At 38.8% G+C, this 72,089-nt stretch overlaps 2 protein-coding genes across 6 annotated transcripts; both read left to right on the top strand.

The window, feature by feature from the left end:
• Nucleotides 1–53,170: 53,170 nt before the first annotated feature.
• On the top strand, nt 53,171–61,241 carry LOC147416044 (uncharacterized). Its single transcript, XM_086461498.1, has 2 exons — nt 53,171–53,262; nt 61,136–61,241. The coding sequence occupies exons 1-2, from the start codon at nt 53,224–53,226 to the stop codon at nt 61,229–61,231; spliced, it is 135 nt and encodes a 44-aa protein (XP_086317624.1). The 5' UTR covers nt 53,171–53,223; the 3' UTR covers nt 61,232–61,241.
• On the top strand, nt 61,241–68,255 carry PTP4A1 (protein tyrosine phosphatase 4A1). 5 transcript variants are annotated; one of them, XM_086461496.1, is made up of 6 exons: nt 61,241–61,687; nt 63,309–63,401; nt 63,758–63,888; nt 65,543–65,617; nt 66,822–66,910; nt 67,402–68,255. In XM_086461496.1, exons 1-6 carry the CDS (start codon nt 61,583–61,585, stop codon nt 67,479–67,481), a joined length of 573 nt encoding a protein of 190 aa, XP_086317622.1. In that variant the 5' UTR covers nt 61,241–61,582; the 3' UTR covers nt 67,482–68,255. The 5 variants fall into 5 exon arrangements, with proteins under 5 accessions (XP_086317622.1, XP_009947549.1, XP_009947551.2 ...); XM_009949247.2 differs by having other exon boundaries at nt 66,822–67,444; XM_086461497.1 differs by having other exon boundaries at nt 61,572–61,687; nt 63,797–63,888; nt 66,822–67,444.
• The last annotated feature ends 3,834 nt before the right edge of the window (nt 68,256–72,089 follow it).

The following is a 72,089-nucleotide window of genomic DNA, read 5'->3' as shown; positions in this document are numbered from 1 at the left end:
GGGCTGGTAGAAGGGTCCCTCAACAGCCACAGACGCAGCAAGAGATGAACCAGGTCCAGGATCCATCCAGGAAGATTGATCAGGAACAAAGCAGACAGGGCTGGAGACAGGCTCAGAAATACATCTGTGGGTTCTGTCCAGGAGACCAGCCACCTACAGCATAGATCTGAGGTCCATCCAGGAGACGGTCACACCTACCCCACAGCTCAGGCTTCAGGACAGAAATGAAGGACAGGGAGACCCGCAGCACGGGGTGGGGGTCCCAGATGAGGATGCTCAAGGCCATTAAGGCCAATTGGTGCTCTCAGGGCCCTGACACACCTCACCATGAAGCATCTGCAATGCATATTACAAGTCCTTCTTGACTGCAGTTTTCCTACAAGTAAAACAATTTCAGTCCAAGGATTGTACCAGTATCAGTGGTATCAAAACCATTTTGTACAAGTCTGACAGCACAAAGTTTTATCTGATGTTACATTTCTTTTATCTTGAAAACTTTCTAAAAGACTACTATATGTCTTAGTACTAGATATATTCCAACACTGGACATAATTTCTTATTTTGCCTTGCATGAAACCATTGTTATTTATCCCTTGTAGGTGTTTCAGTTAAGCTTGATGTTGCCAGTGTTATACAAGTATAAAACAGAAAGCCAGTTTCTACCCCAGCAGAAGTTAGTTTCTGCTCAGAGTAAGCTTAGCTCAAGGCACTGCAAGAAATACAATAAGTAGTAGAAAAAACCTGTGTGTTAACAAAAGGCAGCAAAAGGCATCTGCATCATTTAGGTTTAATTCTTCAGTTGGAAATCACACCTAATTATCAGAAATGCCCTTTAGCTGTTTAACTCTGGTAATATTTCTGGCATACAGTTTCAGCCCAGTGTAAAATTCAACCCACATAATTATTGTTTCATTTCTTTGCCATCAAACATTTTCTAGTAATATGAATTCCTGCCACCAAATTTAAAACAAAAATGTTTTTTTTAAATTGCCCTAGAATCTGATCTAACATTACTCAACATCCCTTCTGCTTACTGGCTAAGGCACTGTCTTGTAATAATGGGAAATGAATACAGATCTGCTATTTCTGAAGAGAAGCAGCCAAGGAATGTGAGATGTACAGCAGATATTCTGCTGTTCTGAGATGAGCTGGGAACGCAGATATCTCTGAGATTCTCTCTCTTAAATTCTACAGCTCTGTGAATTTCGAGGATTAGGTATATGTTAGTCACAAAGCTTTAACGTGTACAGAAATTATTTAATAAAACAAACACTACAATGTGTAGCTTAAGTATCTGGTCACCATGTAACATTCTGTTAGATACTCTGATTTTGTAAATAGCTTATAGAAAGAGGTAGGAATATAAATAATAGAATCACTCCCCCACCCCCAAAGTACACGGTAAAAGGAAGTTTTCTGAAGTCAGCCAAAAGGAATCCCTTATAAAAAAGGGGGAGTGGGTGGGGTGTGTTTCTCTTTTGGCAATTTGGTGCCTTTCTTAAACCTGCAGTTAATTTCACCTATCACAGAGATTGAAAAACTCAGACTTATATGTGGAGGGTTTGTTTTTAAAGCCACATTTTGAAGAATTTGGCAGTGAGGACTGTATTTAAAACACAAATGAAGGCTGAGGACACAGAGCTACCTTTTAAATTTTACGCATGCACATGAGTTTGATGTCACATCTCCTTTAGTGAGGTGGATGTGCAACCTCAGCACTCTCCACTTCTTGAGGAAATTTAAGCCAAAATAACTTTGGATCGTATCTTAAGCACTGGACAAGAGACTAACTGGATAAAAACGGTACTTGCCATCGCTTTTGCTGGAACTGTCATTGTACACAGAAGAACATAAAAGTCATTTTGCCACACAGCTCAAATGCAAGAGCGGACAGGACAAAGTAGGCAAAACCACTGTTTTGGGTGAACAAGAGAGTAAACAGAACTCTAAGTACTGATCCTTATGCAGAGCTGTTTTACATATTTTACCTATGATGCTCTAATATCAATATTCATCACAGAAACATTTCAAAATCCAGGCCACTGTCCTCCCAGTGCACGCCCTAATTACTACTCTACAGGGTCAAGATCTCTCTTGTGCTTTGTCTTCACAGCCCAATGAAATGATCTGCTTCCCTTCTCCAAACACTTTATTTCCACAAACGGCATGAGCAGGTGACTTGTCACTCATACCACTGTCCACATGTGGCTGAAAGCAGGCTGCAGCAGAATAGACAGGAATTATCTTTTTCTGGGATCTTTCATACATAGTCCAAACAGCATCAGCCCTATAACAACTTATAAGATAACATTAATAGTAATAAATGTCCTGAAATCTGAAATAAAGTAATTCTGGCTATTTTTGTTGGGACCTCTTCTTAGTTTATGGTCTTATGTTCCTATATGTGCTGGCCTTATTCTCACATATCATTCACATGCTAGGTGGGACTGATCTATCCATAGCAGCTTTACCTGACTGAAGGGCAGGGAGCTTATTGCACTGCTCCTCACAGCAGGAGGAAAATCCCAGTCAAAGCAAGGCTTTTGGACCCTTAATGCCTTAGGCTCTATTATAGTTACTTTTGCCAGGAGAAGGATCAAGTACAGTTTCAATCTCGGGACTGGACATTGGTTCTACAAATAAATATAAGCAGGTCAAAGAAGTAGGTCTAGAGTCCAGGCCAGCACAATCATGGATGTCAGATGACATTAAGGAAACTATGAATCTTTAAAGTCAGCTTGTGTCCTCTAAAAATATCAGTAACCAGAATGAGGGCAAAAGTGACTCTGTTTTAGATTCAAATGACCGCAGACAGTGAACTGTTGATCTGCTTGGGCATATAAGTGTGTTAGAAAGCATTCCTTTCTATAAATTTGGGAATTCTGTAGGCTTTTCTGAGGGAAGAATATATGTGAATACTTACAGGTCTCCGAAATTGTTCCCTGGTATGAATCAAGCATTTTTTTTTCTGTTTTGTTTCTGAATGCAGTATACATACATATTTTCTGACTCTCCAAAGGCTGGCAGCCTGTGTTAAATGAGAAACAAACAAGGCTCCATGGTGCATGGCTGGGGACTTAAGCCTTTCTTAAATGAACTTACAGTCTTTAATAACTTTTAGTTGTTAGATTCTTTATTTTTTCTTAAGTCTGTATTGCTCTTCACACCTATGCAAAGGACTACCAATTGATAAATCAAAAGTCTGTGAATTTTGAAAGTTTAATAAATTTTAGTGTGACTTCTGATTCAATTAAAGTTTTACTGAAAGCATAAAATTTAGGGCTCCCCTTTCACTATATTCTTCATAAGCAAGTCTATCTTCCAATGAGGAGGCAGCTGAAACAATACCTCATGACTGTGACCTCTACACACTCTCATCTACACTGATATGAAACAGAAGATTCTGTGCACATTGGCCAGGACCGTTTAGTGAATAAGGAATGGGCAGAATCAGGAATTGCCCCAAATGGTGGTTGAATAGCAAACTGGTAGGAAATCCAAATGGTAATTTTCTGGTTGCCAAACACAGTGACTAGAAAAAGTGACCAAAAAACACTGACTGGATGCAGCACCAAAGAAAGCAGCACTTTAGCTTACAAATTGTTTGTTGCCATTATTTGTGAAATATCTGAACATTAAATATGTAAGATAAATTAGGATTACTCTGATAACAGAAACAGACTACATTTGTCAGAAATCTTATTTAACAAGGATGCTACTCTGTCAGCAAGCCCTTATCTCTGGAAAAAGCTAATGAATGTGCCTCATGAATTTTTATTTTATTATTCTAATCTCAAGATTCAGTGTTGACATGACGTCAACAATTCTGCTCTATTCTAATAGAAATTGTAATGAATTTCTATCTTGCATAACAAGATATGGAACAATACATTTATAACAAATATGTCCAAGTTTAGGTGCATAACTGAAGTCCAAGAGGCAGAACACAACCATAATGATGCTCCAGAGACTCAATAGAATTAATGAAGAATAAATACCTAGATTTGTTCATGTTTCTTTTATGTTGGATGGTAGCTTAAGAAGCAGTGCAGCTTTATTACGTATTTCTACTTGGATGTATTTTCTTCTATAAATCATATCAAATTTGAGCTCCTTGAAATCCCAATTTTTTATTTATGTATATTTTAGTAGACTACACTTTTAAGAACATTTCCAGTTACAGATATTTAAAACTGCTTTGTTCTTTTAAGGTGTCATCTCTTATGAAGCAATCTCCAATTCGCATTCTCCACCTAAACCTTCCCTGAGTTTGGTATTTTTCATCCAAGCATAAAAAGTCCTGCTCATAACCAGCTGATATTTGACAGACACCACGTGCAATATTTTGACATCTTTTCCCAGACAAAGAAAATTCAGTCTCCACAATAACTCTAAAGATAGGTCATAGTAAATTTTGCCTATTGCTTAGAGATTAAATTCTGTCTTATTTCCAGTTAAGAATGGCTATCAGACAGTGAAGTTGCAAAGAAAAATACTGAAAGGTTTGTCAAGATTGCATCTGCCTCTTTGATTAAATTTAGGTATTACTTGACTTTTCAAGTTTCACACAGTGAAGCTGAGATACACTTTGGTTCCTATTTCCTGCAGTTAAGACTATATACATTTACATATTGTGACATCTCTGCTTCTCTGTCTTCCCATGATCCCAAATGGACCACTGTTATCAATGTACACCAGTATGTCTAGCCTGTAAGGTAAAGGAGAAAAAAAGAGGCCAAAATTGGGCTACGGGGGAAAAAATGTCTCTATTGGGGAAACACAATACCTTGTGGAGCCAAGTATAAAACAGAGAAACTATAGTCTTGATGTCTAAGAAAATGGGAAGAGATTCATCAAAATCTCATTCAAGCTTAGCTTTCTGTAAGTTTGACGAGCCCTTTTATGGGGTACCTTTCCGTGAAGCTATCCAGTTTTAGGAAACTACTTCTGTTTTCACAATCAAGACATATTAGTGAACATTTGCAATGAAATGCATACTGACTTTTATCTCTAGTCACAGTGATTTCCAAGTCCTCTAAATTGGTAGTTACTGTGAATCTCTAGACACTAGCTACCTGAATCTTGATTTTAAAAAATATAGTTTCTGGCTTTCATCCTCCCATGTCAATCACCAACATGGAGTTTAGAGTATTGCTTAGCCCACTGTCCTACACTGGAACCACAGAAAACATTGCCTGGAGAGACTCCAAAACCAGCTTCCTGCTACTTCCCTGAGCTTTTCTTCATGATAGATTAGACACTGACATGTGTCAAGTCTGGACTTCTCAGCAGCATAAGCATGGCTGAATCCTAACCCCTGATCAAGAACTATAAATTATTTCTATTATCATGAGCAAGTACTTTAAGGAATTCATATTGAAGCTCCTCAATGAATTTAGATTTTCAAGAAGCTTTTGAAAAGATTCTTTGACAAAGGCTCTTTTAAAAGAGTTCCATGTCAAGGGAGGAAGAAGGAAAGTCCTCTCATGGATTAGTAACCGGTCAAAGAATAATCAACACTGATTAGGAATAAACAGTGGATTTTTCACAAAGAAGCAAAGTACTAGCAGAGTCCCTCAGGTATCTCTGTTTAGACATATGATAGTAAACATACTCTTAAATGATCTGGTTAAGAGGTAAATACTGAGGCACAAAATCTCCACATGGTGCAAAATTAATTACATGTGTCAGCACTGGAACTGACAAGGACAAGTTGCAGAATGGTCTTATGATACAGATCTGCATGGTAGAGGGGCAAATAAAATTCATCCTTCATGAATGTAAATTCATACCTATCATCATGAAGGGAAGCAAACCGTAAGTTGACAAATATAAAACTAGATTTCAAACAACGATGAGGAAGATGATCCTGGAAGTAGATCTTACGGAAAGTTCTCTGAAAACATCTTTTCAATGTTCAGAAGTGATCAAAACAGAAAAGAGAATAGCAAGAACTATTATAAAACCACTAAAGAATCAAATAGAAATAAGGTACTATGATTCTACCCCAAAGGAACACAGTAAAATTGGAAAATAAGTGTAATCGGGCATTTGGAATATTTCCACATTGGGAGAGATTAAATAAACTAAGATCCTTCAGTATGGAAAATAAATAAATACGGGGAAATTGGAGAGAAGTATGTAGAAACTGTGAAAGGCAGAGAGAGGGTGAATAGGGAATAACTGTTCATTGTTTCCCATAACACAAAGACAAGGTTGAACAAAATGAAATTACCAGGCAACTGGTTTAGAACAAATAAAAGGAAGTATTTTTCATGTGACACATAATTAAATTGTAACCACTGCCATAGGATGTTGTGGATGCCAAAAGTATAAATGGGCCTAAAAAGCAATTAGACAAAAATAGTGGAAGAATCTATGGAAGACCTACATTCTGAAAGTCCCCAAGTCTCAGATTGTTGAAAGTTATATAGGTATAACCACGGGAAAAATCATTCTGTGTTTGCCCTATTTTATTGTCTTTCCAAAGTATCTACTAGTAGCCATTGTCAGAAACAGATCAGTGAGCTAGACAGATGTTTGTCCTTATCTAACAAGGTTGTTCTTATACTTTGACAGAAGAATTCAAGTGGTTTTTCATTGGAAGTATGAACTTCATTCCTACTCTAAAGTGAGCATATTTTAAAACAAATGCCATGGCTGGACTTTTTATCAGTGGTTAGATAGTGATTGCAAGCTAGTGATAAAATTACTGGTTTGACAGTATCAACTCTGGCAATGAGTAGAAGCTCTTTATGTTTTATAAGATAGAATTGATGGAGTCAGTCTGATTCCCAGAGATGAGATGATTGGATCCTAAAGCCATATTCACAATTAAAACTCCAAATGAAATTACCTTGGTTCAATATACTGCAGCCCTCTTCATAAGCAAGGCACACTGATTGGGCTACAACAAAATGCTTGAACTGACAATCATTCACTGTGTGCAAGGTCTTAGGATGTGCTTCCTGAAACCCTCAGTAATGCAAATGAGAGTAATTTTCTGAAAATCATTGATACTATCCAGGCTTATTCCCTGCAGCTACCAGTTTTCAGGACTGGGATCCTTGTCTAACTTTAAGTAGCCTAGGGAATGAAAATTTCAGACCATTTCTCCTTTCAGAACCCATGGAAGACCTTCAATCTAGAAAACAGTAAGTGACAAGACAGGTATTAGTGCAGGGAGTATCAATGGAGCCCATGTTAGTGGACTTCACTACTTTCAGAGACAAGGCTGAACTGGAGTTTTGCCTATTCATTTAATACATATTTTCCTGATGGATAAGGAAGCATTGTGCTGTTGAATAGCCAAGGGAAGGTGACGGGGTAGACAGGAAACGGAAAAAACAGAAGCAGAGACCCTTGCACATCTTTATTACTAACGTTTTAGTTTATTTGACGCCCCATGAAGATAGTGGAGGATTTAGAAACTGAAAACTAATAATTAGTTCAGAAAAGACAATACTACTGAGGTTTCATGCTAATACCAAACCTTTTTTTTTTTTTAAGCTGTGTGTCTCTCATTTTTCTGCGTGTTTTGCATAGAAGCGTACTTCCTCCTTGACTATTATGAGGAATTTAGATATATTTTGTGCAATATACTTCGTTTTCGTCAGTGCTATTAAATAACGTTGCTTGGAAGCCAGGCAGATTACTGGACATGTGGACTCTGAGGCATACTGTGCTCTGTAGAAACAATAAGTAGTGGCTCAGATATAGCACAGATGATAAACCAGATACAGACAAGCCATGAATTTATATCCCTGCCAAGGAAAGACATAGATCAAATTCAAATTGTTAAAACACTGACAAACCCGTAACTATGAGGTTCCATGAGAACGGAACAAAGAAGCCTGTTTTCTAACAGTTTCACAGGTTTTAGTTGTTAAATACGTACTGGGAACAGACAATCTCTTGATAGCCACAAAATTCTAGATGGTCTGAGATGTGACTACATGCTTTCTGCCAGTTTGCTTTAGTCAGATTACCACACAGTGTCATTGTAATTCAGGCACCAGATAGTTGTACATTTGCCAACAATGTCAAACCTTTACTTACTGCACAAATGAGCCTATGAAATCCGAGGCCCAGATGAATAGGCAGCAGTGGGAGGATGGCAGGAACTTGCTTGCACAGACATGGTATCTGAAAGACATCCGCAAGTGGCTAATTGTCTGCAAATTACTGTATTTACCAGTTCAGCAGGGCAAATTTTAAGCTAACGATATTTAAATTCAATACACCTGCTACACAATCAGACAGACCATAAATTAATTCTTTTTAAATTATAGCTTTCTCACTACAAAAGCAAACAAATAAATGAGAGAAAACAATGTTTTAATTTGCTCTTTCAAAGTGAAGTTCATCATTTGTAGTGTTTACGCATTGATGGATTGCCAAGGTGTAGGTTTACTCAAATGCCACCTAATAATACCACACCCAAACTGAAAAGGATTGATTTAGCTGGAATCTTGTAAGAGGTTTCACTCCAGTTGCCCATTTCTGCCCTCTCATGAGGTAACTGCTAACTTAGCACTAAGTAGCAAAACTAGCATTCCCCTAAACATTTTGATTATATTTGTTTAATTAACTTCTTTTTCTGTTTGTTTGTTTGCTTGTTTTACTTGTGACTTAGAACTGAAGTGCATCTGCACAAAGGATTGATTCCGTTCTGGAAATTTTTGGGGGGATAATACAGCTATGAAATAGGAAATAATTTTATATTCTATTTCTCATTCTCTGTCTAAGGGTATGAACACATCACTTTTTTCATGCTCCTGCCTTGAACCTTCCCCACTGTTCTGAAATAAGCTGGTTTGTCAGCCTAGTATTTCAAACCTGCTGTGTCTTCTATACCTTCAGAGGCACAAAAATAAACCATTTAATCCTTTAAATACCATGAAAGTGTTCTGCTTGTTCTTTTGCTACGCTTTATTGTCTTCCTGTGTGATACTTGCTTACTCAAAGACTTTGCAACAATGCTTCTTTCCCAGCCACTATGCAAAAGGGTAATGCAACCATCTTTCCTCCTGTTTTTTTCCTGCTAGGTTATTAGCACTGACATGTTTGCGATCACAATCTGTTCGCAACACATCTTATTAGACATGAAATACCTCACTGTCACAGCAGGTCTACACTGTACCTTTTGATAAACTGTTAATAAATGTGTTCTGATAAATGTAACCGTATATTCTGAGTAGCTGGTAAATACAGTAAGATATAGCTGCATGTTGATGTCCTTCAGGTGCTGATATCTCATCCAGAACGCCTTCCTTCTTGTTTTAGAAGAGTCTGGGAAGACCCTCCGCCGAGTCGCAAGGTTCAGAACAGACCCCTTGCTTTCTAAACTTCCTCTCAGAGAGGAGTCTAGGTGTGGCTGGATCCAGTCTTAGCCCCTGACTGTAAAGAAGAGTTCAGACCCTCAGTTCTGCCACAGAGTCAGCTTTTTTCAGGTCAAGCTGGGAGCCTCCAAGAGGGACCCTGAAAAAAAATCCCTGGGCAATTATACTCTTACAATCTAAGTCCCCTCATGTGACGGTTCAGTCCAATAGCAGTATTTGGGTCCGGGATGATTTTGGTCTTCACTGGATGTTTTTTTCTGTCTCCAGCTTTTACTTATCTTGAGTATGCAGCTTCTGTTGAGAATATGGACACCTTATTTTTCACAGGATGCAGTTTCTGCTGGGAATGAGGCTACCTTATTTTGCCCAGGATGTAGCTGTCTTGAGGCCTCCCTTCATATAAGTTCAGCATAAGTTCACCACTTGTGGCCTAAGGCTTCAGTAAATCTAGCTACTCATGCTAGGCATGTTATGCTAAGTATTATACCAAATCGCACAAAGCAATTCATTCCATGTAAAGCTTACCTATTCGAGCTAAATGACTAGTGTTCCTTAACACATGATAGACAAAGTCACTCATGATAGTCAAAGCAAATCAAGTTTCAATTCAGCCCAAATTTAAGTGATTACACAACTAATTCTAATATTCTACACATAAACTGTTTTAATCTCCAACACTTCTAAACAAGTTCTTTGCCTAGACACAAATGGATTAGATGAACCACAACAGTCCCCTGATAGGGTCATACACTGAATAGCATAAATTCTGAGATACAGAGCTGGTCCAATGGAATTATATGCTTCCACTGATGCCTTTTATCTGTGTCCTCTGTAAGATATTAAAGCCATATTCAGAATAGCCATCCAATGCTCTCAAGTTTCATGCTCTGAGTGCAGAGGAGGATTAAATGAATGTTTGAAGCTGTTACTAACTTTAGCTCTTTGCCTCACTCCTTCTCTGAAGGACCGCCATAGACACCTCAGGGACCTCAAGAAAAGAAGGGCATTTTAAGGGTTTGCAGGAAATCCTATCAGATATCCCAAATTATGAGAAGATGGCTTCATCCTTCCTGGGGGTGAAGACCTAGTTTCTGGATCTGTTAATGGCTTTTCTGACTAGCACACAAGCACCTCCTAATGTGTAAGGCTATTTGCTACAGTGGAAACCAAGGAAAATTAGCTTTGGTGTCCATAGGAGGCTCTACAGCTAGCTTAGGTGAGCAGTACTCTTGGTCCTCTTCTATGAGTATGTGTGTGTATCTGAATGTATATGCTTTGGCTTCTAACTGTTTTTCATGTTACGGGCACACAACTGGGCTCTGGGTGTTCTGCGAACAGGGACATCTTATGGGTTGGACTTAGACCCATTGGGCTTCTAGAGATAGACTTACGAAGTTATAGCTATGAAGCCCAGCCCAGAATCCTACCCCAGGCTCCATTTCATCTCTGGAGCTGTGGCCTGTCTGTGCAAAGCCCACATATATCCCATATGTCAATGTCCTTGTCACATTACAGCCACTGAATGACATTTTACAGACTGAACACAGTCTTTCCTTCACGTGCAGGCACCAAGCTCTTTACTATAACTCTTCCCTCTCTTCCCCTTGACATATCCTATCACCTCTGGAAGTTTCTCTACCCAAGCAGAATCAGTTAATCTCCAGGGAAGGAACAATAAACCTCTCCTTGCAGGATATCCAGCAGACACAAACATACTGCAAATCATCTCATGGTATGCACATTTTGCAAAATTTGGCTTTTCCAGTGACCCACAGATGATAATACTTCTTGCCTGGGTGCTTGTCTTTCCTTGCAGAACCATATTTTGAAACATTATTGGACATATGCATCCGGTCTTCTCTCAGCTTGAGCAAATAGATGTTTGCACACCCTTGCCTGAAACAGACAATTTCCCCCCTTGCTGTGCTAGTGCTGCCCATGGTCTTTGCTATTCCAAAATATCAAGGAGAAAGAAGAAGACATGCTTGAGCTCACAGCAGAGCATGCAGGAAATTAAACTGATTCTCCAAGACCTAACACAGGCTCAAGTAAAGAATTGCTAACAGCCACTCATTCTTCCTTAGCATGTGATACACGTGAATGTCACTGTCCCCATTTGAAACTTCAGCATCCATTCAGATTCTTTATAACACAAGTATCTGCGAACATTCACTTCTCTCTTTAGAAAATCAGAAATTGCATGGAATGAGCACAGGACCAACAGAGGTGGTGATGAAGTTAGCAGGTCTCAGCCAGCCAGTCAGTCTGGACTGCACAATTTCCGTGCTGTAAGTGTCCCACTGAGCTCAGCAGTGATTCAGTGGCTGGGCACACGTCAGTACTCACATGCTTGAAACAGAAATATCATCACCTGCAAAAGTCCTTCCAGTGCAGTTTTTATGCTCTCACTCCAGCCCAGGTGGGAAGTTAGATAGAAGCAGTGGCTACATCTGGCAGAGTCAGCTTCCAGTGCAGCTGCCTCCTGGGGCAGCAGTGGAGATCTGAAGCAAAAAACAGATAGAAAAGCACTGGATATGGCAGATTTGTGGAAAGTTAAGGGAAGGTTAGACACAAGACAACCCAGAAGATCACATAAAATACACGAGAAAAACTGGCACAAAAGCATAATATTTGATTTTTCCAATGCAGGCAATGACCATTCATGACCTGACCTTGCAAGTACATGTTGAATTGGCCCTAATCTGGTCTAGCAGATAATCTGTCTTTGCACAGATATGGCATAACTGCTTTTATCATTAGACTTCATAACGACGTCTAAAATCAAATAAACAAAATGTTCTCAAAATTTCAAGTTTTATAAATTCATATTAAAATTCCACCAGATATGAAATAAAGATTGTCTTGCTTTAACAGAACATGCTGGATTCATTTTTGTTGAGACTTACACTTATTGAAAAGTATAACATGAGAAAGAGCTTTTGCTTTGATATCTCTTTTTAAACACCAGCTCCAGAGCTTTTTTACTGACTAACAAACTGTGTGTGCATATATATACATATAAACATACACACACTACTATATGTGTGTGTGTGTGTGTATATATATATATATATATATATATATATATGGTAATCTCTTGACTCTATGGGAATTCCATCATCTTATAATTGTGACTTATACATGATACTAACAAAAGAATAGGAAACAGGCCTGGAAAGGATCTCAGAAGGTCATTTACTCTCTCTCTGGTGCAGTGCAGGATCAGCTTTGTCACACCTGACGAAGTTTGTATATTCTGTCCTCAAAAGCTTTCAGTGACGGATATGCCTAGGTCCCCATTTAAAAAAAAAAATTGTTTCAATACTAAGGTTGGAATTAAAACATTAAATTGAAAAATCTCCAAGACAGAGTACAGTCTTGTTTTCCCCCTTCTGTTTATGCTTTGTTTGAACAAAGTTCAGTACATCTTTTTTTGCCTAATTTGAGGATTTCAGACACTGAACAACATTACTTACCAAAACAAATAGCACTGAATAAAAAAGGACTTTGGTAGTACTGATTACAATGACATAGAATTCCACTAGCCTAAATCCCAGTAGAAAGAAAAAGTCAGAAAGACTCTCATTTACCTAATGAGAAGTGCATTTTCTATAATATTCCAGATTTTTCAGATTTCTATTTACTAGATTCTTTCTATTAACTCTAAATGCTATCCCAAAGTCCCTTCCAGCTGAGTGAGCCTAAGCTGTGGTAAGAGACAGGCAAGTTAGTAAGTTCAACGTATTCTGCAATTAAAATTTCTTGGCTTAATTTTCTTTATCTTCATGATTGCTCCAACAGCAGAGAGTTGTAACTAAGAAATACTAAGACTTGTATGGGTTGAATTACATACAGAAAAGTTTGTTTGCAAAAGCACGACAAGAAGGACTTGGGGGTACCAGTCGATAAAAAGCTGGACATGACCCAGCAATGTGCACTCGCAGCCCAGAAAGACAATTGTATCCTGGGCTGCATCAACAGAAGTGTGGCCAGCAGGCTGAGGGAGGTGATTCCACCCCTCTGCTCCACTCTGGTGGGACCCCACTTGGAGTACTGTGTCCAGCTCTGGAGTCCTCAGCACCGGAAAGACACCGACCTGCTCGAGCAGGTCCAGAGGAGGGCCATGAAGGTGATCAGGGGGCTGGAGCACCTCCTCTATGAGGAAAGGCTGAGAGAGTCGGTGTTTTTCAGCCTGGAGAAGAGAAGGCTCCAGGGAGACCTTATAGCAGCCTTGCAGTACTTAAAGGGGGCTTATAAGAAAGATGGGGACAAACTTTTTAGCAGGGCCTGTAGTAACAGGACAAGGTGTAATGGTTTTAAACTAAAAGAGGGCATATTTAGACTAGACATAAGGAAGAAATTTTTTAGATGAGGGTGGTGAAACACTGGAACAGGTTGCCCAGAGAGGTGGTAGATGCCCCATCTCTGGGAACATTCATGGTCAGGTGGGACAGGGCTCTGAGCAAACTGATGCAGCTAAAGATGTCCCTGCTCACGCCAGGGGGGTTGGGCTAGATGACCTTTAAAGGTCCCTTCCAACCCAAACTATTCTATGATTCTATGAGAAACAATAGAGCAAGAGCTCTTCTTTTGAAGGGCCTATGCTGATGGCAAAGGAAAAAACTGACAGCAATCAAACTGGCAAAGGCTGAGGAATGTGGTTTTGTCAAGATCAGAGGGCCCGTGGTCTGACAACAGGAGGATGCCAATAAAGGTACACCATATTCTATGTATCATTCCTGTTTCTCTCATCCTAACAGGAAAGGATATTGTAACCTGAAAGACATCTCAAACGGGAAAACAAATACAAAGGGCAACACATTGTCTAAGATTCATGGAAACTGAAATTAGAAGAATCACCCTAAAATAATGTTTGATTTCTAAATGGTATTGAAGAGCAGTCCAAAAACCCATTTGTTATGACCAGTAAAGAGGAAGCCAAGTGACACAGTGAGGAAACAACAACCAATATCCTTTTTCATCCACATAACACACAGACAATCCTTGCTAGACCACTTGGACATACACATCTCTGTGCTTGTGAGTATGTGGGTACGAGTGAGTGAAAACCTAGAGCTGACTGAAATCAGTTTTGTTTAGAATAATTTTCTGTAAGTTCTCACACTGAGGTTTTTTACATCAATTTCTCACAAAGTTGAGAAAAGGGACGTTCATATTGAAATAGTTGTAAATGGTCCTCAAAGAGACACCAGTTGAAATAAAACGTATAATCACTTGAGTAAAGAACTTCTTTAAGAAATTTGTTCCTTCTGTGAGTGCCTTGACCATGAGGCAATAGAGTCATAGTGCTGATGAAAGTATTTCTTGATAAGAGAATCATCATTATCTCTTCTATTAGCTATGTTTTAGAAAGTAGAGCTAGATCTCTCATTGAATTTGAAGGATCTCAAATCTTTACGGGAAGTTAGGCATATCTGGAGCAAGGTTTTCAGATTGGATCTCTCTGAAATCTTAACAGCTGTTTTGGGTAGTTTTTGGATCCTACTATGACAAAGGTGGAAGCCAAGCACTGAGCTGCTTAAACTGGGCAGTGCAGAAACAAAAACTCTGAGCACCAAGGAAACAGGATGGCTTGCTGAAATGAAGCACTTAAAACTGCAACATGAAGGTTTTTGAGATATGAATGTACTGCGTATGAGATTAAGACATGTAAATTTAAATGATATAGATATCTAAGCTATAGAACTCTCTTATTTGCTAGCAAGGTCACAGCCTTAATGTCTGCTGTAAGGTAAACTGAACTGCTCTTTAGACTTCAACTACGTTGATTAGATTTCCATCTACTATAATGAGGCCGTAGGCATGTCTGTATGCATTTATGTATAAAAATCTAAATTTAAGGGTCTTAATGTCTAGCCAAGTATCACTGTTATGCATATGTCTTGCTCTCGCTGCCATTGATGTTTCTTTGTATATGCCTCTAAATCACATTTCTGTAAGTTTGTTTATGAATGTCCCCCTGTTTTTCATGATTGACAACATTTTTACTGTGACCATTTGTAATTTTCCTCACTTTGTTCAAATAACAGCATTAAATATTATTAATTCATGCTTAAATTATATGTTTCTTGAATTAAATTTTCATTTTGTGTAGTAGAACTGTTTCACACAGTTAGAAACTGTCATATTCGTAACTGCTCTAGTTGCTTGGTGGTATCTATGCTTAGTGTAACAGGGTACCATACCCTGGGTTAATGTTTCCTGAAAGTTTAACAGTGGACAGACTACGTGACATGAAATTTAATATATCTGGAGCAATTATTTACTGTTTAGCTCCCATAAATTTTCCATTATTCACAGATAATATGCCATGGAAAAATGTTCAGATATTTCTATTGTAACAGATCAGATTGCATTTTTCTTTTTATAGTGAGAGTAAACTCTTGTTCTTGGAAGCCCTGAAAACAATGATATCTGAAATCTCTTGTTTAGTCACATAGCAACACTCATATCTAATGATAAAGTAAATTTCCCCCACATTTGGCTGCTGATAGTTTCAGTGCTGAATAAAATACTCCCAGTTTCCAAAGAACGAGATTAAATCTGCCCTTTTTTCATGCTATTCTTGCTTGTAAACTCACTATGACTGTACAATTGTTAAGAGTACAAGTAGAAATAAAGACTTCGGGGTTTCATTAGCAGTTCTTTTTTGAATGTTCAGACCCGGTAGTCCCTTAACTTTAATTTCTGTTTTTTCTTTGTGTATGATGTTCATGGTATAGTCCAGAATCTCACATAATTCAGCATGAAAACAAATTTTCACAAGTATTGTAGATGTCACAATGTTGCTTTTCAAATCTATTTTACTCATCTTAAACATCACTAAGATGTTGATTTTTGAATGAAATCCTGATTATTCTTCCTGCTGTTACACACAAACACCCTTGGAAACTTCGTTTTGATTGTGTTTATATTTGTCCTGATTTGGGTCATTTTACAGAGCTCCAAGAAAAAAACATCTGCTTTGCTCCCTCCCAGTAGTTATGGTGTGAAGCCAAGGAACAAATGCTGCACAGACAGTACAGGAGGAGCAGTCCCATGGGAATACTTCTTCTCGAATAGGCACCCTTTCTCCATCCCCTTCACTGTATTTGGAACCTGTGGAGTTTTACAGAGGACTTAGCATCCTTCCACTCACACACCTTTGACAGAGCTGAACATGGACGGGGCTCTGAGCAACCTGATCTAGTTGAAGATGTCCCTGCTCACTGCAGGGGGGTTGGACTAGATAACCTTTAAAGGTCCCTTCCAACCCAAACCATTCTACAGTTCTATGCCTTCTTTGCTGATTATAGCACTGTATCTTGGATAGTCCTGCATATTTTTAGTAATGTTTTATTTCTTTTGGTTTACATCCTAAAGGCATATGTCTAAGGGCAAGGGAAATGAGCTCTAGCGGTGATATGGATAGCCTTCCACTAGCCCACATATATCCTGGCCGTGGTGTAGTGCACAGGCAAATTTTAAAGTCCCATCATTAATTTTTCATGTCTTTCAGGAGAGGTATGATGTAAAAAACATCTATGGAAAATGTAAGACGAGTGGCAGAACATGAAACTCTTTACTTTCTTGCCTGCAGTAACAAGATTTGGAGATATCCTGTTGCCATTTAATTCTGCCAAAAATTACAAAAGTCACTATGTAAATCATCCTCAGGATAAGTTGTCATTAGCCTAAAGGCTGAAGTGATTCTTTCTCTGTTTTGATACTTCAGTATCTGTTAATGTTTAATATCTGCCTACTGTGATTTTTGCAATATGTGATTTTTAAAAAAACTGTAGATATTACCCTCTGCTTATATAAATCAATTCTAGTGGCTTATTCCGTTTTGCCCAATACTACAGCTGAAAGTCTTACTTTTCAAAGTTGCTACAAAATATAAAATATACTGAAACAGAAATTGAAGCCTGACTCTCCTATATCCCAGTTTAAAACTACTCTGTTATCTTTTCTCTCTGTACCAGTGAATAGCTACATTATAAAAATGAAACTGTTTCAGTGTGGTTTTTGTCACTCCTCTACATTCTGTTGATTAAGGTGTTCTCACCTTAACGGGGAAGACTGCTCTAGATCCTGATATATTAAAATGAAAAATTTTTTTCTCACGTGAGTTTTTGCTTCTCACATGAGTGCCCCAACTATTGCTTTTTTGAAGGGAATATGTATATCCACTACCACATAAACTGTAAAAGTCTTTATTAATTAATCGAAAATGGTACGAAAACATCCTCTAAATTGGTCCCCTAAGATAAGATAGCTGGGAAGATGTCTGGTTTGGCAATCCTGTCAGGAGATAATTTTCAGTGTATGTCTCCAAGCAATGCAGTGACATCCAGTGTAAGGTGGCAAAAGCACCTCTGTGGCAGAAATTCACACAGTACACGAATTGCAGGATTATGTGTCTGCAAAGTTGAGGAAGTTGGTGCTACCTGAGTGAAAGAGTTTTGCACTAAGTATCTTGGTATTAGACGTCTGCCTCAGATAATGAATAAAACTGGTATCTTCCCCACCTTGAAGGGACTGTGAGGAAATAAATGCCTTAAAAATTGCAAGGCTCTGAGACCAACAGATAAAGTCTTTCATGTAGCTTTCAAGGATAACACACTGTGTTCAGGACCTATGAGAAAATGCTTAGTCTAAACAGATGGATAAGGCAAAATATGGGGTGGAAAATTTACAGATGGCATAAATATTCTGAGGAACAAAGCCAACATTTTCAAGTATAAATCCTCAGAAGCCAAGCACACAGTGAAAGAAGCATCTCCTCTGAAATAAGCTGCTCAGAAGCGTTGGCTCCACCAACACAGACTGCCCCTGGTTATCTATTTCAGGTCTAATTCTAGTTAGGACTTAAGTGAGCATTCAAGCTTGAAAATGTTCATCTGTAGCTCACTATAAAGCTCCAACCCAGGAGTAAGGTAAGTCAAGAAAGTCATGCCAAGAAATATTCACACACAGTAGCTGCTCATAGAGCCAGATTCCCAGGTATCACAATCACGTTTCATTATCTAAGGAGGCAACAGAGCATCAAGCACTTGTTACACATGGGCATCAACTGATCACTTCGGACAAAAATTTGTCCCAGCAAAATAGCAATCAGGAGAGACTGTGTGAAAATAATCAAAAGATGTTATAGCTAGATTCTCTTTCTCTTCCTTTTTCCTCTTCTTTCCCTCTAGTTTATCTTTTCCATTTTGCTCATTCAACTTTTTAATCTCATTTAACCTCCTTCACAAATTGTATTCCGAACCAAGCCCCCTATTTCCCTAATCCTCAGTCAGTAACTCCTACAGTGGTGTAAATCAGCCTTTGGAATCAGTGTAATAAAATCCTCCTGTGATTGACAAGTCAATGGATCAAGTATATCAGATTTCTGAAGGTGGTATTTCCTATCTCTGACTGACAGAATGAGTTCAGGATGGATGATTTCAACCTACTCTCTTTTTTTTTTTTTTCTTATAACCCAGCCCAGATCTTTCCTTCTTTTACTGGACACCTTACAAGATTAAAACTTCTCATTTCTCTTCCTTTCCTTTTCCTGTCCTCTTTCCCCAATGATGTCTTCCCAACCTTATCTCTTAGCTCTGTTTTTTTTCTTCTATAAGATGATTAAATTAACTTACAGTGTCTCTTCACTGTTTTTATTTATATTTAAGAAATAAAGCTCTGATAGTACAAGGAAGGACTTTTTTAGTTGAATACAGTCACACATTTTTAGAAATGGACAAGGAATGATACATTATTTCACTATCTTAGTTTATGTAGTTCACAAAACAATGTTATGCATTTCAGAATACGTATCAAAACACGGTTAAATGTATAATATACATACATATACATATACCGAAGGATGGGCAGGTGTATCCATGTGTATGGATATATATTACCATTTCAAAAACAAGACTAGAAATTGAAGCTGGAAATCCCTCACAGAAACAAATAAAGCCTCTAAATGACTAAATATTTATTTTCCAAAAAGCAACTGGTTTATGATTAATTCCTGTACGCACTAAAGTAAAATAGAGTGGTTATCAATTTCTACCCATAAATGAATGCCTTTAAGGCTTTTTCTTCTGTGCAGATCATATATCAGTACATTCTTTCTTTTTGAAAAGAAGATAAAGTTATGAATATCAAGAAGATGTCAATATTTTACTAAATTTGGACCAGTTTTGCAGTTGCTGAGGGTAAATTTAATGTATTTTCAGTAGAAGATTTCCTGGAGAGTTAGGGATTCAGTCCCAGTGTTTCCAGTATCTCACCACGACAGAGTCTATGCCAGTCATAAATAAGGCCATCTAATTAAACCCATGACATTTCTTAAACTATAGCATATTTTAAGGGCACTTAATTTATTATGCAAAATCATCCCCTGTGAACATATGATCCTTGAAATGAATTCCTGAAGTATATTTGGAGACAGGCAATCATATCATTGTGTAGAAATAACTAAATTTTCTATATGTTATATCTTCTATTTTAAAATCCTTGTCAACATGTTTAGAATAACTACATGTCAGAAAGTTATTTAAAGGAGGATGACCAATCAACAATGTGTAATTCAGAAAGGAACCAGAATACCCCTGAGTTTGGAAATCTAGAGAAGAAAGTGCCTCTTCCCACCAAGCTCTGCCTCATTCATGATTGCTACAAAACAGCAGCACTCTTTTTTCTGGGAAGGAAGATAGATTTTTATGGAACAGTTGGTTGAAATGGCATTTTCACCTTTCACTGACTTATGATGATGAAAGCACTGTATATTTAAAGCTACTTATGTAGCATTTTGAAAAAATTACTTCATTGTTTTTCTGAATCCTCTGTGGGCAAGCAAGTTGGAGGATGGCTTTAGAAAATGCCTGTATAGCACAGACAGAATACGTATTCTCTTGATAGAGGAATCCCAGGAGGAACAGCAGAGCTGACATTTGACACATGCTGGTTATTAAACTACATCTCAGGGATTGTACCAGAAATCAATTTGCCAGCCATTCCTCTGTTAATAAAGATCAACTGCAGTAGCTACTGTACTTGGTAACTCTACTGGAACAAAAGTTAGTTATTAAGACTATATGGAAAACAATTCTATTTGCCAACGGCTTTTGAGATTACTTTCATCTTGATGTGGAGTGAAAAGAAAAACAAGTAGATTTTTTTCCCAAATGGAATTCTGTTGAAACAACTCTTTAAATTTCAAGAACTCTCAGAATCCTGCCAGAGATTTATCATAATGTTAAATTCTGCTGAAAATTCATGAAAATGTACACATCCAAGAAATATTCCAGCCATGGCAAACCTCGGTATTTCAATATCTTTCCATTTTAGTGAAAGTAAATCTTGTAATTATGTAGAAAATTAACATGAATGCTACCACTGCAACATGAGTCCTATTTTGCCTGGAAGACTTCTAAAGGAAGTTGGTTAAAATGGATATGAAACAAATGCAATGGAAAACAGAGGGATTTTGTGATCTTCATTCTTCACAGGTTAATTTAGATCTCTTGTATTCAAATGCATATTTACTTTAATGAAGGTTAAGTTTCAAAAGGCACAGTTTCTCATTTTGTGCCCTTAAAACTGCACTGAAGAAGAAACCTTGATATATAAGACTGCCAATAAGATTAAATAACCTAATATTTTAAAAATTATTCAAGTAGAATGTATTTTCGCTATGGCCCACATTGTTGGGATAAACCAGGGAAAGGAAGGGCATGGCCGCTATGGCTGAGCATGACCTGACTGAGAAGTACATAATCTAATGTTGCCAGTGTATGGTGGGAAGCAGTTAGGTCTCACTCTTTCCTTCTCCCCACCACTGCCCCTCTTTCTATTTTACTAAATGCAGCAAGAAGAGCAAAACCAGAGTTCATGCAGCCATGCTGTGAAAAGTAAGGCAACTTTCATTCTTCCGCATCTGGAGGAACTTCGAATTAATCATACTTTCTAGGAGGTTTCTGTTGTTTCATAATTTTGATGTTCTCATGTTGGTTAGATTTTTAAAAACAGAGTAATATAAAGGGTTGTTGAAAAAAAATTGTGTAAAATAGCCACTGAGCATCTGGTTGCAGGTGATTTAGTTATTTTGTATGAATTAAGCTTCATAATCTGGGGCAATTATACTTCTTACCCATGAGAAATATTTGACTTCTGCCAATCAAGTGGGTTGGATTCCCTGATAAAACTGGATTCTCTTTTGGTTTGTGTCTTTTTGAAAATTATTTATATTTATGCTTGCAAACAAGGACTTCATTTAAAATGTAATTTCTTTTTATTTCTTTTATCACTCTCTTTGCAAAGACAGAAGTGGCTACTCCCACTGCTAGAAAGAAGATAGTGGGTTAAATGACGTTACAGCTGGTAGAAATAGAACATACGCACTAATGCACTTCTACATTTTTCTCATATTTTAAGGACCGTTCACCAAGAAACAAACCCAACACCCACTGAAGTCAATAGAAATATGCACTGTTTTCACCTACTATTGGATCAAGTTAGGAAGGTGAACACTGACAATATTGTTCTATAGAAATAACATTAAAAACTCCCAAAATATAGGTAAGAAAAGAAAACCTCACTGATATGGGAAATAAAACATCACTAATAGTTTTGCCTATGTATTAGGCAAACTGAATTTGTTTGAGATATATCTGTACTGAAAGAAACCTTAGCATGGATGGAGCTATTCTACCAGTTTACTGCTGCAGCTATACCAGGAAATATTTCTAAGCCTAACCAGGCTGACCACTCAAGTCAAAGTCTCATTCCCTACTCAATAGGAAAAGATAAGCACCTCCTGGATGACATATGTCACCTGTTTAAAGATAGTTTCACAACCATTTCTTCCCATGATAGTTTGAATTTAAATAATGCATTTCTCTCCATACGAGCTGTTCACTTCTGTTTGTGTGCTGTCCCCATTGTTCTGTTGGATCATTTATCCGTGTGGCCATGGATGAACCAGATTGAGAAGCTGACACAAGTTAAAAATAAACCAAGGAGAAAAAAGATTACTATTTTAACCCAGTTATTTTCTTGATCCAGTTCACCAGCTTCAGAAAGGAAATTAAAGAAAATTTTGCTTTTTTTTCTTTTTTGTCAGGATGTGCCTGCATTCTGGGACACTTGAGGCCAACTCAGGATATATGGTCACTTCGTACGAAGTCTTCTGCAACACATTTCTAACCTTAAACACAAGGATATAAGGTCTGAATGGTAGGAGTGAACAATTTACCAAAAGATAACATGCTTGGGTCATTCCCAGAGACTGAATTAATGGCTAGCAGGGAGAACATACCTCAATTAGATCTAATACCTAAAGTACCTTTCAAAATTGTTTTAATATTTGCAAATATTTTTCTACAGTAGCTATAAACAAATTATTTATTTGAAATGTGTTATAAATGTCATTTAAGTGTTCATGTTTCTTGAAGAAAAATAAAACATTCTAAAGCATTTTGGTTTTTTCCATTTAGATGGGTGATGAAACATTAATATTACAAAAATATTGTAATTATTATTTTAGAAGGAAATAAAAGGTCAAGAACCTCTTGAAATCTTTGGGATGGCAGATGGTTTTTCTATTAAAATCTTTCTGGATTTCTATTCAGATAATGCTTTCTTGAAATTAAGGTTATTATTTTCTTCAAAATATATAACAGTAATTCATACTGAATAAGTCTAAGTGTGAGGAAATATTTCAGCTATTTAAACACATATTATGGTCATAGTGTAAAACTCACATTTGGTAGAACAAATATAATTTTCAACAACTGCAATAAATCATTGTAAGTAGTAGGTAAGCATTATCTGTAGTATTTAATTCCTGATTACTTGGGATTGATACCTTCAAAAGAAGGTTAATCTGTTTTCTCTAAAATTTATTTATAGAATTCTACAGTTTTACATATTTATTTTTAAAGCCATACAGTAACATATATCACTTCTCAATATTCTACCAATATTATTTCATGAAGTGACTAAGTTATTTCAAAATATTAACCAGTTTCAGAAGAATTTGGAGAGGCAAAGGGGAGCTAAGGCCTCTTACCTTGTATGTTCCTTCAGAAAAAGAAGCTAGCTCCACATGACTCTCCTTAGAGTTCATAGAAGCCTTGACAGACACCAGTAATGCTTATAATGCTTATAATGCCAAGCATTTCACAATATGCCTAATATTTTTGTCAGTACCTGAAACGACTGATTTCACAGGAATGTAATATATTTTCTGTGCACTTTTCCTATTATTAAAGTAACACAATTTTAAAATAAATTAATGCTTGCATGACACTTGAAGAGGGTTAATAAGGTTATTAGCAAAGAAAACAGACTGGATTTTTCTGTAAGAACCTAGTAAGTCACAATTCAAAGAAAGGATACAGGGAAAGTAAGACAGCTGCTGCTATAACGAAAAGCCACTGCACTGTATGTGCACAAAAGATTTGAGTTCGCTCCAGATACATACAAAGTCTAACACGCAATCTGATACTTTTAATTTCCATATTAGTATGAAAATAAAGGCAACATAAACAGGATAAGAGTCATCCTAGTCTAGTTAAGACACTGTTGTACTTGTTACAGAAGAAGTAAGGTAAAAGTCACAGTCCTGACTCTATTTCTTCCTCAAAATAGATTTTCTGTACAATGGAATTTGCTTAGAGAGACAAGACAGTCATAGATATCTAACTTCTTACTTTAGTGTGCAAAAGGAAAAAAGAGGAAAAATACGCTTACTTTATCATAATCTGTACATTTTTTTCAGTTCAAACTCGTATTTCTTCTGTCATTCTCTTTATTGACATACACTTAAGTATTATCTTCTTATCTGACTTACACTTGAAAAAAGGAGAGAATCTGTCCTAATAGTGTTAATCCATGTAACTTCATTAAAATTAGTTCACTCCCTTCATTTGCCCCAATTTTAAAGTCATGTATTTTCTTCTATGGAACTGAAATAACTCCGGATTTACACAATAAAAGTGAAAGAGATCTCTGATCCTTTGGCTTGGGATTGTTCTTTCATGAACGACAGTGGATATCATTCTAACAGATATATATGCACTTCATGTGTTTTGGCTGAGGGACTGATCTGGTTTTGGAAAATGAAAAAGATCTGATGTAAATTGAATTGCTTAACTGAGATTTCTGATTGTCAGGATGCAGATAATTGAAGGCAAATTGGAAAACAAACTAGGCTTTCTCTTAGGAAAACTGACAAGAGACTGCCTGGAAATGCAACTGGACCTAGAAATATTTGCTAAATACTTAATGAGACAAAAAAGCCATACTTTTCTACCTAATTTTTAGCTGTTTTCACTACATTTATATGAGGCATTATGTGTTTCTTAACCAAAGAAATTATTTTAAATAATTTTTTATTTGACATTATTTTGATTATTTGATAACATTTTTGCACTGATGTTATTTCTTTTACCAAAATGCAGGTTTTTTGGACTTGTACTGGTGTAACTTAGAGCAGAATGAGGTCCTTAGAATCACTGGAAGGGCAGGTGGCTGAGATAACCATAGCCAATACTTTCCAGTAGAAGAAGCCGGATCAGTTGTGCCCAGCAATAGTTGTTTAAGCTGACATTTTCCATACTGAAATCTGGCTGAGCCTAGAAACTTTTAGAAAACATTAGCAATAACAGTGGTTATTTGTGAGAAGAAACTAAGGAAAACCAGGTTTTCTTCTACATCTTAAAAAAGATCTGGGATCTTTTCTTGGCAATATTTTAGCCCCACCTCACTCTCTCCCTGTCTTCCCCTCCTCCACACTTTGGGCCACGGTTTTGAACTTGAGCAAGATACGGACATTTCAAGGATGGATCTGTCACTGTTCCTGTGAAATACTATCTTAAATGGCCACATTATAAATCTTTAAAGTGCCACCCACACATACCCATAGAGACCTGTAAGACAACAGTCAAAGGCCTTCAAAATTCCATACTCATTGAACACACTAAAGCTTTACAAGGCTTGTAGCAATGGTTAGGCTGCTCCTGCACCATCTCCATAAAGTGAATGATTAAGCTCATACAAGCAGTTTTGGAAATTTTTCCCTTCCTGGCTGTCTCCAGCTGCTCTGCCTCAGAGAGGTTCTGGTACAAGAATTGAAAACTGCAATCACATCGTCTGATTTTTTTTAGTAGTAAGCACTCAGACTGTAACAGTTGTCAGAGGACCTCTGCTCCAGACATACGACTTGCTAAAAATACTACCGTATTTGAAAAATGAGGCCTCAGCCTTCTTAGTTAGACACATGAAATCAATGGATCCCTTTGACCTTAACCTCTCCATACTCTGGCTTCCTACAAATCAAATAGGGATAAAATATTCCATTATTTCAGAGTGAGATAATAAACTAATGAATTTTTGTAGTGATTTCAGATGCAAGTGATACATTTCGTAGAAAAATCTGTGAGAAAGGTAATGATTTAGAGAAGAATTTAAATAGTGTGCACTGTCAGCTGTAATGAATTAGGCAGTATTTCGAATATGTGCTTCTATATCATAATATATAGGCACTTGGATGCCAAATTAAGATTGCAGAGGCATTTTTCATTCTGGCACTTACAAACATTTTAGTGCTTGGTTTCTCAACCTTATTCATATTTTTATGTTTGTGCATATGTCTGCAGTCTTTAAAACAGAGAATTTTGCTGCAGCAGCACTTTAAGTCTCTAGTTAATGGCAAATTCTACAGCCTCTGAATAGAAAAGGACTTATTTCTGACTGCCACGATAGTTTCTGCTTATAATTGTTATTAACTGCTACTGACTGTAGTTTGCTGTCTGTTTTCTCACTGTATGCTCTCCCTTGCATGTTTGTAATTCTCGTGAGAGTTTAAAAGTCATTCCAGAGACACTGTCCCTCATTGTTTGCAACACGCTTACTGTTGTGTAGTTGTGCTACCCGAGCACGCAGCTCTGCTTATAAGCATTTTAATCTTTCAGTTGCTGACCATAATGGAAAATAAATTACTGATACACTAACGGAGAAAGGATTCACTCCCAGATTTTTGCCTGCCAGCTATGAAACCAGATAAATGAACAGCAGAACAGACAATAATTTACCATTCCTTGCCCTATTTCACCTCTAAGGGACATGTTTACCGACCAGTTTCTTTTAGCATCCCTCAACTTTGAAGAAGGTTAGAGATTTCAGTCTGTGCTATATAGCAATACACTTAATAACATTTTAAACTGTTGCCAGCTAAAATCAGTCATATAAATACATCCTTGATGTTAAATCTAGAGATGTGACGGGGTTCAGCAGGATCGTATTTTCTACTTTGTTTTATCACTGGCTTACTTTTGCAGGTATGGCTCTCAATAAAGGAATAGATTTATAGACTCATAGAATAGAATCATTAGGTTTGAATAGATCTCTGAGATCATCAAGTCCAACTGTTGACCTAATACCACCATGCCCGCTAAACCATGTCCAGAAGTGCCACATCTACATGTTTTTTGAACATCTCCAGGGACTGGGGACTCCACCACTTCCCTGGGCAGCCTGTTCCAATGTTTGACCACTCTCAGTAAAGAAATTTTTCCTAATGTCCAATCTAAACCTCCCCTGGCACAACTTGAGGCCATTTCATCTTGTCCTATCACTTGTTACTTGGCAGAAGAGACCAACACCCACCTCACTACAACCTCCTTTCAGGTAGTTGTAGAGAACAATAAGGTCTCCCCTCAGCCTCCTCTTCTCCAGACTAAACAACCCCAGTTCCCTCAGCCACACCTTGCAAGACCTGTTCTCCAGACCCTTCATCAGCTTTGTCACACTTCTCTGGACACGCTCCAGCACCTCAATGTCTTTCTTACAGTGAGGGGTCCAAAACTGCACACAGGTTTGCACAAGGGGAAAGGCTTGTCAGGCATTGGAACAGCCTGCCCAGGGAGGTGGTGGAGTCACCATCCCTGGTGGTGTTAAGAGACGGGTAGATGTTGTACTTAGGGACATGGTTTAGTGGTGTTGATAGAGCTAGGAGAAAGGTTGGACTCGATGATCTTGAAGGTCTCTTCCAACCGAAACTGTTCTATGATTCTATGATTCTATGTGTGGCCTCACCAGTGCTGAATACAGGAGCACAATCACCTCCCTACTCCTGCTGGCCACACTATTTCTGATATAGGCCAGGATGCTGTTGGCCTTCTTGGCCACCTGGGCACACTGCCAACTCACCGGCTCATGTTCAGCCGGCTGTCGATGAGCACACCCAGGTCCTTTTCCACCGGGCAGCTTTCCAGCCGCTCATCTCCAAGCTTGTAGTGTTGCATGGGGCTGTTATGACTGAAGTGCAGGACTCCGCACTTGGCCTTGTTGAACCTCATAGCATTGGCCTCAGCCCATCAATCCAGCCTGTTCAGATCCCTCTGTAGAGCCTTTCTACCCTCGAGCAGATCAACACTCCCACCCAGTTCAGTGTCATCTGCAAACGTACTGAGGGAGCACTCAATCCTCTCATTCAGATCATCGTAAAGATGTTAAACAAGATCAGTCCCTATACTGAGCCCTGGCGGACACGGCTTGTGACCGGCCACCAGCCAGATTTAACTCCATTCACCACAACTCTCTGTGCTCAGCCATCCAGCCAGCTTTTAAACCAGCTTAGAGTACACCTGTCTAGGCCATGAGCCACCAGCTTTCTTAGGAGAATGCTGTGGGAGACAGCGTCAAAGGCTTTACTAAAGTCCAGGTAGGTGACATCCACAGCGTTACCCTCACCGACTAGGTGGGTCACCTGGTCATAGAAGGAGATCAGGTTGGTTAAGCAGGACCTGCCTTTCATGAACCCGTGCTGCCTGGGCCTGAGTTCTATAATTTATATTTAATAAGATTTATATTTAAAAGATTAACAAAGGAATAGATGGTAAGAAAGTGCCATATTTACATAAATATTGTCCAACGAAAGTCACAGCTTCAGATTTTAACTAGAATTTTAATAAAGTGGAAATTGTAGTATCCAATAGCTTAGAGCTGATAGAAAAGACAACATGCCTATACATTCACTCCAATATCATGGTTAAAGCCAACATGGAAAACCACAAAAAGTAACAACATGCTGTGGCAAATTATGCACATCGTCAGAAAGAAGACTTGAACTATTGTTTTATTTGTACACTGTTCAAGCAGGCAGATTTCTAGAAACAGCCTTTTAAAAAACAGTATAGCCAAAAAGACTGAGTCTTGACATTATGACAGCCAAGTAGGTCACCAAGAAAACAGCAACCTAACTAATGTAAAACAGAAATAATCCTGAAGATGAAAACTAAACAAAAAAACTCGGGGATCTAGTCGAAGCAATCATTTAAATCCTAAGAAGAAAAAAAAAAGACAGGTTATACAAAACAATTTCTCTGAGAGAGGTCACTATAAATCCAGATCAACAAAGATTAAAATAGCAGCAGAAGAAATTCACCATAGCAAATGAATTTTACAAAGGAAAAGTCCTTTATCTCTGTGATAAAATAGAGTCAAACTAATAGCATGCAGGAGAAAATCATACAGAAGAATAACTACAACCTTTGGTGTAATATGTCAAAGTTAAGTCTGGAATACCATCCATATTTCATTAAGTTTAAAGACCATAAATGTAAAGAGAATATAAAACTTTTGATGAATCCTGAGATCAGGATAATTGGGTGTACTAAATATATTATGTGTGCAAGAAGCATCCTAAAACCTCAGTCAGAAACAGAATCCCATATACAAAAAACTTACGAAAACACGATCACCATTCAAAGCAATGCAGTATGAGCAAGATACAGACTGAACTTGTTTTATTCACTGGAGCTTTTATAAGATAAAAATGATGGGGTTTTCTCAATACATTTGTTGTGTTGCTGCTAGTTTATCCATAATGAAGGTCTTACAAATTATGGGTGTTAGGATAGGATTCAAATACATGTGTAGGTGTAATTAGACATAGCAAGCTGCTGGGGACCAAATGCAACATCGCATAAGAGAAACTTTACAGACTAAACTTAATATAAGTTAAAATTCAGTTAATTGTGCACTGTGTTGTGGTTCCCATGCTATACCAATAATGGCAATATGTTTTAAGCTTTTCTACAAAATACATAGAGATCGATTTTCATCACAGTCAGAAGAGAGTTTGCATCTAACATAGCAAGCACCATAACAAAAATATTCTATCTTGTCTCCTTCTAAATGCTTCATCAGAATTCCAAAAAGATAAAAATTACAGGTGCTTTTAAAATATATTGAAAGAGAGTAGGACCATGCAGTCAGCATTGTTCTCAATAAATTCACTGTAAATGCTAGACATGCTGTTGCAGGCCTGACTTGATCCCATTTCTAATCTGCCTGTACTTTTCCAAACATTCCTCCAGATATCCAAACTGTTTTATTTTGCCACAATATTACCTAAAAACTGTTCCTCCTGTACATTTTTCTATTCAATATCTGAATCAGATAAGGATTGTGATTCCTTCAAGTAACTGTAATAATGTTCGCCACTCCAAACGGCTGCCATCAGTTTTGTAAAACACCAAGAAAAGCTAAGTAGACAGCTTGGACATAAAGAATTTTAGAGAACCTTTGTGTCACCTCTGCAGTTTTCAAAAGACGGTGAGGATGGAATTTCCCACTTGCTTTCTTAACTTCTCGCAATTTCATTAATGACAATATAAAATTGATTATAAATTGATGATGAGTTTCACTGAGATTACTCAAACTGATTGTTACTAAAGGAACTAATGCCAGCTATGTACGTATACATGCACTAGTATTTATTTATTCTGTTTGTATGAAAGCAGGAGGTTCAGACTAAGATTTTTGAAGCACTGACACAATTTCCCTCTCAGAAAGAGAGACTTGGACTTGAAATATGGAAAAGAAAAGTTCTCATGACTTCACTAATCCTTTACTAAGAATACTGTCTATTTCTTTATAAGGTTTTGTTTTTATGTAAAAGACTATTTGAGTTGTTTCCTATCAAAATTATCCTCAAATCCTGCCACCTTCAAATCACATGATAAAAATTAATAAATTATCAAAGAGATATAGCACAAGTCCATAACAAACAAAAATTACTATAAGGTTTAGATCTGCTAAGGATTTGACTTCTTAAAATCAGTGATTCAGTCAAAAAAGTGAGGATATTCAAAGAAATTCAAAATTGGAATACCCTCATTTTGAACTCTTTGAAAATCTGAGCTATGATCATCGAGCAGAGTAGCATTCATTCTTCTGTCATACTGTGGTGGGTTGACCCTGGCCGGATGCCAGGTGCCCCCCAAAGCCCCTCTATCACTCCCCCTCCTCAGCTGGACAGGGGAGAGAAAATATAACAACAGGCTTGTGGGTCAAGATAAGGACAGGGAGATCACTCAGCACTTACCATTATGGGCAAAACAGACTCAATTAAAGGAAAAAATGTAATTTATTAACAATCAACTCAAGGAGTAATGAGAAATAAAACCAAATCTTAAAACACCTTCCCCCCACCCCTCCCTTCTTTCCCAGGCTTAACTTTATTCCCAATTTCTCTCCCTCCTCCCCCTGAGCCGCACAGGGGGACAGGGAATGGGGGCTGTGGTCAGTTTATCACATGTCTTTGCAGCTCCTTCCTCCCCAGGGGGAGGACTCCTCACACGTTCCCCTGCTCCAGCGTGGGGTCCCCTCTCACAGTAGACAGTCCTCCACGACTTCTCCAGTGTAAGTCCTTCTCATGGGCTGCAGTTCTTTACAAACTGCTCCAACGTGGGTCTCCTTCATGGGGTGCAGTCCTTCAGGAACTGACTGCTCCAGCATGAGCCCCCCTCACAGGGTCACTAGCAGCAAACCTGCTCCAGCATGGGCTTCTCTCTCTCCACGGGCCAAAGGTTCTGCCAGGAGCCTGCTCCAGTACAGGCTTCCCATGGGTCCCCAGCTTCCTTCAGGCATCGACCTACTCTGGCATGGGGTCCTCCAGGAGGTGTAGGCAGTCATCTGCTCCACCGCCCATGGGCTGCAGGGGGACAGCCTGCCTCACCATGGTCTTCACCACAGGCCACAGGGGAATCGCTGCTCTGGAACCTGGAGCATCTCCTCCCCCTCCTTCTTCACTGACCTTGGTGTCTGCAGAAATGTTTCTCTCACATGTTCTCACTCCTCTCTCACTGAAATTACTGCTGCACAACAACTTTTCCCTTTCATGAACACACTATCACAGAGGCGCTACCACCATCGCTGATTGGCTCGGCCTTGGCCAGCGGTGGGTCCATCTCAGAGCTGGCTGGCATTGGCTGTATCAGACATCAGGGAAACTTCCAGCAGCTTTTCACAGAAGCCACCCCTGTAACCCCCCTGCTACCAAAACCTTGCCATGCAAACCCACTACATGTACATTAATGATTTAGCCAATCAGATCAGAAGACACACACATATCACATATCACAATCAGATCAGTAACAACACGCTATCTTATGACTTCTATTTATGCAAAGGTACTTAAACATAATGCAGAACTAACAGCAAGGTACTGTGAGAAGGTGAGAATGATTGTAAAGAGCACTGGATCAACTCAGATCATGAGGTAATGTATACTTGTAGGATGTGCTTCTAAACCACAAACTTCAGAAACAGATTTCCTGCCCTATTCTTCTCTTTCTTTTTTTTTTTTTTTTTTTTTATAATCATTGTCTCTTTACACCTCACTGACTGAAATTCTAAGGTCCTGTCTCAGTAAGATTTGACCTCAAGAGAAAATCTTCACTGGATTATCTGCACAAAGACTCCTTTGATTCTTCAAAATTAATTCAGGGACCTAGCAGGCACAGTCTACTCCTTCAGTTACTCAACATCTTATTAAAATTATACTGATCTTAAAGTATGTCAGTATTTGCACTTCCCTCAGCATACAAATGATTCTTTCTCAGACTTATTCAGAGGCATGGAGACCTTACACAATAGTAAGGAAGAGGAATACAACACATGTACAAGCACTGATATGTGAAAGCTAACTTTAAGCTGCCAATACTTCACTTCAGTGCCCCTAAAGGCTAGTAGGAAGACTTGCATTTGATTATGGACATTGGATCCAAAGAGCAGGCACATTTGGATTCCAGGCTTTTCCAGCCACTAACAAAGGTTTAGGAGATCTTTGCTACAGATTGCTGACCTACATTAGCATTTAAGCATGTAAACAGCATAAATACATGACAAAATTGCTGAGTTGTTAGAATACTTTCTGTATTTGTAGCTTCAGGATGTTAAATAATAGACCAGACTTCCCTTTACCAGAGAAGAAAGATGGTTAGTTTCAACAAGGCATTTTTACACACATAGATAGTTGTTTCTTTTAGTACAATCACAGCAAATAATCTCAATAACAAAGTTAGCTAACAAATCTAGCCTTTTCCTCTATACATGAAATACTAGCAGCATTAACAACTAAAAATGTTTCTTTAAATATGTATTGGAGTAAAACCAGTTCTCTGTGAATATCAATATTTGTAAATTTGTATAATTTACTTGCTATTATCAGATAGCAATATCATTGGGTTTGTTTTGTAATTCTATGAGAGTCCAAGTTTACCTAATCCTCATGTATATCGAAAAGGAAGTTTACCCACTTTTTCTTTAACTTCATGTCATTGTTCTCCTTTTCTATTCTATTATTTCTTTTAACAAGCTGCACAGCTGAACTGAATTATCTCCCTTTGCCTTTCTTGTCACTAGACAGTGACAAAAGGCGACTGGCAATTATTAACTGGGAGTTCTCTGTATATGTTTTACATTTGTAAAGTGCTGTATAAGTCCCATCATTCTTAAATGTCCTTTTGTAGAAATTGAGAAGCTACCATTTTCTTAATTGTATTTTCCTAGTCATATCCATGGAAGTGTTAAAAACACTGGTGCTGACACATTCCCCATTGCCTCCAAAGACATTTGTGTTGAATGAATATGAACAGTAGGTTTAAAAGGTATTTTACCCATGAACAAAGCAGTAATGCATTGCTTTTAATTCCAGTTTCAGAAGGTTGTAAATCAAAACTGCAAACCCCTTTTCCATAATTTTAAGAAGGGAATCAAACATGCTGTACTGTTATTTTGTTGCTATGTTCAAGTGACAGACAAGTATCTTGACAAATTTGAAGAAGAGTTTTGACTGATTTAAAAAAACTTTTCTAAAAATGTGTATCTTTTAATATCTAGTCCTGTAACATCTATTTGACAAAAGCAGGTGGTGCACTGGGTCTCAGGTTTCTGTTCTAGTAATAGAGTCTAAGTTTCATAGGAGCTCAAACTGACACTGTCAATTTGCTTATAGCTCGTATTCTACAAAATTTTAACCAGTGCATCCAAAGTGAGTGAAAAAAGCTTTTATCTTTTTTTTTTTCTTCTTCTTCTGCTTCGAAGCGTTTGCCAGTTAATACTTCCAGGCCAAAGTGCTCCAAACCAAACACCATAACTTAGCGGAATATGAGATAAAGAATTTTCTTCTAGAAAGTTTTTGAATGATACCTGCCTTGCAAAAAATAAGTAAGATTGGAAATTTGAGGTTCCCCACTCCCTTGTGTAGTGTGTTCTTTTTAGCTAGAACAAAAGACAGGAAAACAGAAAAACAGTATCTAAGATGCTCATTTTTAGGCACATGCAGACCTGCTAGAACTGTACTACATTTTCTACCATTGCGAGGTCTTTGGAAGACACGTTTTTTCCCTTAATGCGCCTAACTGTCCCACCCACATCCCTACTCTCTCCGCAGAATAACTCAGTATTGTAACAACCACCTTTTGGCCTTCTCTGGTAAACCACTTTTATTTTCTGGGAAAAGCCTGTCCTATTGACTAATTTCACATAGCTAAAATTAAAGGCCAAGAAGCTTTACGCAGCTTTGCTTTAGTCAAAAAAAATGACTTTTTAACATAACTTGTTTTATTTTTATATATAAGAAAAGATCAATCGCATGAAGCTGGGCCTGTGTCTGGGAGACTTCAGTCCCCAAAATACCAGTAGTATTACAATCATAAAAATAGAGCTTTGCAGAGGCCATCCCAATTTAGCTAAAGAATTGCTCTCCTGACACTGTCATTATATGAACACAAAGCTCTTCCTATTCTCAGCTCCCACTTGCAGTTTATAAATAGCTCTGTGCAAAAACAGGTTGTAAACAAGATGGAAGGAAACAGTAGTGGGAAATAATCTACCTTTTTAGCTGGGGTCTAATTATTGTTTGTACCGCTACAATGACCAGAGTCAAAGCTCTGGAGTGCCCTGTGTGCTTTAGAAGTGAACTATGTCCTTTTCCTTTTCCTGGGGATTTTGTGGAAATGATTCATAAAAAAAAAATAAAAATAAAGTGGAGTCCAGTAACGGTAGGTTGATCAAAAGAATAGTTGAGATTAAAAATAATTTTCCTTATTTTTTTTCCACACTGCCACTCCTTCACATCTCTTCAGGCAATGTTTCTGCCTGGCACTGACATGGGAAGAGAAAGTTTGGTAGCAGATGAGGGCAAAGGAGCATATAACATCACTATGGCAATTAGGAGGTACCCAATGCACTCAATGGCAGCAGTAGTGCAAAGAGGACATAACAGCTACAGCCATTGGCCCGCAGCCCATGTGATCTGGCCTGCCTGAGGAAAGGCGCTATCAACTTAGACTTTGTCTGGCCAAGATCTGTGGGACAAAGAACAGTTTGTATAGAAAATAACGATCTTAAAACTCACAAATAGAAAAATGCTGGACTTCTGACAAACAGCATATTGGGAGCTTTGGGAGCTTAAAGAGGTGTGTTTCCCCTTGCAAGGGAATTCCCCTACATATGTACTCTTTTTCCTCTTTCATTTTTTTTTCCAGAGAGATGTTATTAACCTTGCAAAAAGGCAGCAAAATCCAGTAAGCCTATAGTCAGACAGTTCTTCCCTCAGAAAACACAACATTGTGTCTATCAGGTCTGTTCCTAAGACTGAACAGCACCTGCCTTTCCAATAGTTTGCTCCTGTGCCCTCCCTGCCCCTGGTATTTTCAGCTGGAAACCCTTAGCCTAAAATCATATTGCATCCTCTATTAAAAGAAGATCTGAAAAGAGACCAAATAATAATATTTAAACACTTGGTCCAAGGAGTAGGTTTCAAAACTGAGGATTTGGCATCCACATGACACATAATAGCACATAGCAGTATGTAAGTGACTTAGAATGACAAGACAAAAATTTGATACCCTGCTGCCCAGACAATAAAAAATCCCAAGAATAGTGACATGTCTGAAATCCATCCTATCCAGAAATGTTGCATGTAATGCCAGACAACAGTAAGGCATTCCTGTCAAACTCATGATCCACAGTCTGAAGTCTGAGTAGGCTGGATCCGGATTTATTCCTTTCCTTCTAGACTGCAACAGAATGGTTTCTGCATAACTGCCTTGAGGTTAACACACTGCCAAGGGAAGGACTGCCTTGGATTTAGAATTTGTCTTCAATCTCAAACCCATGTTTTCTATTTTCCAGACAACTTTATAATTGCCACACTATCTGTAGGGTAAATAAGGTTCCAGAAAGAATTATAACACATTTTAAAAGGAGGCAGAGAGAGAATTAGGAACTTAGGAACTAGTCAGCCAACTGCAATTCTCAGAAAAACACTGCAATAAACAACCAAACAATTTGAAGGTCTTTAAGGATAGCCTAAGAGATTTGTAGTGAATCCCCTGCATTAAACCAATTTAATCTCCTTCTAAACCAGGCAACAGGCCTTGTGGATAGGAGAGAAGCAGAAAAGATCACAAGTATTAACTTGCAAAAAGATTTTTGATACTTCTATGAGACTTCAAGTGATCAAAGAAAAATATCTTCATGAAACAAAACTAAGATGGGTGCAAAAGCACTTGGGAAACTATTTTAACTACTTTTTAATGAAAATTTAAAATTAATAGTTTGTTGTCCAAATGGAGGTATGATTAAGTATAAAACCACAGAAATTTTCCTTACATCTGGTACCACTCAATAATGTGTAATCAGTAAATTAGATTATCAAACAAAACACTAATTTATTACAGTTGTATTTTATATTAGGTTTTGGAGAGCACATAAGCAGACTGAATGACAGAATTAGAATTTGGATGCCTGAACAAATTAGAGAAAAGATCAATGCAATAAAAAAAAAAAAAGGCAAGTTCAAAGTATTATTCTGTTTAGGGTTTACCAAAGTACAACGTAAGTACATCTTATCAAATGTAAGATAACTAGACAGAATGTCTTCAAAAAGAATCTGGGAGCCACTGTCGTTCGTAAGACAAGGTGAATCAACACTGTCTTACTATTGTGAAAAAATAAGCCATGCTGGGATGCATAAACAACAGCACTGCAGACAGTGCAATATGAAATAGCATTTCTACTCCCACAGACATGGATAGATGCTCAAACTGAGTACTGCATCCTGTTTCAGGCATCTAACGCCAAGAAAGGAGTTGGACCAACTGGAGCACGGTAAGAGGCAAAATATGTACCCTGGCGCAAAAGACTGAAGGAACGGTGTTTGCTTAATTTCAGAAGAAACCTAAACCTATAGAACTCCAGCAATTATTTAGGCAGACAGTCCATTAGTTGATCTATAAAACAAGCAAAGCTGTGTCTGAAGTGCTTTGAAGTATTAGGTTCCTTCTGAGTGAGAAAATTCAAACTGAAAAGAGTTGCTTGGGGGGGGGGGGGGGGCATGTCATCCATATCTAAGACTGCAACACAATTATTGCCACTGGACTTCCTCTTTTTTTCTCCTACTTACCATGTCTGGCTTACTTTCATAAATAAGCCCTTTATTAGCAATGTCAAGGGAGCACAAAATGCACGGAGGAACACAGAGCTGAATCAGACATCCCAGACCTCAAAACAGTAAACGAAAATGAAAACAGAACTGGCAAAAAAATGTAGTAAGTTTAAAGTGAAATGCAAACTGGGGAAAAAATTAATTTAATATTAGAAATATTTAACTATATTTAACTATATATTTTTAAAGATCTGTTTTAGCCCTTGTAAGTTAGGAGCATATTAATTGAAAAACAGGGCACCTATGCAGTAAGCCTCTGTTTTTAACCAGATGACTAACTACTACCAACAGGAAGGAGGGCATTAGCAAAGTCTTCCTTACACTGTTTAGTCCAGCAGAAGAATTTTGACAAAGAGCCACTAAAAACATTAATTTAACTATTAACTCTTAATTTAAACCTTTTTTTAAATTTGTCCTGGTTTCAGCTGGGGTAGAGCCTTAATACAAAAATCAGAAGTTACCATATATTTTGTCCAGTGAGCAGAAAAACCATTTACTTAAATAAAGTAAACTTTTTTTTTTTATTATTTGACCTCCCTCACAAATTACAGGACATTACTCAGATATTACTAATCAATAAACATCGTTTAGTACAGGCATCAAAATGTGTCAAAAATGATGCTTCCAAAGGTCTGTATTTCATGTTTTAAGACATGACAAATGTGAACTCTTTGTTCAAAATCATACCTGAAATCTTTTATTTCAACACCACGTATGGTTGAAACCATATTTTTAAATGAATGTTTAAAGACTGAGCTATTGCACCTTTTAGACAAGCAGCAGAAGACAGGGATTCAATTTAGCTGAATGCCCCCACTAGAAGGCAGTAACCAGAATCCAAATTCCTCTTTTTGTGGACTAAAGTTATGTCCATATTTCACGTCAAGTATATTCCCAGCACAGAGCTTCATTAACCTAACCATCTAGGGATTTGTCCTTTCTAAACTGACATTGATCTCATTGCCAGCCTTTTAGTGTTCAGTCTTATGCTGAATTGCTTAAAATATAGTTGAGATACACTATACTTCCTTGGTCTTTTAAATCCAGCAATAAGAAATAAATTGCTAGTTGTTAATGTACTATCCTGTAATGTTTGAGACTTCTGTTTAAATCATTATCCAGAAACAAACAGACATAACTTAAAATCCTGTTTCTTTAATCACTGGTCTATCCTGGACCATCCTGGACCACCGATGACATTGTTCCACTACGGATATAAAGCACAAATAATCAGTGAGTCAGAAACCAAAAAAGAAGGTAGACACTTAACTAATAGGTATGGCACATGTGTTTCAGCAAACGTTTTTACATCTTTTTAGAGAGTGGAAGAGTAACAGGAGAGATTGAGAAGCCCTAGTCACTCACTATATACTGAAGACGCAGTACAGCCTGAGGATTAAGAGAGTCTTTTGAGAGATGCAGGCTCAAATCCCAGAAGATGGAAAAGAGGATTAAATTTAAAGGTCTTGCAGTCCTTAACAAGTGCCCTGACCTTGCAGTATTAGGCCAATACTGCGACACAGTTGTATTTGGAAACCACGCCAGGCCCTTCATTTATTTTGTTTTTCTTAAAAGTGCATAAATCATTTCAGGTCAAATGAATCTTTTAATGCTGTAAAAATGAAATTATGATGGTTTTTGCTCCTTATGGTTTCTAAATGTTTTTAAAGTAAGGATAACAAAGAACTAAAACAGATGTCTAAGAGGTTGTAGTATCCCAAATATTGGAGCACAGTCAGGACAGATTAGAAAAGCCCAGAGAAGTTATGGCTGCCGCCTCCCTGACAGTGTTCAAGACCAGGCTGGGTGAGGCCTTGAGCAATCTGGTCTAGTGGAAGGTGTTCCTGCCCAAGGCAGGGGAGTTGGAACCAGCTGGTCTTTAAGGTTCCTTCCAACACAAACCATTCTATGATTTTATGATCTTTCAGGAGTGACATGCACTGATCCATAACTCTTTGGGACAGGAAAATGGACTGGGTGACTTCTTGAGGTTCTTAGTTAGCTCCATTTTTCTCTGATCTTCCATCCTTCAGAAGGGATCAGACTGGTTTTAAACTTAGCAAAAGCAGAAATTTCCCCTACAGGCTTAAAGATTACAAGTTCATTTGAAATTTAGATTCAACTGCATAGTTTGAAATATGGACATATGTTCTTAGGGCTTGCAAGTACTCTACCTGTCACTTTAACTCAATACTCTAAATACAGCACCACTGTTTAACTTCAGGATGATGAGTTAAGAGAATGTATTGAAACCTTGTAGAAGAAAGGTAGACAATCATGTCCTGTGGAACAGTAGATGCATTGAATCAGCTGACTGGATACATTTATCAACCATCGCATTTGATTGTGTGGCAATTCCATCAGTTTTCACAAGGTAAGTGGGTTAACGTATATTTGGGGAGTAGCACAACTCAAAGTAAAACATCAGGCAGAGTATGGGAACAGATACTGATGACTCAGAATATACACTTTCCTCTGACTCAGAACTAAGCCAGACACCTAGCACGGTTTTAGATATTGACGGGGCAATCTTTTCAGATGAGGGATAATGCTAAAGCCATTGGTAAGGACAGTACATGCCCCTCTAGATTGGCAAGACTTGGAGTATCACTTTTGGCGTGACACCAAACCCCACATAAATTCCACAGTTCCAACAGAACACAAAGTTTATTTTCTTCCTATCACAAGTTGTTGGGGAGACTTATAATGTAAAGAATAACTTTCACTACACTATGGTTATTGTTTGTTTATCACTATATTAAATGCTATAGGACAGTAAGCATTACATGCATTCATGGGATTACAATGCAATTTTAGAATTTTCCCTTTACTTTCAGATTTATTTTTGCTTGAGACATTATCTACTATTACAGTTAAAAATGAAAAATCTTTTTAATATTTATGGCCACTAATTTAAAATATTACACACAGTTTGACTCACTGAATGTGTACACATTAGCATGAATAAATGCTAACACAAAGCTAAGGAGTACTACAAACAGGACTATAACTAGACAGATGTGGAAATACCAGAATTTAATATCAGAAGCTGTGTGCTGTTGAATAGTCTTACATTTCTTGCCAATCCTGTAATTTCATCAATCAAAAAAACTAGGCTTTTAAATACTAAGGAGGCATATAGGCTGGAGGGAGACTGGCTGTTTAGGAAGGACAGGCTAGGAAGACCAGGAGGGGGAATTGCCCTTCATGTGAAAGAGCAGTTGGAGTGCATGGAGCTCTGCCTGGGGGTGGATAAGGAGCCAAATGAGAGTTCAGGGATTGGAGCGTCTCTCATACAAGGACAGGCTGAGAGAGCTGGGACTGTTCAGCCTAGAGAAGAGAAGGCTCTGGGGGATCTCAGCAAAGTATATAAATACCTGATGTGAGGGTGTAAAGAAAATGGAGCCAAGTTCTTTTTAGTGGTGCCCAGTGACAGGACCAGAGGCAATAGGCAGAAACTGAAACACAGGAGGTGCCATCTGACCATCAGGAAACACTTTTTTACTGTGAGGGTGACTGAGCACTGGCACAGGTTGCCCAGAGAGGTTGGGGTTTTTAATCCTCGGAGATATTCAAAAGCTGTCTGGACATGGATCTGGGCAACCAGTTCGAGGTAGCCCTGCTTGAGCAAGATGGCCTCCAGAGGTCCGTTCTATCCTCAACCACTCTATGTGTCTGTGATAAACTATGGGGGAGTTTATATAACCATCCACCTTCAGTTGCCCATGGGGGACAGGATTCATGTTACCTCATGTGACCAGTTTGAAATATAGGCGCTCATATTTTTCATTCGTTTTCTGCAGTCAAGAGAAATACCGCTGAAAAGCAATTTATCCCATCTTAAACATTTATTTCAGAACAAGATTAATTACCCTGCAGAAGGGCGCTTCTCTCTCTCTCTCTGAATTATAGAGGAAGCCTAGACCATAACTCACATTTGACAGCTAACTCATGGTGGCAAAAGTTAAGTGGGATGTATCCTACTACAGTAGGTTTCTAAATGACATGCAACCCAAAGTTAGGTGTCTGGTTTTCCACATGAATGGAAACGATTGTCATTTAGCTTGAGTTAAATGTCTGAATTTGTGTGAATAACAATAAATTTTCTGCATTAAAGTCCTCTGATTAGGGTTTTCTGTACACATTGTTTAGTTTCCTGGTTTACATTATATCTTATATAATGCAACACCAGATTTATAAAATTTTTTGTAATTCACTTTCTTACAGCAACAACAGTTACTTCAAAGACAACAAATTTTACACCATTTTTTGCCATATAATAACATAGCAGAAGACAGACCATAAGGAAAGAATACAAATACGTATGCTTATCCTTAGGCAGGAATGGCCAGCTCAGGTCAGGGGAACTTGATAAAGACAGTATAGGAGAAATACAGAGCATAAGGGAGAGGAAAACAAACTGATCCCTAGGACTAAATATAAAACTGTATTCCTGACCATTCAGCAGGGGGAAATAAAGTATTAAATTTTCACCTCTGCTTCCGAGGTGAAAACCTTGAAGAATGTTCTAAAGAAGATAGAGGTAGCCTGGTGCACAAGATACAGGACTGAGATCACGGGAATAAAGAAAAAATAAATCACAGTCTTGTCGCAGATAAGATGAAGACAACATTATTGTTACTATTCATTGGTCCCTATAATGCCAGCAGAGAAAAAGTAGAAGGAAGGAAGGTTGTCAAACACAGGTAAGTGAAAATTCTTAAAGTATTGGTACTGCACGTAGAGAAAGCAGTTAAGATGTTACATAACTGTAATAATGAAGAATGCATGCTGCTTTAGTTTCTAGAGAATTAATGGATTTGAGTGAGGCAGCGTGTGAACGAGAAAATTGTAGGTAGGAACCGTTTTATTTTTTACTGTGTTCATGACTATGATGGATAAGGAGATAAATGAAAACACTACTTTGTTTCAAGCAGTATTATCCTGATGGTGCTGCATGGGCTGGTACATCTTTACCAATTGACTGGAGTAGCCATTTACTTTGCTGATAGTTTTCTTCACCTGCAGACTGTACCAATACCTCTTCCTTTTTCTTAACTAATCAGCATTTTTAGTGAGTTTTCTTAGAAGTCATAGTATGTTTTTTAAATGTTTTACTTTTTAAAAATACTAGTTCCATGGTTATGCTCTAAGAACTTTTATCCCCATGTTTGCCTATTCTCTTCCTTTGTTTTGATTGCAGCCTGACTAAAGAAAGCCAGGCTCATCCCCCAAGAGTTGGCCGAGTTCTCTAAGTTTTATCCCTCTCCTCTCTATTTTGTGTCTACTCTATCTCCCAGCGAGCTGTGCTGACTCCCACCAACTCCTTTCTTAGTCTCTTAGTTCTTCTCATGTTTTGAACAGGAATCCGTAACATCTGATTAAGGGTGCGAACTCCCTTATGCCAGAACCATCTAAAGCTGGGCATCCCCAAGTGGCTATTGCCTTGGAAAACTTGATTTATACTCTGAAATAATTTAGATGCTTTTGAAAAGCAATCTTTTAAACTCTAGGGCACTTCCAAAGGTAAAACTCACTTTTTCTTCAGCTTTTAATGAGAGATTAAGTCCTATTTATTTGTTTCCAAAATTAGTTTCATATGCGAGAATGTGCCTGAATAGAGCAGAGTAAAACCTGAATAAAGGCTTCAGGCTATTTTCTGAAAGAAGACTAAAATAGGGTATAGTTTTTTCCTAAATAAGGAAAGTACATAAAAATAGAAAATAGCATAGTAAAAAAGCCCCAAAATATGAGCAGTGGAAAAGTATTTATGGCCAGTTGTATTCACAATGGTACCTTCAAAAAAAGCCATAATTCCTGCATTACCTTTCATCGTATTTAGTCAAATCAGAGAGAGATTGGTAGCTTTTATCTTGTACAAAGAGTGCTTGGTTCTGACAGCTTCTGTTTAAGTCCAGACTTACTGAATCACTAATAGGTTGAGAGGCTTCAGAAAATGTATGGTTCGCAGAGCTGCCTTATGAGCCCAACCATACAGACAGCAGAGGTTTTCAGGCTCTTATTTGCATCCACTGAGCAGCATAACATGCTTGTTTTCAGAGATTTTTTCCAAAGTTCGTAGCATTAATTCTTAGGAATAATGTCTGCAGAGTTCTGGTATCACATTGCCCAGACTTTTGAAAATGTCTCCAGACTGTTTCTTACTTGCTTACAAATGTTTAAATAAAAATAAATCTTCCAATGCATCTTGATGCTTATATATTAGAAGTTTTGGAATTTTACAGTGCAGTTTGTTTAAAAACTGGAATTTCTATTAAAATGACAAGCTACAAGAAAGATGTCAGTAAATTTTAGAATCTGATTTCTTTAAAGTGTACTTTGTGTAGTGAAAATATGAGTCTGCTTCTAAGCTTTAGTTATTCTAAAGTCCTGCAGGAAGACTTTATTATCAGTTTTATATTCATTTTGTCTGTATCCTAAGAACTTTCTGCTACTAACTAGGAGGACTTTGCATTGAGTTTCTCTGGTATATTGAAATCTCTCAAAAGTGTCTCAGAGACAGACTGCACGAAATACTGTCTCTATTGGCATCTCGAAGAGCTACTTCACCCTCTTCTGTCATTGCAAATATTGTTAGACGTTCTGAATTACTTGTGACCTGTTTAGTAAGACTTAGCACTTAGCTCCATACCTTTCTCCTCCTTTTCCCTCCCTTCCAAAGGCCAGCTTCAAGGAGATGACTTTCACTATATAAGATTATCCACAGGTGGGTATGTCCACAAGAGTATTTTCACATCTACTCAGGCAACCTTAAACCAAAATATCTCTGATTATCTACAATTTCATAAAACAAGTATATTCTGCATACTCACTGGTGCACCTGCTTACGATGGTATATCCCAGTTTACCTAGTGCCCTTCTGAGTGGTCTGTCTCTAGGAAAAAAGCAAACAGATTATTTTTCCTTTATGGCTCTAAGGACAGTAGTTATTTTAGCTTGCCACCACATGCTTATGGGGTATTTCTGGTGTCTATAGTTCTTACTATTCTCTATTTGCATCACAGACACATTAAATGTGCTGCCCTTAATTCTAAGCATTTATGTTATAATGGAGACATCCATATGATGCTTCATGCCTTTTGGACAATACTGGAACACAAGAAGATGCTGAAAAGCAAAGAAATCACTGCCATAACATTTTCATGAAAAACTGGACAGCCATGGAAACTGTTCCAATTGTTACTCCACCCCCAAGTATACTCTAGTGTTTCAGGCAGGAATTGTGCAATTCTACAATAGGAACATTTAAACACTGATAGCGAATAGTTGCAGTGGCTCCAAAATTTTGCATCTAAACAGATGTAGAAAAAAACGTTTTCCACTCTCCCTGGTGTGGAGATGCTAACTCTTATTATTAAAAAAGTTGCCTATGTGGAATTAGAAACATGTTCAAGTAATAGCTAGTTTCAGAAAACAGGATTATTACTGAGATACATATGCCTACAGCCTGAATTGCTGAGAACACATATGAACATGTCAACTGCCACAATATTACACTCCCTGGTTTTGGGCTCGATGGCAGGTTCAGAACTACTAGTTTGAAAAATTTAAAAAGGTGCACGACTCTAGGGGTACAAAGGAGGCCCTTCTGCATAAAGAAACTTGCACAAGCAAACTACAATGTATTCAGTCATCATATTCTCAGTAGGGTACAGGTCCCTATTAGTTTGTTATGTATTATTTTGGCCAACAGTCTTATGTGACTGTTCGTCGAAGTAATATTCTGACTGTGCAAGCCCCAGGAAAAAGCAATTTAATTACACACATAGCAAAGGCTGGTGCATACTTCATCCAGCAGATTGAAAGCAAAACAGCGTAAGACCTACACCACCATTTGAATGTCAGCGTTGCAAAAAGTGCATTTTTATTGATAGCCTGATAGACTCTACCTGCTGCAAGACCACATAAAAGTCCTTTTTTATAACAAAGAGCATATTTTTGATTTGCTGAACCAGTTTACTCAAGCAAAAGGCGAAGAAAATTAATATAATAATACAATAACCTCATCGCCAGATCATGGAGGCTGATAGTTCTCAGATGCTTTCTTGTTTAAAACTGAACAGAAAAGCCGCTACATGTTTTTTTAGGAAGTACAGAAAATTATTAATCTTTTCCTAGTATTGGCTTACAGCTTCCATCTTGATTTTTAAATATACATTTTTTTCTCCACTTAAAGTAATACTAGTTAATCTCTTTGTGTTTTTCAGCTTTGGATCATAAGATTACATAAGATTATATTTTGGTTTCCAAGCAATTTGTTTTTCCTGTTAAATTGAATACAAGCGTATCTTTTCTAATACACTGACAATTATGGTACCATACAAAAGAGAAATGGTGACTAAGCAAAGAACGACATGTATGCCTAACAAGAAAATAGCTCACACGTTCTATGACATGTTCTGAATATCCTTCCTGTATTATAATTTTAATTGTCATTTAATGGTATAAGCTTGTATTTGAGCATTGAATGGAACTGCAATAGAGCTTCTGTTACCAGCTTTGGCATCTATCTTTTAATTTTTAATTAAAATCTCAGAATTAAAATCAAAGGCAACAATTTTTAGCAATAATGATATTCCAACAGTAAATGACACAACAAACTTTGAGTCTAGTGACAGTACAGCATGTCAGTTGACAGAAGAATATAGTGAGTTATACAAGTGGACCTGTAAAGTTTTCCTGTCTCAATAATTTGTTGACATTTTGCTGCACAAAAAAAACCCCAGAAAAATCAATGAACATTCCTCCCTAGCAACAGAGGGGAAAAAATCAGGAGCAGTGTGGAGAGGATACTGAACAAGCAATGAGTGACTGATAGCTGCAGTAATCTGAACAGACTGGGCAAAGAGATTGCTGTTGTGGCTGAGTACTAATAGCACAAGGCAATAAAATCTGTGGTTAACATTTTAGACCAAAAACCTAAATGGATCGTCACACTCATCCAAAAAAAATGTTTCAAAAGGGCATAGCTACGAGTCCTCGTAATTGCCACACGCTCTTGTAAAACATCAAAGATACTATTACCAAAGTACCAGTTTAGCAGTCTTCATGGGTAGCATTGTTGAAAGACAGTAACAAAAAAAAAAATCAGAATTGGATTGTGGTTTTGTAACAGCAGCTGTATAGCATCTTTATACCACAATTTCCTACACACGCAGTCACAGCAAATATGGAAAGGTCTACGAGTGCCAAAGGCTCTGTTCATCGGCCCTATGGCTAGCCTCTGATTTGCCCCCTAACGTGTCTTGGGAAAATATTCCCAGGCTGTAAGTTCAAACAGCTTGCTGACATAAACGCCGCAATAGATCCACAATGTCAGACCATTGGACTGTTGCAAAAAGAGTGTCTGAAAAAAATCTAACTTAAATTAAATAAAAAAGGCCTAGCTTTCCTAATGTATAGGCTTAATCTACTTCAATAAGAATAAATAAGTAGATATGGTGTAAAAGTGCAAAACAACAGAAAACTTACTTGTGAGCAATATCGTGTAATTTTTTTTTTAAACTATTCATCTTTAGGATTACTCCTGTAATACTTAAATACCATCTACTTGGATTATATGTTGCCTAAGTGCCAATTATGAATGCTAAACCTGCAGAGTGACAATTACAGCATGTGCTATAAAAGATCATGACTTCTTCAGTCATGAAAAATCCTTCTTTAGCAGATCTCCAAAGTTTTAACACATATTGGACATAAAGTCCATTACAGAGACAATTCTTTCATTGAGCAGACAGAAGTAACATGAGGAATTCACTGAATTTTCCCAATAAAGAACTACAAAAGGGCTTCACAATGTTTGGTTGTATTTGTGAAACATCAGTAGTAATTCTATACTCCCTCTAGCCAGTCCATGGCCATGCATATTATCAGAAGTCCAGAAAGAAACTGAAATTACCTTCTCTTCCAAAACCAAAAGCTGTTTTAAAGGCTGAAAACAGAAAACGACTTTCATGATCATTAAAGCATATAGACATGATCTAGTTCAAGATCACGATGCCATGCCAGAAAGCTTTAGCATACCACACCTTGTATATGAAGTGCTCATTTACATTAATGGATAAAAAGGTCTGTGCTAAATCCTCATAACAAATTCAGAGTATTTTTTTATAAATATGCACAACCAAAGAAACCAAACAAATATGTACACAAACAAATCCATTGTAAAGTCTTTCAGTTTTGATAAAGTGCTAGAGCAACACACATAAATTTCCTACAATAAGCTTAATTCTCTATCACTCTTCAACCACTTCATTCCACTCAAAACCACAAATACGTCAAATCTCCAGCACATCCACACAGAAATTTCCATAGTGGAAAGGTTCCCCCCGCTAGCATAGAGCACAGGTCTGCTCCATCAATTTTCTGCTAGAACAGTGTTCCTTAGGCACTATACTGTCAGCAGCAGAGGGCTTGAATATACGCAGTGACTATGTGGGCACAGGCCAAGGAAATTGAACACGCTTCCTGACTGCACTATTGTGCAAAACTTGGACATAGGAAAGAAATGAACTAACCTTTCACAACCATGGAACTTTTTAAAGGACTGCACAAAATGAAGTAGTTTTAAAACAGATTTTGATTGAAGACATCCATCAAACAATAAAGATGAAAATATGCTAGAGGGGGGAATAAATGAGACCAAGCCACAGAAATGAAACTGACATAGTAAAAATTGGCAAGAGCAAGAAACTAAGTAATTTAGTAATTTATGAAGAATTTCATATACACAAAGCAATTATTATCAGTGGAAAAATATAAAGAAGCATTCAGCTAAAATGTAAGTATTAATGAACTTTAGAAATATTAAAAGCAGAATTTCCAGGTAAAGACAAAATTTAAGAAATTATACACCTGCATGGTGATACAGATACCACGAGGCATTTGAATTAGCTAAAAAACTCAAATAAATGTTCTATTAAAAGCTGCCTTTTCCTATTAAATTCTTACCTCAAGATGTGAAAACCTGTATTTTGCAGTTTATGATCTCCTTTGCACCACAGTGCATGAAATTTCACCCAGTGATTCCTGTACTGAAGCCAGTAACTTATATTTGTCAGAGCACATGAATTTGTTAGACTTTTATCATCCATTCGACCTTATTCTTCAAATTAAGAAACATATAGAAGACTGTATTTTCTCCTGGTGAGATACTGCTGAATCTACTTTTTGAGTTAAATAGGGAGTCCTCTACATGTCTCACTGTTTCCGTCTCTGCATATTTTTTGCAGCTTTGCTTCCTCACTAATACATAACTCTCTCTTTTAAGACATGTCTGTGCACCTATCACATCTCAAACACGTATTTTACAGAAATAACTGACACTGTCCTGCCGTCTCTTCCACTCCATTACCCTGTTCACCAGAAAACCAGAAGATCACAGAATCCAAAAGGCACCGTGGCACTGAACTTAATCTGAAGAAGAAGGAGAAAAAAGGGCCAAGAGTAGGAGTAGTCAAGTATAAAGGAAGGTAATAGGGCACATGAAAAATGCCACACACAGGCTCCAGACACATTGAGGGCTTTTTTATATAAAACAAATAAGGTAACTGGAGAGGTCTTCAGTCAACAGAACTGCACATGGTATTTCAACAGTTAGTACTGATGCTATTTAAAAATAAAAATCCCTTCCCTCCTCACAATTTCATGTTATATATCTAAGGATCACATAAGGATAATTTTTACTGTCACCACAGCACTGTCCTGGGAGTTCATACTGACTTACTTGTCCATTATAATCCCTGGACTTCTTTAGAGTAACAGAAGCATTCTTAAAAACTCAGAAATCTTGCTCGTGTTCCTGGTTCCAGCTGTTATGACTTTGCAAGTGTCTGCACTAAAACACACTTCTGAGTGAACACAAGTTTTCTAAACAATCTAGATCACTCTGCAGAACTACATCGACATCATTGTTACTTGCTATTCATGAGTCTTTGCATCAGTCACACTTGTTTTTTGCAGTGATCTTTGATTACACTCCTTTGATAAAACTGTTTGAAAACATGAACATTTACTATTACAGCTATGCAGTTACTTTCATGCCAGCCCTGTAATCTTGTCAAAGCATTAAGTCAGCTTTATAATAGCTATTTTCCCTAGAACGACATTGATTTGCATTAATTATATTCTTATCTTTTAATTCTTTTTTGTTTTAATCAGCTTAGTCGTGTATGAGTTTTCTATTAGATGACAGCCTAACCTGGTCACAGTCACTTCATCTTTTTTAAACATCGGCATGACATAGGGATAAATACAGCCTTCAGAAATTTCACAACGAAAAGCTACAGTTAATATCAGCAAATCAAAGATCTAGCCAGCAGACCCTTGTGTAAAGTTAATTCCATATAGATAGACTAGTAACAGACATGACATCAATATCTACATAAAATCCCCCATATTCCATTCAAATTTAAGATAGGATTTATGTGGACTCACATAAATACAGTGAAACTACATCCAACTGACACTTAAACAAATTCAGATCCTGGTATTTCTTTCCAGTATACAATTGTTTGGGCTTTTTTTTCCCTTGTGTTATGATACAGAAGACCCACATAAATGTCATGGACAAACGACTTCTGCAAATTAAGGACTAAGGAAGTTAAGCATCTGCAAAAGACAAGCATGTTAAGAATCAGTATTTTTATTTAGTCTTCAAGTAATATTTATATTAGTTGATACATAAAGATACATATTTCAAACACGTGTAAGATTTTAAAGTTTCAACTTTCACAAATCCCATAGAAGCAGCATTCTCAAAACAGAACATATGTACTAGCAAGAAATTAATACAAACCACTTCAAAGCGATGCCCAGACACGGTGGGACCACATGCTGAAGACTACTTCCCGTTCTGGTTCCTTTTGTTAAGTAATAATATACCGGATTTTTTGCAAGTACAGGAAGGTTGACAAAGATGATCAGAAGTGAAAAATTGCTTCCTAATTAGGATTTCCCTTCTGGACAAAGATGGCTAAGAAAGCATATAAAGTATATACGCTTTTACATAAAGAAAGTGAATACGGATTTTTTTTCACTATTGTACTTAAGAGAATAAGGCAACATCAATTTACCAGAGACTAAAAACCAGCAGGTTTAATAAAACAAAAGAAAGTAATCATAAGGTATAACTTACCATTTCAATTTTTGAAACATCTGTATTCTTTAAATTAGTTTAAAGCACAACTTCCTACTAAAACTTTCAAAAAATATTTATAACAGTCAGCTAGGTAAGGACTGGACATTCAGGCAGGCTATGCCCAAATTTTATTTTTGACTTGCACTGCTTCAAAAATATATGCAAACTTCGTCCTACTACAGCCTCTTATCATAAAAGTTGTATTATTCTTCCCAATACCACAACAATGGTGATGATTATATCTTTGCTTCTCAAACTGATAGGATCGGTCCCTTCTGAATTCACACTACAGATTTCTCTTTACAAGCAGTTGTTTTTTTAAAGTTCTTCAGGAGTCTTGTCTCTTTCTGTTACTTTCTGCCTCCTCAACCCACGCTGTTCCATCAGTTCACTAGTTGGCACCTTGTAACTATCCACTTGTCTATCTCCCCTATAAATACCTTTGACTCTGTCCCGTGTTAATATGAAACAGTAGACCACTTTATGGTAGTCTGCTTCTCTAACACTCCAAGTATCTCTTGTCATCTCAGAGTGTAAAACACAGGAACTGCATCTTAGGTGCTAACTAGTATGACATAATTAATCACAACTAGGGGGTCCAGATAGGAACTATCATAATAAAAATGAATATTAAATAGTTAAAGTGACATAGATGTTCTTTCCTCAAAAAAAAAAAAAATCCTATGTATTTTTAGACTAAAAGCTTTCTGAGCTAAATCCTTTATTCTTAGGGTATGTAATTTCAAAGAAACTGCTGGTGACTTATCTCCAGCGTTGACTACAGTACTGAAAGGATGTTGCAAAAGAAAGTAATTTGATCCTAAAGTCTAGATCAATTTAATGTGCAATGAAAGAGTAAACAAAAGCTTGCATTGTTGGAGAAAAAAAAAAAAACAAAAAACAACACACCAGCATGGATTAAAGCAGGTAAATAGCTGTTTAATCTGTCTCAGAACTCTATCTGAGCAAATTCCTCAAGCTCTATTGATAAAGAGAAGCTCGGTTGACTTTTTCACTTTTTTCCCCAAAAATCTTCCTAACACTGTAACCACCAACAAATAAACAATAATCCAAGCAGCCATGAACCTTGGGATCATCTTCTTATTCTACAGGATTTTGAGCACATTTTCAAGAAGTTCTACATGGAGAAGTGGAAACAGCTGTATAGTTCACCAGATGCATGCCAAGTCAGTAAATACAAAATATAAATGTAAAGAAATACAGCCCAGATGTATTTATAGCCCAGAAAGGTGAGTATGTTATCCTAGCAGAGACACGGCCCCTGGTCAGAAATTAGTTTATGCCCACCTGAAGCCAGGTGGAGTGAAAGGTAAAACAGATGTGTTGTGAATAACACATCTCTCATGTATTGGTTACCACAAAAACCACTGTGCAAACCATGGTTTTTGCAGGTTATACAGAAATTTAAAATTTGGGCAAACCTACAAACCAGCCGTGCCTTTGTACAAGCCAATACAAACTGCTGAGATTCAGAACTGAGATGCTTATTTTTTATATCAAAACCAACTTCTGTAGGCTCTTATAATCTGTGTAGCGACAATAAAATCACATGCAGAAGAAAGGCTTAACTAGTTAAATATAACTAGAGCAGTATCAGACTAACGGAAGCTAAAAATAGCCTGTTATTTCATAAAGCTAGCGCTGACCCACATTACGGCGCTTTCCAGGTTGACGGTGTCCGGCTGGGGACCGACACCCAGGCCTCCACCCGTTACGCGCGGCAGCGATACCGCAGGTGTTTCCCACCGCCGGATTCCACCCCCGAGATGCCTGCCTCGAGTGATGCCCCTCTCTGGGGAGGCTGTTTGCCAGGAGCCACAGAGACCGCAAGGCTGAGAGCGCCCGTGTTGTTTACCGCACCACTTCTGGCCTACTGGGCTGATCTCCCATCTGTAAAGCCAGAAATCATGATTTTTATCTCGCACAATAATCTGCGGAAACAACGCGCTAAGAGCTTCCCGTCAGCATTAAACTCGCACAAGAGGTTTGGCGGCCCGAGAGCGAAGGGGCTTAGGGATTAACACGCGTCTAGGTCCGCCGCCACCCCACCGCCGCCCTCCGGCGCCGGAGGGCCGCAATACGCCACCCCGCGTCCAACCGCCCTCGCAGGGGACGGCGCTCCCGCCACGCCGCGCCGCGCCGCGCCCACCCCGCCGCCGCCCCCCTCCCGCAGCCCCTCCGCCCCGCCAGGCGCCCTGCCCTCGGGCACCCCCCGCCCCGCGGCGAGGCCGGCCGCAGCCGGCGCGACGCAGCGGCTTCGGGGCGCCAACGGGCCCGCCCTGCACCGGGGGCGCGGGGAAGAGTCTAGAACTCGCCGCCCCGGGGGAGCCGGAGGCCGCGCCGAGGGCTTCCCGGCGAAGCCGCCGGCAACAGCCAGCGGGAGGCGGGGCTCCCGCGCAGGGTGGCCCCAGCCCGGCCCCTGGAGGCGATCCCCGCGCCCGCCCGCCGTCCCGCTCTGCCCCCGCCGCGCCACGCCACGCCGCGCCCCTCCCCGGCCCCGCGCCACCCGCTTCATTCACTAACCGGTTCTCGCCGGCTGCCTCCGCCTCTCGCCTCCCTCCCCCTCCGCCCAGCCTGCCGCGGCCACGCCCCCTCGGCGGCCTCGCTCCCGCCCCGGACGCGCTGGCGGCGCCTCTAATTGGGCGGGCGCGACGCTCGTCACTGACGTCTATGAGCGAGGGGCGGGCCCTGTGGCGCTTGTGCAGGAGGCGGCGCCGAGTGTCCCTCCTGGTGCAGCCGCGTCCGCTCCGCGCAGCCCGCAGAGCCGCCCGCCGCCGCAGCTGTATGGTCCATCCCCGCTCCGCCGCCGAACCCCCTCCGGCAGCTCCGCGGCCTCCAGCGCCTCCGCGTCCTCCTGGTTCTGCTCCTCCTGCCCCCGGCGGTGGCGCCCGCACCCCGGCTGTATGATCAGGCTACAGTCTTCAATGAGTAACCATATTCCTGTGAGTGTCGCCTGCCCGCCCGCGCCCCCCGCCCCGGCCCGCGTCTCCCGGCCCCTCGCCCCGCCGGGGGTGCGCCCCGCCGGCTGCCCGCTCGTGCCCGGCTTCCGCGCCTCTCCTCCCTCACCTCGCACCGCGCCCCCCCCCCCCGTCTCCTCCATGTTGTTTCTTTGTTCTGTCGCCCGGGCCACGCCGGCTCCCGGCGGCTTCTCGCAGCGCCGGGCTGCGGCTCCCCTCGGGCGGGCCGCAGGAGAGCCGAGCCAGCCTGGCTGCGGCGCGGCTCGGCCTTCCTCCCGCCCCCTGGCGCCCCTCTCCTGCTCCCGCCTGCCGGCGCCCCTCTCTCCTCTCCTGCCGGAAAAGGAGGAGGGGGCGACCTCTTCGCGGCTCCCGAGCGGCCCGGCCCGGGCACAAAGCCGCTTTGTGAGCCTGGCTGCCGCGGGCCCCGCCCGCCGGCCCGGCCTCCCCCCGCCGCTGTCTGGCTGGCGGTGTCTGCCGGGGCGGGCGGCCGCCGGGGAGCGCAGCGCCCCTGCAGCCGGGGCTCCCGCGCCTCTGGGCCGCGTCAGGCCGGCGGCGCGGAGGCGGCGGGGCCCGGGAGCCCCCTGGCGGGGGGAGGCCGGGGCCGGGCGGCGGCTCCGGGGGACAAGATGGCTCCGCGTCGGGAGCCTGATCGAAGCGTGATGCGAACCCGTGACCGCCGTAGCTGGGGCGACGGCCCGGCCCGCGGGGCGGTGTCCCGGCCGGGGCAGCGTCTCCTCGCCGCGGGCAGGCCGGGAGCCGTGCGCCCCGCGGCTGACGCGGCGCTGGTGGGGGCCGGAGCCCGGGGCTTTCCGGGCAAGTCGGGGCTTGCCCGTGGGCGCCCGCCAGCCGGGCGGGGAGCGCGGCCGGGCCCCGGCGCTGGGGAAGGGCTGGTGGCGCGGCCGGCGCTCGCCCCCCGCCGCGGCCCCACGTGCGCGGCCGCCACCGGGGCGAGGGCGAAGGCGGCCGAGCGGCTGCTTTGTCTCCGGAGCGCTCGGGCGGGGAGTCAGAACCGGCTGCGAGCGAGGACGTGAGTCCTTTCCAAAATGAGCTTTATGCAGCAGAGGTGGGTTATGCCCGAGCTCACGTATGCAGCCAGCCTTGTTCGGGCTGGGCTTCTAGATGGCCACTCAGCGGCAGGAAAAGTCCGCAGAGGAGTCACTTCAGTACAGGTTGAAGTGGATTTTTCTGTAGCAGTCTGCAATTAACTCTCAGAAGGCCACAAATGCAGTCAGATACCTTAATTTTGACCAAGCCTGCTTTTAGGACCTTGCTGTCTGGCTTTTCAAGGAAGGCATTTCCTTCTGGAGGTGGATCACAGTTCAGCATCAGAAATTTTTGCTTTCCTTGTATTTTTTTTTTTTTTTAAAAAAAGACCTCCCCTAGTAATCTAAGTGTCTGTGCTGCCTAACATCTGTGACCACAGAGCACAGTGTGTATTTAAGTACAAACAATGCAAGGCTTTCTGGGGGTAGCATGCCCTCCAAAAGCAGGGAAGACAAGAAAGACAAAGCGTTACCGAAATCAAGTAATCTATGGTAATAGAAGCAGGATTAGTGGTGGTTATGTGCAGGTCTTGGTTGCTGTCTGGTAGCCAGCTATGCACATGGCAAACATTATGAGCTGACGCGTGCACAGTCTCTGTGGCACCAGGGTCCTGTGATTCTGGTGTTTCTTATTGCTGCATATTAATTCCAATATGTCTACCTGCATCTGCAGAGTCTTTCCAAAGCAGTGACTCAGAAGTATAAACCCTGTCTCCCTGTAATCTCGTAAGACTGTCAAATCAAAAAACCTGAAGATGACACTTAAATGTCAGGTCTTATTATTCTGTTCATGGAACAACGGAGGGTTTTGAAATTGTCTTACAGGAACAGAGTTGGGGGAAAATGTGGAAGAAGCAATACAGAAATTGCACAGCCATGGGAGGAAATGTGAGAGTCAGAAAGAAAAATGAGTGACAAGTATAGCAGGAGCCAAGGGAGGAGGATGTCCTTGTCTTAACGAAACTAAATGTGTCAGTAAGGCAGTAAATACGTAGAATTTAGCCTTATCTAATAACTTCTATCTTGTGAAATCTTCCTGTGCTGACAGAATACATGCCACGTAAGAATACTGGATCTATCCCAGTGTGTAGGCTGACTATAAGAGATCACTTTTTCCCTTAAAGATTAACCAGAACGCCCAGATCAGGGTATTACTGAATTCTAAACTAGTAGCAGATTGTTACCTTATTAAAAAAATTCAAATTCACTGTATCGGATCAATGCAAGAGGTATTTCACTGTTAAATGCAAGTCCGTAATTTCTTACAGCTTTCTTCACGTATGCAACTTCTTGTTTGGCACATGTACCTTTATTAGACTGAATAAAATAGAGCAATAAATGTCTTTGCATATATATGCTAAATTTCTTATGTTATTGCTTAAAACATAGTGAAATATTTTTTGGGTAGGATGACAGTATTTATGTGGCTTGCTATTGAGGTAACAGTGTTCAGTCATTTTCAGACTCCTTGCTTTCAGAAGCCCAAGTGGATGCACTAGACAAGGGGATGGAAAGATTTCTGAGATGTCTCATTTTCCCCACTATCTGTTAAGGCTGCTTTGCGTGGGTTTTTTTTTTTCATGATCCAAGCAGAAGAACTAGGAACAGAGTCACATGGCCTCAGTTTCATCATTTCTGGAAGTTGCATTGACTTGTTGTACAGGAAGTTTTGAGATAATTTTTTCTTCCTCCTATACTGCATACTTGAACCGCAAGAAACATCCTTCCTTCACAGAACATGTTGTAACAAATGTGATAAGGTGGTGGAATCTCCCGTTTATGATATGTGAGTGTATTTTTTTAGGCCAGTCGCTTTCTCTGGTCCAAAATGGGTAGTGTTACCACTGTGCCCAGTAGACAGGAGCTGTAGCTTGTCAATAATACCTAATGAAGGTGTGCCTCTGCCTTGTGTAATGTCTCTGCACTTTGTGCCCCTTACCCTCCCACTCCTCATTTGCTTTCGCAGTTGCTACTTAGGCCTTGAGTAGTACGAGAAAGTCAGGAATATTTGCCCCCCTATCCTTCAGTAACTTTTTTTTGGGATAGCAGGTTAAAACAGTGAACTTACTTGCAGGTGTTCTCAAATTGTAGTGAAATGTTTATTTCAGTTCTCTAGTTTTGATCCTGTGGTTTCAGTAGGTGAGCGTGTGGCACGTCTTGACTTCAGAGAATATGGTACTGCATAGTTTGTTCTAGGTATAAATGTTTCTGGTCTATAAGCAGGTGGATTGAGCAACTGTGAACAGTCTTGCACATCTGAAGGTAGAGTGAAGTGTCATCTAACTGTGTAAACAAGCGCTTTTGTTTGCATGCTTCTCAAGATGCTACCGAGCTGCGAACAAGAATGTCAACAGCATGGGATAACCTTACACCTCTCTGCTTTCCACATATTGGTAACGATCTAATAGAACTTTCATAAGCAGTTTTTGCCAGACACAAGTGACTGTTTCAAACCCAGAATTAACATACATGTGAATCTGCTTGTCAGTGAAGATGGGTGCTTTAGCTTCCTGTCCCAAAGAATGGCATGAATTAAATCTTTTCTTTTCAAGATGTCTTCCTCTTGCTTCAATAAGCTATTCTCTGACTTCCTCTAGCATAAAAGATAGTAGATGGTAACTTGACTTTATCCCACAGTGGACAGGATACCTTCTCTTACTAGGTGGTCCTGGCGTATTAACCTTAGTTTTATTTTCCAAGTTTATTTTGATGGATCTAACAGCCTAAATGTTGTTTGTCTTTCTGTTACTGATAGAAGCTGCTGCTTCTGTTTCCAAAAGTCTTAAGTGTTAATTTTCCTCCAGGAAAACTCACGTAAATTGAAAAGAATATGCTGGACTACCCAACCTGATGGTACAAACAATGAGTTAGTGTCATTCTGTTGAAGAAACTTCTACATACAGTACTGTGCACTTGAGTTTCACTTAAGCAGCCTTACAGTTTCATACGTGGTCTTGACTTTTTTTTGAAAGCTTACCTACCACGTAGTTAACTGCCTGAGACAATATAATTTTAAAGCTGTACTTCCAAGCCTTTCAAGTTGCTTATGGCATTTGGGTTCCTGCTAAGCCCAAGGTGGTCTTAATTACTGTAATGCTATTTTTATAGCTGATTTCTTATCTTTCAGGTCTTCTTACTGAAGGTGGGTGAAGCCTCTGGCTTAACGCCATAATGCAAACAGCATGCCAGTGTGCTACTTGTCTTTAATTTTCATTTGACTCCCAGAACAGAACTAAGCTAGGTTGACAAAACTGTCTTAGGATAGTGCAGTGTGTTGCTGCCTTAAGGAGTTGGTCTGCATGTGGAGCTTTCTGGCTAGCAATGGTGAGAAGTAAAGGCATTTACATCAAAGGAAAGTGTGAGCTTTGCTCCTTGATAATGTGGCAGCAGCAGTTGCCAAGGCAAACTGAGACTCAAATACATGCTTGGTTAGGTCCTTAGTTGTGTGAATTAGTAAGGTGCTGATGTGTCTAATTGCTAACTGTTAAGTCAGTATTAACAAAATGAATTCATTTGTAGAGGTTAATTACACATAGAACTCAGACTTAACATTGTGTAATGTACTTGCTTCAGCTTTGCATAAGAATTTGAACTGTGCACCCAGTTTCTAGATGCAATTAACAATCTGCATTAAAAAAGTAAGATTTATTACTCAACTAATGCTTTGCTGCCCGCCCTCCTCTTTAACCCCTCCCCCCCATCACGAGTTTGTCAGGTACGTACTGAGTACTCCTAGCTGCGTACTAAGGGCAGCCTGCCTACCAGGCTGGATGAATCCTAATTGCTTCTTACTTCATACCTGCCCCAGTATGGGGTCATGTTAACTGTTTCCAATTACTCTACATTCTTGTCTCCCCCAAAATCTCCCATCTTGCAGATTGAAAGATCTTTTCTTTACCCTACTGACCCCGTTCTATCTCCTTGAGCTCACTTGCATGCTTTTCTATTTCTGTTTCTGACAGCCTCCACTTGCTCATCCTCTACCAGGGAAAAGGACTGGCTGTGATTCCTCTTAGCGGGCTTAAGAGATAAACATGAGATCTGCCAGTGCATACGGAAAGTGGCACAAGACCTTGTGCAGCTGTAACTGCTTAGAGCTGTCCTGTCCCTTTTTGCTCTTCTGCTTCTTAAACTAATTGAAAGTGACTTTAAATAAGCTATCTTCAGTTCATTTTTTCAGTTGCTATTTTAAGTGTTGCCTAGGCTTGGTCCTAAGAATCTTTAATGCACACCTACCTTCTGCTAGGGTATGGCTGGCGTGTCAGATGACGATTCTTGGAGTTCTTCTAAGTCTGCATTCTCCTGGTTCCTGTTACTCTGTTGTCCTTTGGCTTCAGAGGATCCTTCTTAACTCCTTTTTCTTGCCTGTCAAATTTAGAGTTCTCACTGTCCCACAAGTTACCACAAATAAAAACTGAAATAGTTTTTTTGCAAGTAAGTAGCAAACTTAATCGTGCAGTCTTTACAGAAATGGCGATGGTAATATCTCTGGAGTGGCAGCAATGTGCATGTAAAATTGTCCTATTACTTAGCAGGTTGGTTGGTTTGGTTTTGTTTCACAAGCCGTGCCTGTGATTAAGGTGCATCCTTAAAACTTTTTACCAGGAAGCTGTCTGAAAACATGAAAAGGATGCCTGGAGGTGTTTGGCCTGTTTTTTCTAAAGGTCCTTTTCAACATTGTGTGATGCAGCTCTACCCATCTGTTGCAGTCCAACCTCTTGATGATTTTTATATTCTCTGGACTTACAAATGGAGCAAAGCCATGTCTACAACATAAAGCATTGTTGCAGTGCTTTAAATTGTAGTTCACTTTAAGAACTTCAGCACTGCTAAAGGTCCCTTTCAACCCAAACTATTCTGTGATTCTATACCTCTTAGAAAACTCAACAATTAAGACTATTGATCTGTTGTGACTTCTGTTTAATACTAATCATTGTTAGATAGAGTCACTGTGGACCCCTGGTATATAGTTTAGTGCCTGCAGTGGAGTCTTGGTCCAGCTTCTAATCCTAGATAGCAGTTAGGTACCATAACTTATTTGCATGTAGCTTTTTCTTCCAGCCCTTTGGTAAAGTGTGTTAAGACATTGGCTATTAACAGGACTTGTTGTACAGTTGTCTTTTGGACCTCATCTTCTGAATTTGCTTTCTTATGGTTGGGAAGCTTTTCAGCACAAGCTGCTGCTTTCATGGTCCTTTCAAGGGAAAAGTTTGAGTGTAGAGCACTGAAATACTGTCTCTTCTCCTTATTTTCTTATGTACACTTGCCCTGATTATGTATGTGGGTGGATATATCAAGCTGGTTTGTAGTTTAAAAAAAAATCTGAACATTGCTACAATGAAGTTACAGCTTCTGTTTGCTAGAAACTAGATTTATAAGGGCAAAGAACTGATACTACTGTGTCCTAGCTGGCAGGAAAAAAAAAAAAAAATTTTTAAAAAGAAGTCTTTAAGTCTGATAGCAATTCTGTAACACTGCGTGCTCAGCTTATCTATTTCCAAAGTGTCTTGGGCAATATTTTATTTGGGTATAGAAATACATGGATTCCTTCCAATGTTTGTAGTTGACTGGCCAGTGTAAGTAATTTTTGCTGCTAAATAGTTGTAGGATCAATGATGTTTCTCTAGTACCTAAGTATATTTAGTGGGCATTTGGTTCAGCTTGTACCTATCTTTTGGGAAAAAAACTTCTCTTTTCGTCCCTTCTGTTCCCTAGGCGGATATTGGCAGCAGCACTGCTACTGTGGCTGGGCAAAAAACTAACTCCTCTGCTGTAAGGTTCCACCATGCAGAAAAGCATATATTCTTGGTTCATTTGCATAGCAACATCTGTAAATTAATACACAACTTGGAGCAGTTCATCAGCTATCTAATTCCTGGTTGTGCATCTTGCAGTAAATTTAATCATAGCAAAATAGTACACCACTGGCCAGGAATGACCTGTTCAATAAACTTGCCCGTGTATGGTTTTTAGCTAGACTACTATCACTGTTTTGGTATATTAATAAAGTCATGCTGTAAAAAGGCAGTTAAAAGCAGATAAAGGTTGCCGTGTGTCTTCAGCCTTTAGTACGTGAAATGTTCCTTAGTTAGTAATCTGTGTGCCTTGAAAGTATTAAAATATATTCAAAACTTGCATTGTTTCGTTAGGCTGCAAAGACTTTGCATTTGCTTTCAAGGCCTTCTATTTGAGAGAGGTGAATTTAGATGTGGGTTGTTTTTTTTCTTCTGGCTGTTCTGTATGTGAATTAATGATGGTTATATGCAAAGTGGGTCTTTATCCTTTAAGACAAGTGATTCTGCATCTATGTAGAGACTGGTAGTTTTGTTTAAGCACTAGAAGTTGTCTGATGCTCAGCTTGAATACTCATCCTTGACTTCCTTAAGGTCATTGTAACTTCATAGGTGTTGTGATGTCTCAGTTCAGAATGGAAAATGCAGTTGTATGGATATCCTGGAAAAGCTATGCTTTATCTAAATACTAGAGTTCTTAAAACTTCCTCTCCTATTGCTATGTTTAGCACATTTGAATTCATATTTTAATATATTTCAGTTTTTGGTGTTGAAAACAACCCTATATGGAAACTTTGTGTTAAGTACATGTTGGTGGTGGGTTTTTTCCAAGTAATTCTTTCTAAGAAAGGTAACAGGATTCTTATGCAAACCTAATTTTTTAATGAAAAAATAAACCTTGTGAAACTGGTTACTTGCTCTGTTTTTTTGTTTTGTTTTATAATGCTTGGTGTCTTAAAAATAACCTTGCTTCACCTGTGCTCATTATGCTTTTCCGCCCCCCCTCCCTCCCTCTCTTTACAGCAGTTCTGTGGTGTTCTTGGTCACACATTTATGGAGTTTCTGAAGGGCAGTGGAGACTACTGCCAGGCACAGCACGACCTCTATGCAGACAAGTGAACTGTAGAAATTCATTACTACTCCACCAAGAAGCCCCCCTAAGAGCGGTTGACCAGGATAAGAAGTATTGAATTGAAATTGGCAGAGCATTTAACAACAGAATTCAGACCTGGATGGGGTAAACCTCAGTGCACTGCCTTTCTTTTGCCTCAGTATTACTGGATTGAAGAATTGCTGCTTCTTGTTAGGAGGTTCATTTCATTTCCCATTGCTCCCAACTTCATACTTCCAAGCACTGAGAATTTCACGTGGAGTATAGTGAAGTAGACTTCAGTTTCTCTACATCACTTCGTATTAGAATTTTTTTTTTTAATCCTTTCATAATCTTGTTGCATGTTTAACTAAATCAATATGGCCCGAATGAACCGCCCAGCTCCTGTGGAAATCACCTACAAGAACATGAGATTCCTAATCACACACAATCCAACCAATGCAACCTTAAACAAATTTATAGAGGTAAGGCCAGGACAGAATTCTGACTGATGTACTTTTTTTAATGCCTGTACAGCATGCTTTATTAACAGTTTCCTTCTTTACTAGTTGATAGCAGCTATGGAAGCCATATGAAGAGGTACTGAGACTGTTCATATATTGACTCTTTTGAAATAGTGATGCCATGCTTCAAAGACCTACAGACAAATCTATTCAGATATACATTGGCCTTCACAAAAACATGTGAAAGCGAACCAAAGAAATAATTATATTGTCAATTATATTGTGCATTAAGTACATTATTTATTTAGGTCTGAAAACAGGAATTATCTGGCAGAATTATGTATAGAACAATACAAAGGTGTGCTAGTTGTAGGAACTAGGATTCATCTAAAGTGCTATAACATTTCCTTGCACCTATTGCATAGTGATTAAAAAGAATAATTCACTGTGCGTTGTGGATCAGAACCTTGGGAACAAATAACAGAATTGCAAAATGTTTTCACTGCCTGTCTCCCTTGGGTATTAGCATATCATGGTTCTAATGTAGCTTAAGAGAATCTTCTGAATGTCATAGTGTCTGCTTGAGCAAAATTTGTGTCAGAAGGCTTGCTTTGCATCCAGAGCTGCTGAAGGTACTTTAAGTGTTTTGGTATATGCTGAATTGTTGACTGACTAAAGCCAGGTGGCTTTGCATATACTGCTAGTATCTAAATGTATCATCTAAACCATCTAGCTTGTTGGAGCTATAAAGTACACAGTTAAAAGTGTTTGCGTGTATGCAAACTGTAGATTCTGCCAAAATTACCTCCCCATAAGGTCTGAGTTTGTAATGCAATCCCTCACTAGCAAAATTTTAGGTGTATTATACCTCTATTTTGCATTCAGTGTGGGATAATTTACAAGAAACATAGTGAGATAATATTTGTCTGCCTTTATACCCTCACAATTAGATAAAGTATGCTTAGGCTATGCTTCAGTCATTACTGTGACACTTAGTGTGAATGGTGGGTTGTTGCAGAGAGAATGAGAGTGATTGCCTTTTTTAAATGGAGGGTAATGGCAAAATAGAAAGTTAAATTTTGTTATTCTTTAGTTATGATAACTCAGGAACTGGAATAATTTACTGTCTTTTTGTTTTTCTTTAGTTATGATAACTCAGGAACTGGAATAATTTATTATCTTGTGCTCATAATTCTTAACAGTAAGAGGTCTTACAAAACTTTTAAGCAGGGGGAGAGAAGGGGAAGATCTAAACCTCAGAATGCTTTCAGTGACTTATATAGCTTTGCAAACCAGAAAATTTCCTATTCCTTTAAAAGGAATGATCTTTTGGGGGTGGCCTACTTATTTCATCAATATTTATCTGGATCTGATTTTAAAAGAAAAAAGCTTGATCCAGCATACCAAAACTTAATCTTCAAATATGTTTGCAGAAGAGCTTAAAGTTATCTGACATTAGCATGCAGGTTTTCAGTTTTTTCAGCTTTCTGTGTTCTTCATAGGGTGGCAAGCATTTGTGTGAGTTTACTTACTGAAAATTTTGGAATGCATTAATGAGAAAACCTATTGAGAAAATTAAATGGTAAGTGAAGTCAGTTTACTCTTAAAGCAGTGTGTTTTTTTTTTTTTTTTCACTCCCTAGGAACTTAAGAAATACGGCGTTACCACAGTGGTTCGAGTGTGTGAAGCTACTTATGACACTGCTCCGGTGGAAAAAGAAGGCATTCAGGTTTTGGTAAGTAGTGTAGAAGCAGAATTTAAAACCAACACACCCCACCCCCACCACTCGCAAAAGAAAAAAAAAAAAAGTCTTGACACCAGCTCATTAACTCTTCAAGGGGGCAAAAGCTGTACAGACATATACTTTTTATCAGGAAAACTGGCTTTGAGCAAAATCATTTGCTCAATGAAAATGGATTGAAAGGAATATATTCCTAATATTGCTGTAGTTATACTGTTAGAAAACTGTAAGCTTGAGTGGTTCCCTTAGTCAGCTCTTCTGTCCATTGTGTCCCGTCCTTTTTTTTGTGTATGCACATGGCATACAAGCCTAGAGAGTTCTGTATTTATGTATGTCATGCTATATTTCAGGATTGGCCCTTTGATGACGGTGCTCCACCATCCAACCAGATTGTCGATGATTGGCTAAACCTCCTTAAAGTTAAATTTCGTGAAGAACCTGGTTGTTGTATTGCTGTACACTGTGTTGCAGGTCTTGGAAGGTGGGTAAAGTTTTAAAGATCTGTTGAATTGCCATCCCTGCTCAGTCTTGTTAACATCTAGTATGAAAGTTTGAGGCAAATGTAAAATAATCACATATGCAGTATTTGAAGTGATGTCACACTTAAAAGTAGTTGAGATGGCAGGAATGTGTGTGTATATTAGACTTAAAGGCCTTTTAGTCAGCAGATGATGTCTGCTATCACATCTCTTAACAAAAACTACTGAATGAAGTAAACAACTATATTGTTGTATCAAGCATATTGATGACAGTCTCATTGATATTTTTTGTCTTGCATTGTCTTCTCTTTTTCTAATAGATTTGGGTTTTAAAGACTCACCTGTAAGTTTCCCCTTAATCCCCATTTCAGCAGCATTGGCAGTCTCCTTGTGCCAAGAGAATTGTAACCATTAGCCACAAACAAGTGGCATGTTCTGGCACGTCAAGACCAACTTTCATCCACCACCTATTTGGGGGATGAAAAGTAGTCTCCAGAGTTCCAAAGCTCTGTTTCTGTCTCATTTCTAACACCAAGCCTCAAAATCTTTATGGATAATGCTAAATATATTCTCCACTTAGCCCTGTTCCATCTGTCTGCTGCCACTATCTTAAATACAATTCAACAGTTGTGAGAACATGATGGATTTGCTGCTGTTGTTCTAGGCTGCTTGGGAACTAGATCTGTTCAAAAAGCAGTTGCCATATTCTAGCCATGGGTTTCAGCATGTCCAGTATAAAATGGAGGTTTCTGGTCTTGCTGTCCTAAACCTGGCTTATGCACTCCTTGTATTATGACTTTATATGTAACAAAGTTGACTGTTGCGGTGAGTGCCACCAAAACAAGTCCTCTTCAGCTGCTTACAATGATATCTGTTTGTTTTTCCTCAAAATTGGGCAGTTAACTAGCTGAATATCCTAGCTTTTTATCATATATGTTTTTTTAAATCCCTGAACATATAAAACCACTTAAGCTTGCTACTAGATGCACAAGTCTGTTGATAGTGCGTGGCACAGGGTTTTGTCTTGAGGTTTGGTTGTTGGGTTTTTTTGAGCCATAAATTGCGAATGTATTTGAGTTTGATTTGTGTCAAGCTTTCCTAACTAAAACCTTTATTCTGTCAATGTAGAATACTGAGGCAAGCAAGGAAATCCTTGGGCGTGTGCAGCAGCCTGTGGATTGCATCTGTTCCTAAAACTTGACACTTTTTCTGGGCTTGTCAGTTCTTACTGAACCTGACCCTTCTTCTGATTTCTGCCTTGGGGTCCTGACTGCCTCTGAGGATGCTTGTTTGTGGGAATAGAAATCCCTATGCAACACTTTTCCCCAAATCAATTTGCTTTGAAACAAATGGGTAAAGATTACTTGCATTTTATTCTTGCTGTCCTCTCTTATACCTGAAGTCAGATGAACAAAGCTAAGATTGCCCAGAGTTCATTTAAACCTTTTTCTAAATGAGGATGAGTAGCTTGAAAACAGATGGCATAATGGCTCAGTTAATGTAGAAATGCCTTCTGTCTGGTTTTTTTTTTTGCTTCCCCAGGGAAGAAACATCAGATACACAGAATGACAGAAAAGATAACTGGGGAAAGTAAACTTTTTTCCTAAGTATGCATTGTCGAATGCTAAACTGAATATTTTTTTTTTTTTTTACCAGAGCTCCGGTCTTAGTTGCTCTTGCACTGATAGAATGTGGAATGAAGTATGAAGATGCAGTGCAGTTCATAAGACAGTAAGTATGAAGCTAATATCTAGTTTTTTCCAATATTTAACACATTGATATATCCTTGGGCATTAAAAAATTCTGAATGCTGTTCTTGTCCTTTACTTTTTTTTTGTAAGATATTTAGTACATCTAAACTTTTTAACACACATACTGCATGCAGTCAGTGTTGTAGGACTTGGCCTGTGGGATGGGTATTTTCTGTTCCCATGGAAACCAAAATCAGTAAGTAATTATTTGAGCAAGTTCAAAAAAAAAAACAACACCCAAAAAAACCCCAGAAAGCCAAACTTTCAGTTAGATCTGCAGGTTGTCTTTATTATTTGTACGCATAAGAGGCAGAATATCTTTTGAAATTTAGGTTCTCTCTACTAGTTAGAGCTAACACTCATTCACATTTGTGGATCCTTTCTTCTGTATTGGATAAAAGTGTGCTAAATAGTTCTTCCTGGTCTTTTCTGGTAGTCTCCTGAAGAAAAATATTTCCTTGAATTTTTAAAATAAATTTATGTAAGTTCGATGAGAACAATTTTTGTCTCAATGCCTTAATTTTGTGGGTTTCAACTATATTTAAAAGAAGCAGCGGCTCTTATGAACAGCACCAAAATACTACTTGCATAATTGCCAATCCATTAAAGAATTAAATTCAGCTTGTACATCTTAACTGGCTGGTATATACAAAGTGAGGAATAGGAAGCCTGGTACATACTCAAAAAAACCGCAACACCTTTTTTTCACACACTTCTGGTTTGAGAAAACTAAAAGCTCAATTTCTTCAAACTTCTTTATTACAGGGAGTTACAATGTTTATGTACTTTCTTAATATTGCAGTGTTCTTCATAATTATTTTAAGAGACTGAATAGCTTCTGCTTTCTTAAGAAGACCATCTCACATCTGCTCTATAGTTTCCTTTTGAAGTTTCTTCTAAAGATCTTAATGTAAGATCTTTGGCTTGTGTATATCAGAGACTAAAACACTGACTAAAATGCTATGTATTCCTTTGAGCATGTGGTCCAATGAGGTATTTGTGAAAGGAAGCTACCACCCTCTTTCCTGGCACTTAACTTTTAATTATCCTTATTTTGGTTACAGGCTTGACTTAACGGTGGGGTTTATTTTCAGTGACCTAAAAATATTTTTCTCTGGTTGGTGATATTATTTCACTGGGCAGCAGATTAATGTTCTGTTCAAAATACTTTTTCCTCCATCTAGGAAGCGGCGTGGAGCTTTTAACAGCAAGCAACTTCTGTACTTGGAGAAATACCGCCCCAAGATGCGTCTGCGCTTTAAAGACTCCAATGGTCACCGAAATAATTGTTGTATTCAGTAAAGCTTAACAGCCTATAGTACTTCCTTGGGAATAAAGGATGGAAGCTAGAATTAAGCAGACTGCATGCCAAAGACATCAGTCTGATATTTTTTTAGTAGTAAAGGAAGCTTCCTTAGGAGTATTTAATAGGCTAAAGGCTTAGTAGAAATGCGACTTCTATGTTTAGCTAAATATCCATCTGTTTGGAGACCCAGTAAATGTTTTTGCTGTACCCTGTTTCTGAGCTGTCTCCTTGGTCATTAATTACCAGTTCAAATATCCTTTAATCATGCCATTGAGTCTTACCCACCTAGTTTCAACTACTAAAAATTGGGGTACTAAAATAAATCAATCTGTAGAGAGATTAGGTGCCAAAATACCCAGCATATCAGCTACATGTTTTTCCTTATAAATGAGCATAGCTCTGATGACATGAGAACTACCAGCCTATCTGGACCTTACTCTTTTTTTTTTTTTCTACAGTCATTTCAATATTGAAGAATATGGCCTCTGAGGTAGTCTTGCCTGCTCACTGTATGTTTTGTCTCCCACAATCGCACTAGAATTATCAGGATTTGCACAGTCTGTCTTTTTAATACTATGAATTACAGCAACTTTTTACCCCAGTGTCTGTACTCTTCTGTTATCTGAACCTCTCCATTTTACAAATCATCACTCACTGGTTACTCATGTAGAAAATCTTTTAAATTGTACAGAAGCACACAAGTCTTTAATGTCTCCAGACAAAAAGCCTTACAGTAAAATTAATGTTGGCACTTCATGTGCAACTTAACAGAGGGCCTGAAAAGGTTGGGAGGGGCTATTTAATATTTCTAGTAAAATGTTGCCTTTGTCTTGTGCAGGAAGTATAGAATATGCCCTTTACTTTAGTAAATATTTTTTTAAAACGTAGAAATGCTTTGTTATTGTAGCTAAAAATTCTTAATCAGAAAATTTCTGAAAAATCTTGTAGTTTCTTTTACTGTACCTATTGAAAGTTGTTTACCAACTATTGCTTTGTTGAAAGTGTGATTTATTTTTTTTCTTTTGTTTTCCCTCCTTGAGTTTCTGCTATGACTTGGGCAGACCTCTGTAATATTTTGTATGCCTTTCAAGCTGCGTAACTTAATATTTGGATACTTGATAATTTGTTTTATTATGTAATTGATAAAATGGTGATGTGTATTAATGTTAGTTCAACCATATATTTATACTGTCTTGGGAATGTGTGGTTATAGTTCTGTGGGAGAAATAATTTTGCCAGTGTTCACCAGCTTGTAAAATCTAGTGCGAGAGCTTAAACATCTAAATAAATACTGAAATGCACTTACAAAGTTTGCTGAAGCGCTCATGACTCACTTATTTTTGTGTACTTTGTTGGCAGTCTTGAGGTGCCTACATTCAGAATCTATCCAGGCATCTGTTCTCCTTTTTTTTTAAAAAAAAAAAAAAAAAAAAAATCTGGGCCTGAATGTCCCCTTTGCTGTAAAGTTTGCTGTTTGTTTTACTCATAAATAAATGTGGACAAAAATTAGTAGTAGAAAGTACAGTATTTCTTCATGTAGCTTACTTGTGACTTCCCTTCCCCGGTACTAAAATAGCTTACTTGCTTAGTGTTCTCAAACCTGTCTTTGCAGTAGATGTAAGGCTTGGAGAACACTTGTATCAGTAGCATTAGAATTTAATTACGTGTCATTACATTATTACATACAATAAATTGTATGATACAATGCTTCGTTGTCAAGACTGAAGCTATGCTCAAATGGAAGATATCCCAAAAATTATGTGAGCCTAAGGCCTGTGTTTGAGTTTCCAGAGTGGTGACCAAACTTCCTCATGAGAACTGGAAGGTGCTCTTAGTAGCCAGCTGAGTTGCTGTCCTTACTGGTGATCATACGCTCAGGCCCATGTCTGCTTAAAATTAAAATTAACATAGAGTTAAACACCTCTTCCCTTTCTAAACAGTGGGGTGGGATGCTATGTACCACATAAGCTTCAATGAGTCTTCTGAAGGGTTGCTTTTGGAAAGGTATAGTCTCATTATAAAGAGCACTTTGAAGTGATTGAAAAATGCCCGAAACTGTACATAATTTAGCTTAGTCTGTAAAATAGTAAAATAAACTCTTAACAAGTTCAGCTTTCTGTTGGAAGATAAACTTGGTATAAAGAAATATAGCTTCATTTGGCTGGGGAAATAAGGCCTTTTCTTTTAGAATGATGTCCAAAGTCATCAATGTTTCTATTGTCAAGATGGATTAGACTTTAGGAACAATTGCAAAGATAAAACCTACAAAAATTCTGTTAATGTGGCAGTACAGCAGGCTGATACAAGTACTGGTTTAACACAGATTAGTATCCAAATTGAGTTAAAGGTACTAATCTGGTCACTCATGGAACTAGGAGGAATCTATAAAATTAACTACCAGTAAAATGCCTGTTAACTTTTTTTACTTATTTAAAATTATTAGTGCAATTTCTGTACACTCATCAGATTTTGCTGTGTCTCTGCAGGATTTATATGGGCAAGGAGGGCTGTGTATAGGTCAAGAGCTCTAACTTGATATCGATGGGAGCTTGGTCCTTTGAATTCTTTAAACTTGAGACTGAGCTTGACTTCAGTTGATTTCAGTAAAAGGAGATTTCTAAAGACGAAAAACTTTTGCCTTGTGAGTGTGTGTCTCTTTAAAGCAAAGATCAAGTTAACTGCTGAACTCTTTCCACATTTAGACGTGAATTCTGAAGGAACAGAAAGCGTCTCTTCCTCTTTTGTCTAACAACTCTGGTAGTTTTTAGGGACTAAAATGTTGACCGTACTCAAAATGTGAAGATAAGATAGCACATGGAAGTACATAAAGCAAGTTAAACTCCTGTAATTTATATGAATTTGCAAATAAAAGGGAAGAAAAGCTGAAATTTAGTTACTGTATGTTCACTTAAGGCTAAAGCCTGGCAGGGAAGACGCTGCAATGTTACATCTAATTTTAGATGCTTAGAATGGCTATATAACTGTTCTGTCCTTTCTTCAAGGGTTATGTTGTGGCAGTACTTAATTATGTGGTAGCACATTCTTGTCCTCCACTAGACTATGTTTTGTGCTGTGGACCTAATGGCTTGGGTAAGTATGGCTTTGAAATGGTGGTAACATTTATAGGATTCCTTAGCATGTAGCAGAAGTTAAATACGTACGGGAAATATGGGGAGAGGGAGACCATGATCATGCAATTATTGCAGCAGAAAACTGATAGGTTCTCTGTATTGTTTTGTCATGTAATCCCAGAATAATGCTGAGGAAAGCTAATCAAACAAGATACTCTGTTACTGGATATCCAAAATCAGATACAAAGTTGAATGTGATTTTCTGGAATCTGACTCAGAAGTGCCGAGCAGTCAGTTTCAGCTGAAGTCTGTAAATACTGTATTTGTATATGAAATTACGTAGTACTACATATTTCTGAACAGCCCTGAGGCATTTCAGACTGAGTACCCAAAACTAGTTAATACTTCCAATTGTTAATCTCCCTGATCTTCAGTTCTCTGTGCATAAAAATCCATTCATTCCCATCCTCACATAAGGAGGGCAGTTGTGGACATAAGCAGTAATTTCTGAAGTAATCAGACCCATCTGTACTATTGCAGAAGAAAGAGTAGGAAAATGTGTAATTCTGCACTGAGTACAAATTCTAGGTTAGGCTTCTTTGGCCATAAGAAAAGTAGTAAAGCACTACTCATTCATGTGAGCATTGTTCATCCTTACAAATGAGATAGGGAAAATCTTGTGTAATTAGATACTTGTATTTGAGAGGGCCAAACTGCAGTTTCATACATGACCTTACCTGTATTGTTTTTAAGCTGAGTGCTTGACTGCAGCATTAATAAAATTGTTTTTTCTTTTTAAATATATGCAACACAATTTAAATAGTTACTGAGAAGTAGTATTCAAAATAATATTTTAGATTTGTTGGGATTTTGCTGTATCATTAAGCAAGTATTTTCTCTAAGTATGGGGGAGGTTGTCAAACCAGAGATCATAGTACTCTACTTGGAACAATGTCATCTTTTTGTACATATTTGTGTAATCCCACTGTAATAAAAAGAACAGTTATACTTCACAAGTTGAATTCAAATCTTAAAATCAAGCTGATATTTGGTGGGTTTTTTTAGTAGCTGGGAGGGACTCATCTAAACAAATACAGACTTCTACATGTGAGTAGAGGCTTCCCCTTACACTCACTGAAAAGGATTTTGCACTTCTCAGGCAATTAATATTCTAAGAGAGATACCTAAAATAGGTTATATAAAGAGCTTTCTAGAGGTGAGAGAGCATAGTCTGTAAATGGAGCATGGCAGAGCAAATTCAGTTTGCAATGTTGGTATCTACAGGTAGATCAAGTAAGTCTCACCTAATTCATGTAAGTGCAATAGTTGAAAGTATCAGGTAAAGTATTGGGTATTTCTCTCATCATACCCTGCTCCTAATGTGTTATAAACATTGACAATTATAACCTGATTTGATTTTTACTGATACAGATTTATGCTACAGGTAACCACAACAAGCCTTATTAGACATTATTTTCCTCCTAATGATTACCTGCATGAATGCTGTTAATTTTGATAGATACTGTTCTAAAGCGTTCTGTCCTCAATGCATTGGTAATTATCTCAGTAATAACACAAGTTACTTATCGGTGGAAAACATCTTTGTGGACTAATAGTGGTTAAACAGTGGTCTGACAAGAAACGATAAGGACAGTGCCAGAAGATCAAGTTGCCTGCTTTAATTTCCGATTCAAATGAGAACTCTCTCAAAGTGCAGCTGAAGAAAACCAGGTACCACAGTGTTTGGATACGTGGGAATGCTCAAGACAGAAATACTCAAATAAGACATTCAGTGTCAACACTTAAGTATAACCTGCGTCAGTGTAACAAAACCTAAATAAATACATGGAAAGGGTATTTTCTAGTGGGCTGGAGTCTTAATTCCACTTTATTGGTAGAGTAACAGCAGTAGCAGATCCATGCCCTTCATATAAATTTGCACATGACAATACTTTGGCAGTTTCACAGATGCCTCTTCTGAAGAAGGCAGAACTTGAATTACAGTTGGGCTTTGAATGAGAAATAATTTAAGACAATAAACTCTTCTTCCCAATCCATAGGACCGTAGTTAAGAT

Source organism: Leptosomus discolor, chromosome 2 (assembly GCF_034619465.1).
Source record: "Leptosomus discolor isolate bLepDis1 chromosome 2, bLepDis1.hap2, whole genome shotgun sequence".
Classification (NCBI taxonomy): Eukaryota; Metazoa; Chordata; class Aves; order Leptosomiformes; family Leptosomidae; genus Leptosomus; species Leptosomus discolor.
The sequence above is the reverse complement of the archived record's forward strand: the minus strand, read 5'-3'. Positions and strand labels throughout refer to the sequence as shown.

Excerpts from the sequence above, each read along its gene's own strand:
- LOC147416044 (XM_086461498.1), top strand. The coding sequence starts at position 53,224 with ATGATCAGGCTACAGTCTTCAATGAGTAACCATATTCCT. Across the intron at positions 53,263-61,135 it reads CAATGAGTAACCATATTCCT|CAGTTCTGTGGTGTTCTTGG; the intron begins GTGAGTGTCGCC and ends CTCTCTTTACAG.
- PTP4A1 (XM_086461496.1), top strand. The coding sequence starts at position 61,583 with ATGGCCCGAATGAACCGCCCAGCTCCTGTGGAAATCACCTACAAGAAC. Across the intron at positions 63,402-63,757 it reads AAGAAGGCATTCAGGTTTTG|GATTGGCCCTTTGATGACGG; the intron begins GTAAGTAGTGTA and ends GCTATATTTCAG. Across the intron at positions 65,618-66,821 it reads GCAGTGCAGTTCATAAGACA|GAAGCGGCGTGGAGCTTTTA; the intron begins GTAAGTATGAAG and ends TCCTCCATCTAG.